Source organism: Quercus lobata, chromosome 2 (assembly GCF_001633185.2).
Source record: "Quercus lobata isolate SW786 chromosome 2, ValleyOak3.0 Primary Assembly, whole genome shotgun sequence".
Taxonomy (NCBI): domain Eukaryota; kingdom Viridiplantae; phylum Streptophyta; class Magnoliopsida; order Fagales; family Fagaceae; genus Quercus; species Quercus lobata.
The window spans coordinates 50,995,143-51,067,231 of NC_044905.1; the positions used below are offsets into that span (position 1 = coordinate 50,995,143).

The 72,089-nt window shown below is 33.2% G+C and overlaps 7 protein-coding genes across 8 annotated transcripts; 3 read left to right on the forward strand and 4 right to left on the reverse strand.

Moving 5' to 3' along the window:
• The first annotated feature begins 25,435 nt into the window (after positions 1-25,435).
• On the forward strand, positions 25,436-26,555 carry LOC115978002 (zinc finger protein 6-like). Its single transcript, XM_031100034.1, has one exon. It carries the CDS (start codon positions 25,680-25,682, stop codon positions 26,376-26,378), a length of 699 nt encoding a protein of 232 aa, XP_030955894.1. The 5' UTR covers positions 25,436-25,679; the 3' UTR covers positions 26,379-26,555.
• A 3,394-nt stretch (positions 26,556-29,949) lies between these two features.
• LOC115975780 (chloroplastic group IIB intron splicing facilitator CRS2-B, chloroplastic-like) lies at positions 29,950-34,257 on the forward strand. 2 transcript variants are annotated; one of them, XM_031096753.1, is made up of 9 exons: positions 29,950-30,139; positions 30,682-30,898; positions 30,989-31,073; positions 31,172-31,239; positions 31,827-31,877; positions 31,979-32,052; positions 33,321-33,379; positions 33,477-33,553; positions 34,125-34,257. In XM_031096753.1, exons 1-9 carry the CDS (start codon positions 29,964-29,966, stop codon positions 34,239-34,241), a joined length of 924 nt encoding a protein of 307 aa, XP_030952613.1. In that variant the 5' UTR covers positions 29,950-29,963; the 3' UTR covers positions 34,242-34,257. The 2 variants fall into 2 exon arrangements, with proteins under 2 accessions (XP_030952613.1, XP_030952614.1); XM_031096754.1 differs by having other exon boundaries at positions 30,060-30,147.
• A 1,633-nt stretch (positions 34,258-35,890) lies between these two features.
• LOC115974280 lies at positions 35,891-36,745 on the reverse strand. Its single transcript, XM_031094551.1, has one exon. The coding sequence runs from the start codon at positions 36,715-36,717 to the stop codon at positions 35,989-35,991; it is 729 nt and encodes a 242-aa protein (XP_030950411.1). The 5' UTR covers positions 36,718-36,745; the 3' UTR covers positions 35,891-35,988.
• A 1,940-nt stretch (positions 36,746-38,685) lies between these two features.
• Positions 38,686-39,814, forward strand: LOC115978003. Its single transcript, XM_031100035.1, has one exon. The coding sequence runs from the start codon at positions 38,876-38,878 to the stop codon at positions 39,533-39,535; it is 660 nt and encodes a 219-aa protein (XP_030955895.1). The 5' UTR covers positions 38,686-38,875; the 3' UTR covers positions 39,536-39,814.
• A 397-nt stretch (positions 39,815-40,211) lies between these two features.
• Positions 40,212-45,936, reverse strand: LOC115975781. Its single transcript, XM_031096755.1, has 5 exons — positions 45,155-45,936; positions 44,758-44,825; positions 42,847-44,604; positions 41,399-41,510; positions 40,212-41,210 (listed from the first exon to the last, which is right to left on the reverse strand). The coding sequence occupies exons 1-5, from the start codon at positions 45,309-45,311 to the stop codon at positions 40,471-40,473; spliced, it is 2,835 nt and encodes a 944-aa protein (XP_030952615.1). The 5' UTR covers positions 45,312-45,936; the 3' UTR covers positions 40,212-40,470.
• A 17,621-nt stretch (positions 45,937-63,557) lies between these two features.
• LOC115966004 lies at positions 63,558-64,295 on the reverse strand. The gene has a single exon (XM_031085341.1). It carries the CDS (start codon positions 64,293-64,295, stop codon positions 63,558-63,560), a length of 738 nt encoding a protein of 245 aa, XP_030941201.1.
• A 3,607-nt stretch (positions 64,296-67,902) lies between these two features.
• Positions 67,903-68,670, reverse strand: LOC115966014. Its single transcript, XM_031085348.1, has one exon. It carries the CDS (start codon positions 68,668-68,670, stop codon positions 67,903-67,905), a length of 768 nt encoding a protein of 255 aa, XP_030941208.1.
• Positions 68,671-72,089: the final 3,419 nt, after the last annotated feature.

A 72,089-nucleotide genomic window follows, 5' to 3' on the forward strand; every position in this document is an offset into this window, starting at 1 on the left:
CGATTATGGCTGACTTCAATGATATTCATAGTCTTCTTTCTCAAAAAAAAAATACAAAAAATGCACAGTTTGATGAAGATTCAAATGCAAACTCAAAAAATTTAAAATAATTAAAACTAAATTATTAAATAAATAGTATTAATAAATTATAAAATAAGTAAATAATTTTAATAAAAAATTACTTTAAGTACTGATTTTTTAGAGTTTAGACTTTATAAGTGTTTATCTATTTTTATATTTTAAAATTCTCTTTGTGCTTTGTGTTAATTTCTTAATATGAGATATGGAATGAATTTGATCGTTTCTATTTGGGTTATGTTTAATTTATGTCTTAGTTAGCACAAACAATAATAAACAAAATAGTTCCTTAATACCAATTTTTTCCCTAGTGATAGTCTAATCGAAAAAATCAACACACTCACAAATTAAATACAATAATCAAAAACAAAAATCAAAATAGACATAAAAGAGTTCAAAATTTGAAAATATAAAAAAATAAATAAAAACTTGCATAAGAGAACCCAGATCTTAAATGGGTGTCCATTATTTTGCTTTTTTATAATAAACTTCCTTTAGTATAATATCTTGCACACAAATTCAGAAGTAGAGAACAATAAGTAAGATGAATTTATTATATTAAAATTTAAGAGTAAGTTGCATTTTGAAAAAAAGAATAAAACAAAGTGAGGTGTATTGTGCGAGATTTAATTATAGGAATGACTTATTAATTAGTTAACAAGGACTATATCGAAAAACCATGGCTAAATATATATAAATTCTGAAAATTTTGATAATAGACTTTTAGTTAGAGTATAACTTAAATTTCTAAAAATTAGACAATAAAGTCTTATCTAAATTAAATTATTGTTAAATCTTATCCCTTAATCAAGAGCTTTGTAACTTAATATCCTAATAAAATATTAATTTAATAAGATACAACTTGCAAAAAAAAAATAAAAAACAAAAGCGTGGGTTGTGTGTGATTTAAGTTTAGAAATTTTTTATATACTTTTAGTTTGAATAGAATTTAAATTTGTTTTAAATTATTGTTAAGTCATGCAACTTAAGGGAAAAATACAAAAACAAAAATGTGATAATTGTTAAATCTTATCCCTTAGTCAAAAGTGATTTTTTTTTTTTTAGAAAGAAAATGTGGGTTTTGTGTGGGATTTTAGTTTATAAATTTTTAATAGTAGACTTTTAATTTGAATAGAATTTAAAAAAATTTGTTAAATATTATTCCTTAATTAAGGAAATACATCCTAACAAAAATATATAATTAATTTACTAATTAGTGAGAGTAGCCACTTGGTGCAACCATGAAAAGTCATGACTGAATATATATTGAAAATTTTGATAATAGACTTTTAGTTGAGTAGGATTTAAATTTCTAAAACTTAGATGATAAAGTTTTATCTAAATTAAATTATTTTTAATCTTATCCTTAGTTAAGAGCTTTGTAGCTTAATATCTTAATAAAATAATAATTTAATAAGATGCAACTTGAGGAAGAAAAAAAAAAGCGTGGGTTGTGTGGGATTTAAGTTTAGAAATTTTTGATAATAGACTTTTAGTTTGAATAGAATTTAAATTTGTTTTAAATTATTATTAAATCATCATGCAACTTGAAGGGGGGGGGGATCGTGGGTTGTGTGAGATTTAATTTTAGAAATTTTTTTATAATAGACTTTTAGTTTGAATAGAATTTAAATTTGTTTTAAATTATTGTTAAATCTTATCTTAAATTATTGTTAAATCTTATCCCTTAGTCAAAATGTTGTTGTTGTTTTTTTTTTTTAATATAAAATTAAATTACTAATTAGTGAGAGTAGTTATTTGGCCCAACCATGACTTCTAAACTCAATTTTTATTATACTTTAGGAAAAAAACAAAAACAAAAACGTGAGTTGTGTTGGGTTTAAATTTAGAAATTTTTTATAATAAACTTTTAGTTTGAATATAATTTAAATTTGTCTTAAATTTTTATTAAATCTTATCCCTTAGTCAAAATGTGGGTTGTTGTTTTTTTTTTTTTTTCTATAAAATTAACTTATGAATTAGTAGGAGTAATCACTTGGTACAACTGTGACTTCTAAACCCAATTTTTATTTTATAGCATATGATATGATATGATGTGTTATTTTCAATTTATTGCCCACATAAATGATTAATGATCTAACACAAAAACACACTATAACTCTATTCAAAAGCCACAATAACTTTTATGTTAGAATCTCTTTTTCTTTTCCTTTTATGTGTGTGTGTTTGTTTGTTTCTATATAAATATAAATATATATATATATATATATATATGAGTTGTGTTAACGGGCACTATAAGAGCCCGTTAGTAGCACATTTTTTACTCTTTTTTTATACAGTTTTTTGTCTTTTTATTCAGCTTTATGTCATTCTTTTCATTGTGGGCCAATTTTATAAAGAGAAAAAATATATTAAAATAACCTATAAGTCCAGTTTCGTGTGCTTTTCTTTTATTTATTTCATTTTTTTATTAAATAGGACTTACCTTAGCACAGGTGAACTACTTGTTAACATTTGCCTATATATATATATATATATATATATATATATATATATATATATATATAAAAGATTAATGACCGAGAGGAACCAAGCAGACTGTATTCAGCTCATGCGCATGCCACATTGTTTCTATCGTACAAGGCACAGATTTGGACTTAACCCCCCTTGTCTGTATGGCTCTCACCGTACAATGATTAAACTCCTCACATTTGAGCTGCAAACACAATCAAATGCGCCCACACCAAAAAAAAGAAAGGTCTTGCAGCTCTAGCTCCACATCCTGAACTGAAATCCCGTTGTATGTATATAGCGAAGAAGGGAAGGTAGGACTTGAACAAAAAATATGGAAAATCACAAAAAGATGTCATTACTATCAAGTTAAATATAGTGTTACTCTTTGAATGTTTAAATAGATTTTAGTAATAAATTTTGTATTTTTTTTTTAATAAAAGTGACATTGTTTAATCCCTTGCAAAAAAGTTTTTAAGACTGTGTTTATTTTGGCTTCAAATTATTTCCGGAAATGATTTTCCGTAAAATTTGAGTGTTTGGTTGAACTAGTAATTTCAGTCAACTGAAATGTTTTTCCCCTTTGACCGTAAAATAACCCAAAACACCTGTAAAATCATTTCCGTTCATATTTTCACTTCAAACCATTTCCACTCCTCACACAACACGGTCTGAGCTCTCTCACAGCAGCGCACTCCTCACAGCAACACAAGCTCTCACACGCACTCCTCACAGCAACGCACTCCACACGCACTCCTCACAGCTCCACCCACAGTTCGACGAGCGCCAAACGCAGACGCACGGTGAGTTTCCTTTCCATTTCTCAGTCCCGATCCGACCCACGGTGAGTGAGTTTCCATTTCTCAATCCCGATCCGACCCACGGTGAGTGAGTTTCTCAGTCCGATCCACACACTTCCAATCCACACACCTCTGATCCACACACCTCCGACCAAAACCTGACCTCCAATCCACATTCCCTCAAACCCATCTAGCCAAAATCCACGGTGAATGAGTTTCTCAGTTCGATCCACACACCTCCGACCAAAACCTGACCTCCGATCCACATTCCCTCAAACCCATAAACAACCCAACCTCCTACCCACCCTCTCGGATCCGATCTATATATATAAATATATATATATATATATTTATTTATTTATTTACTTCATATAATTATTTATTTATTTATATAATTATTTATTTACTTTTTTTAATTATCCATTTTGTAATTATTGATTTAAGAATTTAACTGTTGTTGGTGTTACAATTATACAGAAATAGAATGCAATGTGATTTGTTGGTATAAATATTGATTGTGATGGTATTATGTGCAATTATCAATGTGGTTTATGTTGGTACTGTGATGGTGTAAATATTGATTGTAAATAGAATGCAATGTGATGGTATTATGATGGTATCAATGTGCAGTTATCAATGTGTTGGTACTGTGATGGTGTAAATATTGATTGTAAATAGAATGCAATGTGATGGTGTAAATATTGATTGTAAATAGAATGCAATGTGATGGTATCAATGTGCAGTTATCAATGTGATGGTACTGTGATGGTGTAAATATTGATTGTAAATAGAATGCAATGTGATTTGGTACTCGTTATCAATGTGGTTTGGATGTTTTCTGTTTGTGGCTGTTTTTATTTACTGTGTAATCAATAGCATGCTTGTTTACATATCTCTTAGACCACAGTATTTGTGATTTTTTAGATGAAGAAAAAAATCAAAGCCGCAATTCTTGCCTCAGTTGCATCTGTCCTCCTTGTGGGGGTTGCATTGTTAAGGAAATTGCGACGTAGACGTAGACGATTGCCTAGGGCGCCTTATGTTAATCATGCAGCCGAGAGAGAGGAATACATAAATAGTATTCTATATGGAAGTGAGAGACATTGTGTGAATCAAATTAGGATGAAGTCTATAATTTTCCACCACTTATGTCACATCCTCACTGAAGGGGAGCACGTACGCCCGACTATTCACATGTCTGTTATGGAGCAAGTGCTCATTTTCTTACACATTATTGGTCATAATGTGAGGTCCCGTGTAATGGGTAGTCGGATCTATAGATCAACTGAGACTGTTCATAGATACTTCAAGGTCGTCCTTAGGGGGGTTCTGAAATTATATAGAGCTCTAATAAAACTGCGTAGCGAAGATACACCCCCAGAGAGAAGGAATAGCAGAAGGTTTTACCCATATTTTAAGGTAACTATTGCAACTTGTGTATTTTTGTAAATTGTGAAGATTTGTGTAATTTTAAACCATTATGTCTGTCGCAAATTAGGATTGTGTTGGAGCAATAGTGGTACACATGTTCATGCATCTGTGCCACCTGAAATACAATGAAGATTTCGTGGTCGCAAAGATGGAACCACGCAAAATGTGTTAACTGCCATTAGTTTTGACTTAAAGTTCACTTAGGTATTGGCTGGATGGGAAGGCAGTGCACATGATTCACGTGTGTTAAATGATGCATTTGCTAGGTCAGGGGGATTTTCAATTCCCGAAGGTATTATACGATTACTTCACCTTTTTGGTTTATTAGTTTAATAAATATTGTGCGTTTTCCTAAGCATAGTAGTGATTTGGTTTTATTTTTGAATATATGTAAGTAAATATTATCTTGGTAATGCTGGGTATGGTAATAAAAATGGAATATTGTCACCTTATCAGAGTGTGCGATATCACTTAAAAGAGTTTAGTGATCGTCCTCCTGAGAATGAGCAAGAATTGTTCAACCTCCGACACTCTTTATTGAGAACTACCATTGAGCGAGGGTTTGCAGTGTTGAAGAAACGTTTTCGAGTGTTGGATGCAAAACCATTTTGGTTTTTGAAACCCAAGTGAAAGTAGTGTTAGCATGTTGTGTGGTTCATAATCACATTATGGGGATTGAATCAAATGACCATATTATGGAAGATGTAATGAACCAAGTAGAGTCTAGTGACCCCCAACAAGAAACACAATCATGTCGGGAGTCCATTGAAGATAGTGGATTGTGGAATACTAAGAGAGATGAGATATGCCAAACTATGTGGTCTGATTATACCAAGAGTGGAGAGTAGTACTTTATTTAGATTTCTATGATTGTAATATGTGTTTTTTCTTTCTTATTTTTGTAAAGAAAATGTATTTACTATAGACTTCTGGTGGTATAATGAAAAAGTATTTTCAGCATTACATTGTTATTTGATGGTATTACATTGTTATTTCCAGTGTTAGCATGTTTCTGTTGGAAATATGCATATACGTAGCGGAAAGTTAAACGAATCTACTTCATTCACAATCTATAACATGCACTATGTAAATTTAAGAATTCAAGTATAAGAGAGCATACCTTGAAGCGGTGAATTTCAAAAACTAAGATCGAAGCACTTGGGAATACTTTTAATCTTCACTCCAATTCCACTAACGCCCAAGAAGTGTGGACTCTCAATTGGTTACAAAGGATGAATTTTAGAGTGACATACACTCATCTACACCATTTTACAATGATGTTTCTCATACATAAAATTCTGTACGTTTTTCCCTTTGTATCTAACCAATTATCTAATTGGGCTGACATTTTGGGCCTTTCCAATTGGGCTTAAGTGTGTGGCTTGGAGTGGGACCAAAAGGGACCAATAAGACACTAGCTCCAATGGGCCTTGAGCTTTTCTGTCAACTCTTGACAAGTCCAAAGTTACCATTAACTATATTTAATACCACTATATAAATATAATTGTACTCTAGGTCTTATCTATAAATTATATCCCAAGACTTTATTGTACATGCAACCCCTTCATAAAATATTCGTAGTAATACAAAGTCATTAATGTAGACTGTCACTTTGTAAATTACTACATCTTAATCCTTGAGTACCCGGTTTAATCCTTTTAAGTTATTCACCATATATTTATGAAATCCAATTTCATAAATATATACTTTAGTAATTTCTTACTAAAGTGGTTAGGCCTAACTCTCTGAATAACTAAACCCATTAAACTTATCTCAAGGGAATATTTTATATCTCCGTTAAGAGACTACGAATTCCATCTTGAGAATATATATTCCATCAACACTAAATGTGGCTGCCCAATATAATGAGGTTTTGACCGTTACTTTAGATCTCACTCCTGATATATCAAAGCAACCTACACTTCATGATCAAGTCCATTATTCTCTCAGGATTAAGAGTTCATGCAAATATAAGTCATGAGATTTATTATTCAATTGACAGTCTTTACAAGAATAATAAATCTCATAGCGGTCCAGTTCAATATGTTTTAACTCTTAAAACATATCAACATATCAACTAAAAGTCACCACTTCCATGATCAAGACAAATCATCTTAGTTGATACGTTATAGTCTTCGCAGATGAAACGCCCAATTTCATCACCGACTACGAACTAAATTCTAAGTTTACAAAGAACTTGTAATTTATATCTTCTGTGACTTTTCACATAAATCACATACTATGCATCTCATGGATTATATGATAATGTCTAAATATTCATATTACCATTATTTTAGATAATAATAAAACAAATTTATTAATTACAATATTAAGTCATACATCATGTCATATATAATGTCACACATAATATCATACATAGCATCATACAATAGAATTTAAGGGCACTAATCCTAACATTTCATTCTATTGTGCACATCTATAAGCGTGGTTGTATGTGTGTTTGATTTGTTGTTCATATTTCGAGCGTAATTACTAAATGCTACTCTCATTTTTAAATGCTACTCTCACAATACAATTTTCATATGTAGTAATGTCAAAGGGCAAAGAGAAGGTGAGCAGCAGCAAGCAGTTCAGGTGGCTGCCGCCCATGCACTTAACGATGCTTAGGCTACTTGCGCAGGAGGCTGCAAAGGGCAACAAGCCATCTAGCACTTTCAAGGCAGGCTCCTTTGCTCTTGTAGCGAAGGAGATAACTGCCCAATTTGGGGTTGAGTGCCACCCCTCTTATGTTGAAAATTGAATGCGGACTCTAAGGATCATGTGGTCCACTATTCAGACTATTAGAAAGAATAGTGGCTTTGGCTGGGATGATAACCTAAAAATGATAACATGCGACGCGAAAACATACCAAGAAGAAGTCATGGTAAGACTTCCAACTATATTTTCTTAATATAAATGATAATATATGTTTTTGCCTTTTATAATCTATGAATTGAGAACAAGACAAGGCTACTCAAGTACCCTCTTTATATGAAATTTATAGTGTCATTCTTTTTAGGATTCCATTGCTTTTATAAGGTTTTTCAAATATAACTTTCATGTGCGGATCTATTGTAAAATCTGGTCTTAGCATTTGTACACTGTATTTTCTGTTGTACTTATCTTCAAAATCATGGGTTATGTCTCCTGTTCCCTAACATATTTTTTTGTTTATCATTAACCTAAATCATTTAATGGCATCTATATTGAATTGAATATAGAATTTATGAGTGAAGTGATTATTGCATTGTTATTATACGTTCCTTTCTCCCTTACAAGCGCATCGAAAGCATGCGGAGTATCTAAACAAAAAAATTGAGATGTATGATGAATTAGCTATTGTTGTGGGGAAGGACACAGCCACGGGTGGCTTTTCTAAGTCCTATGTGAATATTGAGAATGAGCCAGACAATGGGGACAGTACTGAGTTTGTTGCAGACAATGTGGAGGAAGGTGTGTTCGAGAAAGGGAAGAATGTAGTCGAGTTATCCACCACTGGGTCGGAAATTTCCAAGTCCCGCAAAAGAGGGCGTGCACCTTCTAATGTTGATGATAGTGTGCTGACTGATCTGTCTGATCAGCTGAAGGAAATAGTTGTGGCTCTGAAAGAAATCAACCGGGGCCCGGTGGATTACACAGCTCTTTACAATGAAGTCATGGCTATGATGGCGGATGGGTATAGCGAAGACATGCTCGCAACTGCGTTTGATCATCTTTGTGAAAATGAGAAGGCAGCACGGGGATTTCTAGCCAAGATGCTAAGCTGAGAAAGCTATGGTTGGATGGTTTTTTATTCTCACAACTTTGACTTGTCTGTTTCATGTTGACTGTGATGGTAGCTTTAGGAATTAACTTTTGTTGTAGTACTAGTATTGACCTACCATTGTATTATATATGTAGTTTTTTGTATTATTGGGACGATACAATTGCCCAAATTATGTATTTGTACTGTTCAAATACCACGAGTAGGTATCATTTTTGTACACCATGGAGGTGTAATGCCAATGATGAACAATTGATGTGGCTGTTTTTATATAAATATTATGGGTATATTCAAATGATTATTTTTGATGTTGAAGTGGATAATTGTTTTTGTACTGTTACAGATATGTCTAAGCAATGCAGGTGCTTGAATTTGGATGATTATTTTTGATGTTGAAGTGGATGATTAGTTTTGTATTGTTACAGGTTTGTCTAGGTAATGCAGGTGCTTGAATTTGTAAGGCATTTCATATTTTCCGTAAAATGATCCACAAACCAAACATGGGAATTGATTTTCCGTAAAAAACGAATTCCATTTTTCGTAAAATGTTTGACCGAACCAAACATGGGAATTGATTTTCCGTAAAACAGAAAGTATTTTCCATAAAATGTTTGAATGAACCAAACACTGGAATTGATTTTCCGTAAAACGAATTCCGAGGCAGCCAAACAGCCTGAATACATTTTCCTTTCCCGAAAATAGCGTTTCTGGAAAATATTTATTTTCCGGAAAATATTTTACATGAACCAAACACAGCCTAAGTGATAGCTTAATGTCTTTACTATTTTTCCTAATATGTTGTCAATAATTACTTGTGAAAGCATAAAGGCTTTCACAAACAACTTTAGTGATGCCATTATTTTTCACTAAAAATTAGTCATCAATTGAGATTTGCAAATAACTAATTGTGAGTGTATAAAGGCCATCACAAATAATATTTAACGACGCCATTATCTGTTTCTAAAAAGTAAGTCTTCTATTTGAAATTTGCAAATAATTAATTGCAAGGGCATAAAAGCCCTCACAAATAATTGTTAACAACAACTGCATCCCCTCACTAAAAATAAGTCATCAACTTTTCTTGTCATTTAGTAATATATTTGTGAGGGTACATTTGTTCAATAACAATGGTGAATTGCCTCATAAATTAACTATTTGCGAAGGTAGGGTTGCAAAATCTCTTTTAGCATTAAGAGCAAATACGACGACTTTTGAGGGTCATATGCCCTCAGTAACAAACTTTTGCGATGATACTTTACATTTTGCAAGGGTATTTTACGCTTATAGATAAACTTTTTTCTTGAAGTATATTGTACCTGATATCTTATAGTTTTACATGATTTTTTTTTTTTTTTTAATTTTGATATATTTTAGTAAAAAATTTTAAATTTAAGTTACTTTTTAATTTATATAAATTCATTGAATTGAAGTATGAATTAAAATAATTTTTAAAAAGTTTTTTGTTTTAATTAAAAACTTTGGGGGTGTAAATTAAAAACATACTAGCCAACTGGCAACTATAAGGAAATTATATAATTAATTTAAGCTAAGTAATTAACACTCCGTTTGTTACGAAGTAAAACATTTTTAAATGTAAAAAATTTTATTCGTAAAATATTTTACTGAAAATATTTTCATTTTACAGTGACAAGGAAAATCATTTTCAAGTTTTGTTTTATGTAAAATGTGAACATTTTTCTAACTCACAGCCCATTGGATTAGTGCATATCCAACCAAATCAGAGCAAAATTCAGTCTATTTGGAGCTACTAGAGGATCACCGACCCATGGAAAAAATAATCAAGATCTACCACAATCATCCTGAAAAATAAATGTAACCCATGAGAAACAATTGAAATCTACCACCAAAATGAAAAATTAAGATCCATGAAAAACAACCCACTCACGCCGTCCAACAAGCAACTAGCATCTTGCCACCATCAACAAACCCAAATCATACCCAAAACCCTTCAAACAATTGAGACCCATAATCCATCAACCCAAAAACTATCCAATCTCAATCACTAGATCCACCTTTGACCCACTAAAAGCAAGCTCCACCGCAACTCAATCTCCAGAAACCCAACTAAACAAGATTGACAGTGACGCTGAAAAAATGAAAAAAGAAAAAAGAAAAAAGAAAAAAGAAAAAAAGAAAAAGATGGAGAACAACAACAACAAAAAAAAAGTCAGGAAAAAGAGATATTGAACTTGAGAATTGAAGGTGGTGTCAATCAGGGGCGGAGCTAGGAATTGTTGTTTGGGGGGCTAAGTTATGACGCTAAGCTACTATATTTATCAAGACAACCTCCACACACACAAACACACACACACACACATATATACACACACACATATGCTTTTTTATTATATATACACACATATATATACACACTTTTTTATTTGATAAGTTATATATATATATACACACACCCAACCAAAAAAAAAAAGAGCTTAGTATTTTCAATCAAAATTATCTTTAATGGCGATCTTTCATAAAATAAAATTCATTTTTACTATTTTCATAGTGAAATTCTTAAAAAGTTTCATTTTAAATACAAATGATCAAATTTATACTAAAGTAAGTAAAAAATCTTTCAATTGAACTAATGAAATTTTAAAAAACGTGAATGATCCAAAACTTGGAGGAATAAGTTAGGCTTTAAACATATTTAAAGCTACCTTGCTCTAACCCATTATATGACAACTAAAGACACATTTCATGTATAGTTTTAGTGATTTTTTTTTTAATGAGTCAATGACTTGTTAATCGCCACATAACAGGTTGAAAAAGATAGATTTAAGCAATACCAAACTTTATCAAATATTTAACAATAAAAGAACACATATTATAATAAAAAATTGAATTGGGAAAAATAAAGATATGTCTCTATAACTATTAGACCAATTATTTTTTTTAAGAGTATTATTGGACTAATTCAAATATTTGGGGTGGTCAACTCTTATTTTTGTAGACAAAATATTGAAAACATTAAAATGATTGTATATATATTTTAAAATTTTTCAAAATTTTGGCCCCCCACCCTTATACATACCTCTGCCCCTGGCGTCAATGACATGGAGCCAATGATGGGTGGCGTCGGTGAAGGGACAGTAGATGATGGATGGTGCCAAAGAGGGTGGAGCCAGTGATGTGTGGGAGAGAAGGGCTAATGGTCGGCTAGGTTGTGGAGAGAACTAAGAAAGCGTGAGATGAGAAAGAGAGTTGGTGTATCAGGAGTGTGAGACAACAACAAATGTAAAATATTTTACTAATATTTCAAGTGTAAAGTATTTTACACAAATTTGCCTTGGTTAGTTTAGTTGACTAGAAATATTTTACTCCAAAATAAACACCATATAATGTGAAAATATTTTCCTAAAAATATTTTACATCGAAACAAACAAAGCACAAATAGCTTTAAAAATTTATACATAAACTGACGGCCAAAACATAAAGGAAAAAACGTGAATGGAGTTTATATCCAAAGCCCACCTCAAATAGTTTAGACACTTATAAGTTCACATTCTTACTTTTTTAACAATGTGGGACTTAGCCCAAGGAGCCCAAATATCTTTTTGGTCTCTATATTTTAGGCCTAATTTTCAATTTGATCTTTTTTTTTTTTTTTTTTTTTTTTTTTTGGGAGAAACAATTCAATTTGGTCTTTAAGTCTTCACAACTTTTATTTATGTCTTTATATTTTTGTACTGGTTATATAGGTCCATGTCGTCATCTCACCTATAGAAAATGTCTACATGATTAATGAACTACACTAATAATTTAAAAAATAATTTTTTATGAGAGTGAGATAACAGTAAAAACCAAAATAACATGAAGTTTAAAAATATAGGAACTAAAATGAAAACTACGAAATTTTGAGGACTAAATTGAAAATAGAGCCCATATATGAGAACCTAAAATGTGTTTTTCCTTTTTATCTTTATTTATAGGCAAATGAAGGAAAAAAAATGAGTAGATGGGATCATGGAGCTTATAAATAACTTTGTAAGTGTTTAAGTTTCTTTCCAAGTTAAAGTATTATTTTTTGATTCTCAAAAAAAAAAAAAAAAAAATAAAGTATTATTTTTTACATGGTTTTGAGATAAGATAAGTAATCATAAAGTAAATAGATGAAATATGCTTTAAAGATCCTTTCTAATCCATTCCTTCGCCCATCTTCTCTTTCAAATGAAGTTTTAACGTGTCTAGATTGTTATTGTCCTTTTCCAAGGGGCAATAGTCTTGTGGTCATGTCATTGACATCCTTCTCAGAGAATTCACATCAGTCGGGTTAAAATTTTCCTTTTATTTCAGAATAAAATCTTACTTTTTCTATTTTATACAGCAACTTTGCAAAACACCCGTATTTCAGACTTCTATTATGCACTTTATTTTCTTGAAATATTAATTTTTTGTTCTTTTAACCTACAGTATCAAAACTCTCTCGCCTCTCAGTTCGCTCTTAGCTCTCCGCCTCTTCTCTTTCTTCTACTTCTTCTTCCTTCTTCATTGGGTTGCGGTACTGGGTTACGGTGGTGGGTGGGCGGTGATGGGTTTTTGGATCTCAATGGGTTCTTCTTCGAATCTCCGTTGGTTCTTCTTCTTCTTCTTCTTCAGATCTTTCGTTGGGTTCTTCTTCAAATCTCCGTTGAGTTCTTCTTCGTTGGGTTGCAGTGTGTTGGTTTACGGTGCTGGGTGGGCGATGATGGGTTTGATTTTGGTTTTCTAGTTGATCAGTTGATTGGGTTTTGTAATAGGATGAACAAATTTTTAATGGGTTGTGACTGGTGGTGGTGTTGGATGGTTGTTGGTGGCTGGGTTTTACAGTGAAACGAAGGAGAGAGAAGAGGAAGAGAGATAGAGAAATTAATAAAATATTAAGATGAAAAGCTACAGTAACCGTTAATGTTTACACAATTACTAGCAAAAATGAAAATCTATAGTGGTATACAGAGGTTTTGTGCAAAATAGATTCAGAGGGTGATTCAAAATAGTAAGTTAGGAACGGTTTGAAACAATTTAGAAAAGTAGCATCTCGAGTTTTTAAAACTCGAGATCCATCTTAGAACTCGAGTGCTAAAAACTCGCGTTCTGAGTGGGAAAATGACACATGGATCTCGAGTCTTTAAGACTCGAGTTTTATGCAAAAAATTTCACTTATAGTGGCGTTTTTAAGTCTTTACAGTGACGTTTTAAAGCCCTATAGCGGCGTTTTCCTGCAAAAAAATTTTCCTAAGTAGCAGGTTTAGGGTACCCTATAGTGGCGTTTTTAATCCCTATAGTGACGTTTTAAAGCCATATAGCGGCGTTTTTTGCAATTTATGGAAATCGAGTCTTTAAAACTCGATTTTCAGCGGAATTTTTTTTCTCCAAAATCGAGACTTAAAAACTCGAGTTCCATCTGGAACTCGAGTTTTAGATACTCGAGATGTTATTTTTCAAAATTGTTTTGAAATATGACAATTAACTAAATTTTTTAATATTTATTGTTATTTTAAAAAAAAATTCGTGGTATACACGGACTGATGTCGGCAGTTTTGAGGCCAAAATGTGTAAATTTCACATATTTTCCTTTCTTTTTTTTTTTTTTTGAGAAACCTCCCTTCTCAGGAAGGGAGAAAATATTTTCCTATTTTACACACACTGGTGCAGATGCTTTTATAGACTTATAGTTTGACTGCCTTGTGGTGTGCAAATAATATTAGACTTATAGTCGGTCCTACACCATCGAGGCTTGTTTTTGCTAGTACCTCAGATTCTTTTTTGCATCATTCTCTTTATTATTGGGGCATGTTTAGAATGTGAGTTTTTTTTTTTTTTTTTTTGGGTTGAGAGTGGGAGCTGATGATGAAATCATTATAGATCGTTTTGTTATCAACCTTGATAGATATTTTATAGACTAAAGTATATTTTTAGGTCATAAAGTTCATTTACATCTTGGCCATTTATATTTCTAAATTCCTCATTTGGCTCTTCATATTTGATTAAATTTTCATATTGACTCTTCTATTCATTTCTGTCAGTAGTCTCACTGTTAAGTACCTTTTCAAAATTATGGGCAAAAAAAGATACTATAGATCGTTAGATTACTAATTGAAATGAACGGTAAGGCAAATATAAAAATGAAATCAAACATAAAGGGTCAAAATGAAAATTTTAAAGCTTAAAAGGCAAAATGAAAACAAACACAAACTTTAAGGGCCAAAAATATACTTTAATCTTATTTATAAATAACCAACTATTGTGCCGAAGAATGTTTCATTTAAAAAAATTTGGCTTCGCTCCTCATTTGATAGCTCCATACCTTAAAGTCTAATAAGTGTAGAAGCTCATGAAATTGCATAATTGCATTTAACCAAAAACTAGTGAAAAAAATTGAAGAGATTATGGCTAATGTAGATATCCCATTTTGTGTCGGTTAATAATTTTAAACCCTTGATTCCAATGAGGGTGTACCACCCTGCAAATTTTAACATATTATTCTATCAATTATGTATTTTGCACAACATAAATTTGAGATTAAAATTTTTATAAAAGGGAATCATGTTTTAGGAAACCTAGCATGTGCGGAAATAAAATAGAAGAGATTGTTTCTTTTTCAAGGAACTTAATGTTAACCTCAAGAGGTTGGCTTAATTGTTTCTAAGGCCTCATGATATTCATGAAATTCTGAGTTCAAAACATCTTGGGGTCACTCTTATGGGATTCCTTCCTATAATAACATGGTGTGCGTGGGACAGGAGGACTGCATATACTCTATGAAATAGTCAGATATTCAGAGAGGCTTGAACACCTTTGTTTATCGAAAAAAGAAAAGGGGAACCTAATGTCTTTTTGTTTAAAGACTTGGGCTCAAAATGTTCGTAGAGAGATGAGCAACCTTGGACTAAGAACTAAAAGGCAAGGAATTAAGTGAGTGGGCTTTGTAGGCCTAATATCATAGCCCATAATTTCACACATAAAAAAAGATGGAAGCAAAACCGAAGACCCTACAAGCATTGTCAAGCCCAACGCATCTACTAAATGCATCTAAGGCAATCTCTACAAATTTAAAAAATAATTCATCAAGAGGGATTTTTTTTTTTTGGGAGACTGGTAGATAATACAATACCTCCACCTATCACTTTCCTTATATTTTCTCATATTATTTTATTTTATTTTTAGCTACGAAAACTTTTTCTTAATTATTAAGTACTAATTTTTAATGAAACTTACTATTATTTGAGAGTAGGAAGTATATCATGTTACTGTATTACTGGAATACTGAATAATTACTCTTACAATGTAATATGAAATCACCACAATAGATTTTATAATTAAACTTGACTAACCTTTAGATAAACAAAATTAAATACCCTTTTTAGGTAAAGTAATTTTTTTTTAGAAAGTTTCAACCTATAACGTCCGCTCCTGATGATAACTCTTTATCATCAGATTAAGACACTAATCAATTTTTGGTATAGGCAGAGATTAAATCTCAGATCTCTTATACAACCATCAGAAATTTTATCAATTTTTAAATAAACTAATTAAACATACCTTGAAAAGTACAAAATGGATAGCCCTCATTTTCTCAAAGCCTAGTTCACATGAATTAGGAATATAGATCTTGATTAAATCATTAACCTTTTTATTATCATGTAACCGCTTGCAAACACACCTTTGCATTACTTGTCGTGTTGCACATGCGTAGCCGTCCGTCCAAATGTCCTATCTACTTTGTTTGCAACCTATTTAAATTCTCTCTTTCCCTAATTTGCTGACTTAATCCAACTTGTCTTGACTCTAGACCTACTTCACGGATATTAATTTTTGTGGTTGTATTAATTCTTCTAAAGCTGACATATGAACATGATCAAGCATGAAATCTAATGCATTGTGCTATTATTAATTATAGTATTGGTTTTGATGCAATTTTATTTGTGTCAATGAGCCTTCTGTGTTTAGGTAGCTCTTTCTCCGGAGTGTTTGAAACTTATGCTTTTTTTTTTCCAAGTTATAATATTCAATTAGAGAGATTTTGGGGGGGGGGGGGGGGGGAATAAAAAGTATAACCTTTGTCACAAATCACAACTGAATTGGACCTCAAATTTAACATTTTAATAAATCTTAGGGGGAAAAAAGTGAAAACAAGATCAAAGAAAACACAAACCTGAGTTAGTATTTGAATCTTGTTAGGCTTGAACTTAAAAAATAAAAAATAAAAAAGAAGAAGAAGAAGATTCAAGTCAATATTTTTCTTGAAATTCAGAAAGCAAAAACATTTTTTTATTCATGAAGCTGTTCTTTTTGATAAACTAAAGAAGGTGAAAGTCCTCTTTTCTCTCATCCTAATTCCTATTCTACATCTCTACCAACCATGCATGCCTTTGGATCATTCCATAAATACCAAAACGGCAATCAAGTATATGTATATATATCTCAAGGTGGATAAGATCAAAACATGTGTATATCCACTAATTGTAACAATAATAATATGGACTTCTTTTTTTTAGGAAAATAATTTTATGGACTTAAACAAATACAATGAGGGTAAGAAAAATAATAATATACAATAGAATTAATATAATCACCATATATGAAATATTTCCTTGGCCTTAATTCGCAGAAAAAGGAAAAGAAAAGAATAATTGGGTTTCTTTATCCCTATTTTACAAACACCATGGTCAGATACCACAAACCAAATGAACTAAAATACTCAAAATACCTAAATCAGAACCAATCCTACGAAAATACCAAGCATAAATCATATATAATTGCCTTAAAAAAAAAAAAAAAAAAAAAAAAAAAAAAAAAAGCAGTTCCAGCAATCATGGCGATTTTGGGTGGCTGCACTAAAATTTATCTATCTTTGCCTAGCATGTTCCCCAAATTATACCCATCATTGTCTTATTCTTGTAATAAAAAGCTTGTTAGTTGTTATTGAACTGAATCAGGTGATAATTTTCCTAGCATCATGGTATAATCTGCAAAAACTATAATAGAATCAAGATGAATTATGCCACCAGATAAAATAATTAACATAAATATTTGAGCCCAACAAAAATGTTCCGTAATCAACGCGTCTAAAATGGACAATTAACTCGTTCGATGAATGGTGCCCAAAACTGAACCATTATATCAATTAAAGTTGCAGCAATTAAAATTTTTCAAAACTGCATTAGTAAGTCAAATAACATGTGGTATTTAATTTTGCCTTATTTTTGTGCTTGAGTTATGTATACTCAAACCACTTTAAACATACTTTGTAGTACACAACAAAGTGATATTTGCTTATCGATCTGACAGAATAATTTGATTTCCTTCGAGTGGATCCATCATGCATGCTGATATCTTGTAGACTTCGTCCTTGAAAAATATATTCATAATCATGGTATCAAAATGAATAAATCATTTAGATTTATCACAATATATACGAGGGTAGGAAAAATCGAATCCAAAGATAACATATTAATTCTTAAAGGGATTTCATCAAACATATGGAATGCAACAATAGCAAATATATAGAATACCAAAATAAAATATAAGAACAGTGCAAAGTTTAATCTGAATTCAAAGTAACCCAAACATGCAAATCAGGCCCCATTTACAAACCTCCCTTCCTGAGAAGGGAGGTTTCTCAAAAAAAAAAAAAAAAAAAAAAGGTCCCATTTACAAACACTATAGAGTATAGACACAAAAGCAACCAACGAAACATAATTTTGGCTTGAATGATTACACATAAGGTAGTGCCACATGGATTTATAATTAACCCACTTAATGATGATCTTCTTTTATTCAAGTAGGTAACATTTCTTAGCCGATTTTTGTTTAGCTTCAAATTGGAGCTCTCCAATTAATTATACGAGTGAAACATTATAGTTTATCGCTTTTAAACGGTGTTGTAGCGTTATCAAACAATGTAATGTATCGTTTTTTAACTTAAACGTGTCTGAATTTTAGATAGGTAGTTATCCTATTTGTCAACACCTTCTTAATTGTAAGAATCAACTTTCTTTCAGCTTCTGCTATAATATATAGTATATGATATGCTCGGTCTTGGACTAGTTCTCCAATTATGTGATCTGGCGTTGGTTATTTCTTCTCGTGTGAGAGTACGTAGTGCCGCGACCGGAGAAAGTGAAATTTTGTTAGATAAATATTATGAAGTAAATAAGAAATTGACTCTTAATGGATCTACTTGAACATGATTTGGAGTGGTAAGAATTCTTGAGTCCCACATAGGAAATGATAGACAATATGAGTTTTGGGTTAGATATTGAGTTGGGCTTAATATTTTATTATTTTATTTTTTGAATCAGTAAGTATGTATAGAGTAGTTATTTTCTAAAACAGTGTGTGTCTGTTCAATAACGTATATTTCATAGTCCCTCATTCATAAAAACAATTTTTTTAGAAAGACTCTTCAAGAGAGGAAATATTTAGTGCATTCATTTGAGTCAAAGAGAAAGAAAGAGGCATAGAGTAGTTCGCAGAACACAGACCATGCTGTAAATCATTTTATCCTGGGAGACAAACGTTTGTGAGTTTCAAAGCAGCACAGATTATGTGAGAGGCGAAATTTGCTTTAAGGATATTGTGTCAAACACAAGACTTAATCTGAATCATTCATCTTTCACGCATTTGGTCTGTAAGTTTTTAATTATTTGCAGATTTCTTCTTATATATACCGTATCTATTTATTGCTTTTGCTTATTATATCTATTTGTGTTATTGCTTATATTTAGATTTATATGTTGTTCATTTTTGTTAATCACAAAGTAATTTGTTGAAATATATCCAACAAATTTCTCTCTAATTTTTCTTATTTGTGAGAGAGTAAATTCTTTGAGTGTAGTGTATATTTAGGGTAGGAGAGAGTGCCTCTTTATTACTTTAATAATCTTCATATTCATTAATGAAATTCTGTAATGATTGTCACCCATGGAGGTAAAGCTAAGGTAGAACCACATAAATTATTGCTGTTCTTTTTGTTTTTTGTTTTTTTGTTTGCGTGTGTTATTATATATTTTTTATTATTCATACCTATTATTTGTGTGTGAAACCTTTCTCATGTCCATAATAGTTTTCAAAATTATGAGTGCTTCCAAAGACACTTTAGCATAACGTACAACTACAACACGAAGACCTAGATAGAAGAAAGACATTGAGTTCAATTCTTGCCGTCAATTTGGGGGAAGAGAAAAAAAAACAAATCAGTAGCTATGTCCCAATCAAATTTCGTGGGGATACAATATCAAAGATGTAGCCCCTCACACAATATAAAATCACTTTTTTTTTTTTTTTTCTAAAACAGTGTGTGTAAACGTATATTTCATAGCCCCTCATTCATAAAAACAATTATTTTAGAAAAACTCTTCAAGAAAGGAAATTTTAGTGCATTCATTTGAGTCAAAGAGAGAGAAAGAGACATAAAGTAGTTTGCAAAACACGGACCTTGTGTACTTCTTCTCCGTGATATAAATTATTTTATCCTGGGAGGCAGACGTCTGTGAGTCTCAAAGCACCACAGATTGTGTGAGGGGCGAAATCTGCTTTAAGGAGATTGTGTTAAACACAAGACTTGATCTAAATCATTCATCCTTTACGCATTTGGTCTGTAAGTTTTTAATTATTTGTAGATTTCTTCTTATATATACTGTATCTCTATTTATTGCTTTTGCTTATTACATCTATTTGTGTTATTGCTTATATTTAGATCTGTATATTGTTCATTTTTGTTAATCACAAAAGTAAATTGTTGAAATATATCTAACAAATTTCTCTCTAATTTTTCTTATTTGTGAGAGAGTAAATTCTTTGAGTGTAGTGTATATTTAGGGTAGGAGAGAGTGCCTCTTTATTACTTTTATAATCTTCATATTCGTTAATGAAATTCTGTAATGATTGTCACCCATGGATGTAAAGCTAAGGTAGAACCACATAAATTGTTGCTGTTCTTTTTGTTTTTTGTTTTTTGTTTTGTGTGTTATTATATATTTTTTCTTATTCATTCCTATTATTTGTGTGTGAAACCTTTCTCATGTCCAAGATAGTTTTCAAAATTATGAGTGCTTCCAAAGACACTTTAGCATAACGTACAACTACAACACGAAGACCTAGATAGAAGAAAGACATTGAGTTCAGTTCTTGCCGTCAATTTGGGGGAAGAAAAAAAAACCAAATCAGTAGCTATGTCCCAATCAAATTTCGTGGGGATACAATATCAAAGATGTTGCCGCTATGATATTGCGAAGGTAGGCCACAGACTATATAATGCTTAGGTAAACCACAGAGAGAGATGTTTATATTTTAGATTCCAGCCAACCTCACCCATTCAAGGAAAGTAGGTTAGAACCATTTGGACTAGTAGGGAGTTCTCTATTGTAACTCTAATTGTGTCTCATAGAATTGATCAACCATATATAGAAGTGAAGAAAAGACAATGCAAGTGGTCGGTTTACTGTTCTGTTGTTGTATTATAATCGTAATTGGATAATATTAATTCTATAGCACTGCTTGACAATATGTATATACTATATAATAATTTACTAGGTGTATTTTGATATAGGTCCTTGTCTTAGATTTTCCTCAGAAAGCACAAACTAGTGTGGGGTCATGTTCAAAGATTCGGGAAATCTTTAAATGTTAACATCTGCATTACCTCAATCATCTCCATAAAAAAGCATGAAGAAGGACTCTTATCAGGGGAGTTTTTTATTTTTATATTAGGTGGGAAACATAATTACAAAAGGATCGAGCTCATTCTCAACAAACAGCAGTACTTGTTGATGAAGAAAGAGAGAGATTGTGGTTGTGGTTGTGGGGGCTCATTCCGCACTCACATGTGTTTCCATGCATGAAGGGGTTAACACATCTCCAATCCATGTGCCTCGTTTTTCTTTCAAAATCTATTTCCCTTTTACCTAATCTTCTACTTTCTATCGTCCCTTCACTGTGACTATGTGTGTCCAACATCACTGATTGGAGCTGGGTCCTACACCACCATTAATTTACATTATTATAGTTTCAAGTCCTTTGAAGTTAGGACTTTTAATTTGAGTATCAAATTTGCAAGCGCGTGAGCTGTTTAAACCAAAGTGCTTGTCGATCTGATCCCAACAAAAGACCCAAACATTTCACTTCAATTCGCCATCCTTATCAATCGCTTTAAGCATTCCTATATTTGGGGGCGACTTGTTTGGTTTGCAAGAAACATTGAGAAATTTTATCACATTTATAATTACAGAGTTGCGGCAAATTAAGAAAATTAAATTGCATACAATAAGACAAGTTTAATTAGAGTTATATATAGATACAGTGATGACTTTGGATTCTGTTAGTTATGTTGTTTAAATAATAATAAAATAATTCTATTCTTCATAATAATAATAAAATATGTTTACAACAAATAATATTAATTTTTTCCACATCATCTGAATGTGTATATATATATATATATATATTCAAATGAATAATAACATATAATGGAATGGACGGTTAATAATATCAATGTATATATACATCAAATGAATTTTATGATCCAAACCCAACCCGATCTGCTCTAAAAAAAAAATTATAACCCAATCCACTAAGCTCTAAAAACTGACCCAATTCGGTGGGTTGAATCGGATTGGGTCGGTTTTGGCGGGTTGACGGATTGGCCGCACAACTCTAGTCAGCGTTAAGATACAATAAGACAACCACATATGTTGTATAGGCTTCATGGGTAGTTATATCAAAGCATAAGGAACACCATTCTTTGCTCACAAATAATGTACATAAAACCCACCTCGCCTTTGTCTTTTTCCTTCTATTTCTTTCATATTCTATCTACCATATCAAGCATTCCAAGGATTCCTTTATATAGAATTAAGATAATTGTAAGTTACAAATAAGGAATTAAAATCATAACATTATTACAAAGAAATAAATTACAAGTAAAATTTGGTGACTAAGGCTTTTGTTATTTTATAATAAAAACTAAATTACAATATAATGCATTAAATAGGTCTAAATCTTTGTAACAATTGTTTTAATAAGGTGTTTGTTTGTTGTAGCTTAAAATGCCAACTTGGTTTTACCATAAGCTAATGTACAACTTTTTGAAATCTTATCATTTTTTTTCCCTAGATACGACAGTGTCTTGGGGTGGGTCTTTGATTTTGGTGGATTTAAAGTTTGGCAAACAACGGATGGTGCTAGTCAAAGGATTAGGGTTCAATTTATTTTTGTGTTGGGTTAGAGCATTCTCATTAGTCTAGTCAAACTAGAATTTCGCTAAAAATATAACTAAACACTTGTAAAAATTTCATGCAAAATTTCATGCACCAGGCTCAACATTTTAACATTCATAAATAACATATGAACAGTAATTCAATACATCTATTGGTATTGTTTATTCAATATGCCAAATTTTAAAGTTGTGATGCCAGAAAAATTTGGCCGAAAAAAGGGAAAAGAAGGAATAAATTAGAGAGAGAGAAATGTGTTAAGTAGAATAAAGAAAAAATAAATTTTAGTTACAAAGTTGTTTATAGCTTATGGTTACAACCCTTAATCTCTTTTTATTGGGTGAATTTTGACAAATCCATCATTGGATTACATTTTCTTCTTATATCCTCCATGCTTGTAAAATTTCTAGAAAATTAAAAATTAATAGCTATGTTATCAATAAATTGTTTAAATTGTAAGTTTTTGTAATTTAAAATTATGCATAAAATATAAATATATAGATCTTATAATAAATAGTATTTGATTAACACAAAATTTGACATATATATTAAAAGCATAAAAAATATGCAATTTAATGGTTAGATTTTTAAAATATGTAGTAATATTTATTTTATTAAGTAATGTTGTAGCGTTAAACTACAACTAATTTTGTAACTAAACTTTATTCATAAAGAAATAAATATTAAGTTTGATATAACAGTTCGTATCTACAAAGAGTTAATTAAAATAATGTTTTAGACCAAATGATAGTGGGTTGTGAGCCACCAAGTGAGCCATGGGTTGCATGTGGGGAGATTGGGTCAGCCTTTTACTTTTTCCTCCACTCGGATCCTTCTTTCCTAGTAGTATAGTACACTTTGGGTAGATATCATTTCTTAGATTAGATGAGTTTCGGTATTCTTCACTTAAGATTTAATCACTTGCAACTTTGATTGAACAAGCATGTTAAAATTTTAAAATAAATTAAACATATTGAAAACATTACACATTTAAAATACAAAGTAGCCTACAAAAATCCATCAATAAGAATTAGTAATTAAATTTTTAAAAGAATACCAAATCTAGTTTAATGAAAATTTATATATATATATATATATATATAAGCTCATTGCCAACTTTTATTTTAAAAAATCAAAGGAATCGGAATCAATTGAAACATGTTAAAAACAAACACTTAAAATACAAAGTAGCCTACAGATAAGAATTAGTAATCAAATTTGCTTAAAGAATATCATATTTATTTTAATCAAACTTAATTCGTTTGGTTTTGGGTTTCTTTGAACCAACAGAATTTGTGATAGTGACATTTAATTAGTTGGTTTCAACTAGAAGTAACACTTTAGTATTCATTAGAATCATTACTACACTTTGACAATAAAAGCTAGATCTTTCAAAATCTTTTAATCCTATAAAATGTCTAATGCTTTTATTTCACTGTTATGCGAGTTACTATAACTCGGGCAACCCATAAGAAAAAATTGTAATATATATATAATCTAATGCTTAAAAAATTGTAATATTCATTTAATTAAAAAATTGTAACATGCATAAAAACAGAAGAACAAATGAAAAGCAAAATAAAGCAATTCATACGAAAAATATTAAATCTAACTAGAACTTGTAATAAATGAATTTTAGTTAATTTCAGACTTTCAGTTATCAGACAATAATTTAGTATTCTTTACAAATTTAAGATTTAAAATACTGATGTAGAGAATTAATAATTTTAAAAGATTAATTAATATGATGGCAAAAAAAAAAAAGTTTCAATTTTTTTAAGTGCTGTGTCCTAAAAAAATACGCATGTAGTGTCGCCCACGCGCGCTAGAAACATGTTAAGCATAGCTTGTGAATAAGCATGTGAATAAACATATATTTTGATGAACCAATCACAGTTGATCCATATATAAGCATAGCTTGTGAATAAGCATGTGAAGCTTGATTTTTTGTTAAAAAAGAAAAAGAAAAGAAAGAGTGAAAGACTTTGAACCCAAATCATGGTAGTTAGTAAGATTCGAACAGATTTTCCCATAATAAACAAAGCAAAACCTCAACGTCAATCACGCAAACATGGTTAAGATAATCTATCTTTAGCTTTATACGTCATGGCCGGGTCAGGGTGGACCCATGTAGCACCTCAATCCTCAAAGCAATCACACACTCTTCCTCCCACGCAGTTTGACAACAGAGCTCTTATTAGGAAAAAGAAAGCTCTCCATGTCCATGGAATTGAATTACCAATGTACGTTAGGTTCAATTTTTCTGAACTAACCCAAGTCTTGCGGTGGTGATGTGATGTAATATGTTGGATATAGGCAAAACACACATGATGGTTATGACATGTGGGTCATTGAGTAACGATGTGAGAGACACATGTGTTAGATTTGAACGTTTCAATCATGCCCATCATATATAGTTTCGTACGTACCTTTATCAAAATTATATTAAAAAAGAGAGATATATGAAATTGGGAACATAAATACCTAATCATTTTCCAGGTATTGCATGCGAGCTAGTCTATACGAAGTTGCAAAGAACCCAAGGAAAATGACTTATGAGATATACAAATTTGCATTAGAAAAAGACTTATTTGGACTTTGAAATAACTTATATAGGTTTGTTTATGTAACTTATCACATTGAGTCCCTCTTAAGTTTGCTTCTTCTGGGTTCTTCTTGTTCTTCGTATTACTTGCTTTCCTCTCCTTGGGATTTTCGCAACTAACACTCTCTTTTCTTGTTCCTCTTCTTCTTCTATGTATCCCACAAATGATTAGACTCTCATACAGTGGCCTAACTTTTTATCCTATATAACTAGTCCCACATGCATCCACCACTGTCACACACTTTCATTTCTCTGATCTGACTCTCTCATCTCTGATATTTACTAATTTACAACTTTCTCTCTCTCTCTCTCTCATGGCGGAGATTGATCACTACCCTACAAAGCCAAGTACCAACAGTACTACCACAGCTCTAAAGCTTTTTGGCTTCAACATTCAGAACGTTTCAGAAGAAAACGACACAGATTCAAGCAAATCTCCATCTGGGTCACAAGAATCCGAGGCTTTCCTATCCAATAATATTGAAGGCAGAAAGTACGAGTGCCAATACTGTTGCCGTGAGTTCGCCAACTCACAAGCATTGGGTGGGCATCAAAACGCTCACAAGAAAGAGAGACAGCTAATAAAGCGTGCACAATTACAAGCTAGTCGAAACCTACAGGCTATGGCTGCAACTTCACACCTCCAAAACCCAATGATATCAGCCTTTTCACCACCACCACACCTCTTTGCTCAGGCACCACTGCCTCACTCTCACTCACCTTCATGGTTTCTCATGTCTCATGCAGCTGCAGGAACAGCCAATTCTACTACTACTGCTACTCCTTTTGCCCTTCCAAATGGTGGTGTATATGCCACCACAGTGCCTGGAAGGCGTGTCTATGCTGCAGGAGGAGTTGAGGAATCTATGATGGCAGTTTTGTCTCATGGGGTTGGAAACCGTGGTGGAGTTGTGCAGGGATTTGGCGGAGATGGTATTGGTGGAGGAGGGTCTCACTTTGATAAGGGTTTGAGTTTGGATTTACATCTCAGTCTTGGGCCTGCTGGTCCATGATTTGGGCTTGAGTAGTCAAGCTCAATCAGATTTGTTCTTGAGAGAAACTTGTGAGAGGTTAGGAACTTGGGGCATGTAATTTTCCAATTTTCCGACTTTCATGAGTGAAGCAATTTCCATGTACATTGTACCCAAAAAAGAAAAAAGAAAAAAATCAATTTGATCTACATGCATTTCCCTGTCCCTGTCTTTTTTCATTTTCTCTTTGAAACTAACGTTTCTCTACTTTCATTATTATTAGCCTTTTATCTCATAGAAAGGTTCAACTTGTTTCTTTTTTTCTTAGAAAGCTACTCATAACATAAATTGATAGGGGAAAAACTTTTTGCACACAACATTATGTTTCACGTTCTCCGTTTCTGAAAACACACAATGAGTTACACGCGCCTTGTGAAATAAACAAATGCCCCCATTGATAGTGACTGGGAAGGTTGGTCTGTTCAACAAGCCCAGTGCCAAACTAAAGGTTGTACGTACGAACCAGTTCAAAGTTTTGACAATTTCTATTGGTGTTCTACTCTACCTGCTAATTTATGCTGTCAGGATTGAACTTTGGGCAAATTGTACCATCTGCATCCGTCGGCTCAAGTTTAGGTGAGACTTTAACTAGCCTTCTCTTCTACTCATTTGAATCAATTAACTTGAGCAAAGAAAATAATGCCCAGGTCTGCCAATCAAATAGATTTCGTTTCCAAATTGATTTGGCTCATTCTTTATCATAAATGTAAAATATTTACATAGGGCGTATTGTAGTTTAATCAAAATGGTAAAAATATGTTCTGCAATAGCGGAAACTATTATTGTGATTTGAGGTTAGCAAAAACAATAAAAAATCTATATAATACAACAATATTTAATGTGGTTCAATCAACTTCATACCTGCGTTTATAGGTAATTGAAACAAAAATCCACTATCAACAATATAAAATATAACCACACTTAACCAAACTCATATCACAAACAACATTCAAACCTAACAAAGATAAACAAAACCTCTCACAAACCTCATATACATAAACTCACAATCCCAAAACCCCAATGCACCCAATAAGTCTCTCAAACTCACAAAACAAACAAACTCTAACACATGATCGCAAATTCTTTTATCCCCAAATATCTACCAAATTAACTATTCTTCCAAGAAATCCTATCTATGTTCTTCTAGTAGTCTTCCCCTCTCCCCATGTGAGAGGACCTTGGATAAAAATCACCAAACATTTTGCAATAATACTATTTATAGAGCTTTAATTCTATTCTTTAACGGACAAGGAAAACTCAATTACTTCTTCAATAATAAAAGGTTTTTTCCTTCCATATCAAGAAGAATCATTGTCTTTCGCATCAAAGAAAATCTCTTTGCCTTATACAAGGAAAAACCCTCCTTCCATGCCAAGGAAATCCAGACAAAATTTAATTAGGAACACTACAAGAAAACACCTTTTTAGTGCCAAGTTGTAGGCACCTTTTTTTTGACAATCAATAAGTTGCGCAAAGATGGAGCTTATGCCGGCCAAATAAAAAGAGAGCAATTGGATTTTTTTTTTTTTTTTTTTTTTTTGTAAAATTACACTTTACGACCTTAAACTATACTCTTATTTATACTTAGCATCATGAACTTAATTTTAGAATATACGATTATTACCCTAAACTATAACTAGTGTTTCACTTTACATCCTACCATCAATTGAGTTGTAAAATTAGATGGAAAAACATGTCATATGCGACTCATGTGACCTCTATATACATGTCACCACATGAAGATACTGAATTGCCTCTCTTCAAACCCTTAAAGTAGAATTATTTAACAAATTTAACCCTTGTGATGCCACATAACCTTTGTTGTAAGAGATTGAAGATTGGAAATTCGATCTTTTTATGTGGTGTCACTTATGCATAAGTCACATGAGTTGCATGTCACATGTTTTTCCGTGCAAGCTAGAAGTCTAATAGACAATAAGGTACAAAGTGAAACACATATTATAATTTAGGGTGGTAATTGTGCATTTTGAAAGTTTAGTGTGGTAAGTGTAATTAAACGGGGTATAGTTTATAGTGGTATATTGTAATTGCTCATTTTCTTAACGGACCAAAGGTTAGCCCACTCAACACTTGTTTAATTTTCTTAATTTGTATCTCTCTCTCTCTCTCTCTCTCTCTCTCAACTGACAATATTAAACCTGGACTTGTTAACTCGTGTAAATCTAAAAGAAACAATAGGGTATTTTTGTCTTAAAAAGGAAATAGGGTAGGGGTATAGGAATGGAAAACCAATTTAGCCCGATAAAAATTTTACCCATACCCAATTTTTATCCGACTCCTTTGAGTCAAATCCATACATAACCCATTCTGCAAGCCTTTATTATAAACTTTGTAAACTTAATTTTTGAATTGAATTATTTTCATTATATTTTTATATATTAAAATTATATTAAAATACTAATGACTTACCCGTCAACTTGAGAACATTTCTCAAATATAATTTTTTTCAATGTCATTTCTACTAATATGGAGTAGTTTTTGCATCAGTTCATTATAGATTTTTTTTCCTCAGTATTAACATTTTTTTCTACCTTATATATTTACTTATATACAGCTTTCTAAAAGCCTGATTTTTTTTTAAGTACAACTATAATTTCTCTTACTTATTGCAAATAAGCTTTCACAAAAAGATAATCCAAAAACACTTAAATTTATGTCTATTTGGGTGTCTCATAGTTTTAGGTAACTTATTTACATGGTGATATACAAAATATATAACTTTTGGTATATTACTAAAAAACTAAAAGCTAGCTTCTTTTTTTTTTCTTTTTTTAAGTCTTGTTAAAATTAATAATAATAAAACCCCTAGCTAACTGAAACAATTACTACTACAACAACAACAACAACAACAAAAAAACTATAAGTTTTTGTCAAATAATATAGGTAATTTAACACTATTTCATGTTTCATGTATAACACGTATATCTTTTCTTTTCTTCTTTTGTGTGATAATTTGATTAGCAAACTATTAAAGTTACTTTTCGTACTAAAAATTATGAATCTATAAGAATTTATGTATTATTCAACTTTTCATCTATGCATGTTTTTTTTTCCTTGTTCTTTCAAACCCATTTTCTTTTCTTATTTTGTGTAATCATTAGACTAGGAAACTATTAGAGTTAATTTTCATACTAAAAAATTACCAATCTATAAGAATCTATGTATTATTCAACTTTTTATCTGTGCATGTTTTTTTTTTTTTCTTGTTCTTTCAAATCCATTTTCTTTTCCTCTTTTGTGTAATTATTAGATTAGTAAACTATTAGAGTTAATTTTCTTACTAAAGCCTTCAGGATTTGTATATTATTCAACTTTTATCTTTGAGTGTTTTTTTTTTTTTTTTTGTTCTTTCATTTGAATCGAATGAAAAAAAAAAAAAATACATGTCAATTTGTATATGTAAACTGCAATCGAAATGATTTAAAGGATGGTTTATAAACTGTTGAGATTTAAAAAAAAAAAAATGGCACAGACCCAAGTCACCAATCTCACAAAAGACAAGCCCAAATACCATTTGAAAGCCCACTGGGAAACCCCAGAATCCAGATGGAAAAAAATCTGGATCGTGTGCTTTTTCCGACCATCTGTCGAAGCATATGCATGTCATGTGTGTCCAAAACCAAAGCCTCAAAATTGAACGATACCTCTCTTCCTCCTCTGCTTCGCTATCTTCAACTTCCCACACTCTTCTTATATAATTCAAGCATCCAAATTTCAAACAGGTTCGCTTGTAAGCGCTTTCTTTTATCTTTTCCACTTTATTTATATTCCACTACTTGAAGTGTTTTTAGAAGAAAATGCATTTTTTTTTTCAGTCTCCAGAGCTTGTTTTGGTTGTGGTTTTCACTCAGTAACTTGAATTGACTGGAATTGCCATCTGGGTTTTTCTGCAAAATTGCAATTATATGTTTGTTTTGCTTTTGACTGCATTTGGTTTGGTTGCTGAGAAAATGGTGGAAAATAAATGCTACAAAAAAACTTGTTGAAGATTTTGAATACTGAGGTTTTCATTAATACCTACCATTAAGACATTTAAGTTCTTCTACTAAAAAATACAAATATGTTGAATGCTTAGAGCTTAAAAAATACTAAAAACCCAGAACTTTCTTTCTATAAGTCCAAGAACCCAGAAGCCACAGAAAGAGAAAAAAAGGATAAATAAAGAATTTCTGTAGCTTCCAAGTTCCAATTGAATGCTTAGAGCTTAATTATTCAGGCTATGGATACCAACTACGTTGATAATGCTTTACTATTTGGTATATAGGTCAATGTTGTGTGCAGTTTCGGCCCCAAACTCTTGCATATCTTATCCAAGAAGCCCTAATTGCCCACATTTTCTTAGAAAGAATTCGGTTCCAACAAGGCTTTGCATACGTGCTTCATTGCTGGATAATAACAATGGTGCTAAAGTGGAGTATACTCCTTGGTTGATTGTTGGATTGGGCAACCCTGGAAATAAGTACCATGGCACGAGGCACAATGTAATACGGTGCTTATGTGAGGTTGCTTGCTTCAATTTTATGCTCTGTTGCTGTTTTTCATCTTAGTGATTGTGTGATTCTCTCTATCAGGTTGGTTTTGAAATGATTGATAGCATTTCTCAAGCACAGGGCATTTTAATGAATACAATACAATCAAAGGCCTTAATTGGAATAGGTGGGTCTTCAGCCATATTCTTATTCATTTTGGTAATTTTTTTTTCTATTCAAGGTGGGTGTGGTATTTATTCTGAGTTCTTTGTGTGATCAGTACAGGTTCCATTGGAGAGGTACCAATTTTATTGGCAAAGCCTCAATCATACATAAATTACAGTGGGGAAGCGGTTTGTTCTTATCTTATATTTCAGTTTTTATTATAGTTCCTTAGCTGTATAAATTTCTAATATGTATAGTTATGCGTTCATGACCTATGAGATTCTGCATCATTTTATAAACTTCTATTACAATTAATATATCTTCAAGTTCATGGGAGCCTTTTGAGTTATTAAATGCCTACAGGTTCTTACCAGAATTCAACCCTTTTTCTTTCCCTCCCCCTAAAATATGAGCAGTGCACTAAGAGAAATTAGGGCTGTAATTTATTATTCTGGCAGCAAAATTGGTACTTATTTCTTTCACAGGGAACCAAAGCCTCACTAAAAGAACAAAGTGCTCACAGAAAAAATTCAAAGATATATGAGGTTCATAGAATCATTGGGGAATAGAAAATGCGGCGATTATATTGATTGAACATATTAATACTATTTTCTTATTCTCCTTCTGTTTGTTTAAGTCCATATTATCTCTTTGCTCTAATCAAATTTATCTCCCTTTCTTTGGTAAAACTAGCAGATGTGCACGTATTTTGATCCCAAGCACCTTAAGATGTTTATATATTACTCCTGACCTTCTTTCTTTTATTATTGTTAAGGTTGGACCACTTGCTGCACATTATCAAGTACCACTGCGTCATATTTTATTGGTATGGATTTCTATAACTTCATACAGTGAAACCAAGTTAATATAGGACTTTACATGACAATTAATCTCAGCCAATTATATTATTCTGACTTGCCCATGTAGGTTTATGATGAAATGAGCTTACCAAATGGTGTTATTAGGCTTCAGCCAAAAGGAGGACATGGGCATCACAATGGGTATGTTTGTTGAATATCCCTTCAACATTTTTAGGATGATGAAAATTTGTTTTCTGATAAGGAAAATTGTAGCTAAGAACCTATCAGATGAAGTGGTTAATCAGTGAACTACGTTTTCATGTTAAGTAACATATTGATGTGTGTTGCTAGGTATGCTAAATAGAACAGTCATTTATGTGCCTAAATAACTGAAGTTTCTCTCCACTTTGTGCAATATGAACTTTTTTCCCCCTAAAATGTGAAATCTTTTGTGCAAAGGTGAAAAACTTTGTATAATCCGCTAAGCATCATTGAGCTTGCTCAGGATCTTTGTTCTTAACATCCTGCACTAAGTGACTAACAGTTGAAGTCGTCTCAGTTCAGTTAGAAAGCCTGGCAATTGATCAGGGGATCAGAATAGTATAGAGTGAAAATGAGTTTATTTTGTTATATCTTCACTTCAGTGGAGACAAAACATTACATGGGAAAAGATATCGAGTTGCGTGTTCTGTTAGAAGAACTGAGCAGTTGCTGTATGAGTGAGGTACAAGTAAAACATACCACTTTTTGGGGATTTTTATGTCGTGTAGTTTCTATGGTGAGTGTAAGATAACATACAGAAAGGGGCTGCTTCAACTCTGCAACTACTTGGTCAAATCGAATAGCTATAGAATTTTGCAAGGGTGAGTGTTAAGATAGCATGTAGAAAAGGCTGCTCCATCTCTGTATATTTGGGTTATCTGATTCCTCACTTATTGCACCAAGCTCAGGTTTAGTGGGTCTGACTTATGTGAAAATCAAACATTCTATTAAAGTCATATGTCTACATTTCTGGAGTACTTGTTTAATCTACGGTATATTCTTCAGTCATTGTAAAATCAAAACTGTGCCGTTTTTGCCTTGATGGCAAGAAGTTAATGACCATCCATGGAAGAGGCTGTTTTAATTCAACTGAAAGAGCTAAGCTAGCCCTTATCTCAATCATTAAAAAGTTGATACGTGCATCTTGTTTTTCCATTCCTCTCTGATTTGGGATATTTCTTATATAATATATGTTTTCAGCTACTTTTATATGAATGACCTCATAGCATCTTCATTTTAAAAGTTGATAAATATATCTGACCATTTTTTTAAAGTAAATGTTCTCATAAAATCTGCAACATTCTCTCAATTTTTTATTATTTGTCACTCTCTCTCTCTCTCTTTGGGACCAGGGGGTGTGGCGGTGGGGGTTATTATTATGGTCACATATCTAGAATTATCCTTAATTAACGGATCTCGTGTTACAGAGTGAAGAGTGTAATGGGCCATTTGGATGGCTGCCGTGAATTTCCTCGGTTGTGTATAGGTGTGTTCCTTAACATTATCACTTGCATATATAAATAATGGTTCCTTAATTTGAAGAACTATACATGCCATCACTTTAAAATTTTCCGTATTTGCAGGCATTGGAAATCCCCCTGGTACCATGGACATGAAAGCTTTTCTTCTACAGAAGTTCAGTTCAGTAGAGCGAAAACAGGTATATAGACTCTCTGAATTGTACTGCCAAGTGTTATTACATGTCTTAATCAGAAAAGCTTCTATACAGTGATATGTCTTGTAGCATCTTGTGTCCTATTGGTGAATTTTCCCTAGTGCAACTTTGACAGGCCATGGTCTTTGGCAATATTCTCCATGACATTAAAATATTCTTTGTTGGGTCTTTATTTGTGATTAATTCGAGATTCCTGTGTATATTATGTGATTCTAAGCCATTTATAATTTTCAATTTTTAGCAATGAGCTCTAACTCAAATGGCATTTCTTCCCTCATAAAGTGAATGGAGCAAAGGGTGTGGTCATGTATTTACAGCCTAATTAGTATTTGTGTTCCTACCCATGAGGGGGGAAAATTGGTACTTGAGTCATATTACTATGTTGCATCTGGCTGTTGAGATGGTTGGTTTTAATCACTGCCTCAATCTCAATATAATTGCTTGCTTAAGTGTGAGCACACACATCTTAAGTGCATGCCTTGTTTGTCTGAAATATTTTTTTTTATTTTCCTTAAGTACTGTCAAAAAATTTAACTGGTAGTAGCTATCTGGACAGATTGATGAAGCACTGGAACAAGGGGTTGAGGCTGTCAGGACCCTGGTCCTCCAAGGATTTAACCACAATATCGAAAGATTTAATTTGGGGCAGAAGTACAAGTATCATAAAGTTTGATAAAAGATGAAGGGGATTCACAAAAGATACAAAGCAATCAATCATATTTTGTCATGGTATGCTTGTTCTGTTGGGTTCCTCCATATTTGAACCAGCAGATGAAATTGCTTGTAATCTTCCTCACACTAACGACCAAAGAGATGGTGATAATTTTTTACCATTTTATGGCACACCTCAATTTTTAAACACCAACCCCCCCCCCCCCCCCCCAACAACTATAATACCAGTTTTGTGTAAATGTACTTGGTTATATATTGGATGGCTTCTTTCCATGATAAGATTTATTTTTGTTACTTGTAATATCATGATAAGATTTATATATTGGATGGCTTCTTTCCATGTAACTCTTAAATTCTCTCCCTTATAATGTGTTGAAATCTGAAACATTTTCTTCCCAAAATCAAAAATATTAAAACATTTGAGTCTTAATAAAATTAAAAGATTATTTTTATCAGCTCAGGAAGCGCAATTAGTAGTACAATGGGTGGAGGGGTAAATGCAGAAGATATCAATCTGCAGAACAGAATGGACTGTAACTTTATTTGAAATTTGCATACTACTGTGAAAGATTTTTAGAGTTTTGCCTCCATTTAGCAAGGGCACATCTATGTCCACCTATCGATGTAGTTATCCTGTAGTCTCTGATAGCTTATTTGCATAATATGATATATATATATATATATATATATAGGGTCACAATTTGGGGCTCAAGCCCAAATAGGTATGGGGTCTTGGTTCAAGAAGCCCAGAAGCAATGAATTTGTAGAGAGTGGGTTATAAAACTAGGTCTTAGCGAAGCAGACAGTGGTTAATATTGGGTTATACTACAATTGAATACAAGTTAAGCATGTTAGTATCCATAGGTTCTTAGTCCGAGGAGGTGAAATGAACATATACTAGTCCCTGTTCGAAGATTACGGTTGTTTGTACTGTTCCTCTATTCTCTTTTCTTTTTTCTGTCCCCTTTCCTCATGGGGACTCCCTTTCTTATATAGTCTTCTTGAAGTCATCGTGGCCTTACACTTGTTAATCATCTGGACCCTTACTTGAGTGTTTGTCCCATCAAACACCCCCTTTCAGCCTTCTGTGAGTTGTGATAGCCAAGGCAGCACTGTTCACAGGTCCTCTCCACATTAATGCGGCCAGAAAAGTAGCTGCAACTCATTTAATGCGGCAGCAGTAGCCTCTCTTTGGACACCTTACGTTTCCTTCTTTCCTACAGGTTTGTGGTACTCATCCCTGCTACTAATGTCCGTTGGGGTAGGTCCTTCTAATAGACAAAGTGCATGTTTGAGCCATACTCATCACGTCCGAGGAGGCATTTCTCCTCGAACCACCCTTTAAATGTCTCCCTATCCACGAGAGCTGGGCTGGGAGCCCTTTTGGCACCCACTTCATTTCCTCGGACATGGCTGATCTTCCCGTATGGGACCCAAGACCCATTATATGATTTTGGGCTTTTGCCCCTACAATATATATTTATATATAACTTTGAAAGAGTTACAACTTTTATAAGCCATTGATTTGTAATAAATCTAACGGTAGAAACATTCTAATGGTATTTTTTTTTTTTTTTGAAAACGGATCATTTATTCATTCATAAATTAAGAGAATCCTAATACAAAGCTTCCATAGTTGGTGGAGGTGAGTCCTCCATCCAATACATATCATCAGAAATATTTCTAATATGTTGTGCAAGCGCATGTGCAACCGTATTTCCCCCTCTCCTCATGCAGCAAATATTCACCTAGTGCGGACCATGGATCAAATGATGAATATCTTCTATCACATTCCCTATCAATGACAGATTAGCTATTGAAGATGAAATAGCTTGTATAACATCAGCATTATCCCCTTCAATGACTAGTTCTGAAAACCCAGCATCCGCTGCAAATTCAATTGCTTTTCTGCAGGCTAGCATCTCAGCTTCATCAATGCTGCTCACTGCTGGACCTTTGGCAGACATGGCTGCCATCACTTCCCCCTTATCGTTTCGAATAATCACGCCAAACCCAGACCTGTCCGACTCCATGAAAATGGCTGCATCTAAATTCAACTTGAAAACTGATTGGGGAAGAGGTTTCCAAACATCCCTGCTTGACTGCACAACCGGACTTGCAGCCAGTTGAACCTGTGTACACCGATACTCCTCTAGGAAATTTGCAACTCTCTTATTCAGGCAGTTTGGATCATGAAATTTTCCCCTATGCAGCAATCTATTTTGCTGGTTCCAGATGATCCAAGCTTGGACCAAGAACAGTTCCACATCCTCCAGTGCAAGCTGATCCAGTAAATACTCCATAAGCTTAATCATATCAGCCTGTCCATGCGAGCATTTCTGCAATTTTTTTATGATCCCAGCCCATACATCCTGAGCAGCATCATAGTTCCACAAGGCGTGTAAGACCGATTCTGGAAATCTGGTGCAATTTGGGCAAACATTCTTAATAATAATTCGTCGCTTAGCTAGGTTCATCCGTGATGATCTAATTGCATTAATTATCTCCAACTATGTCAATAAATGTTTGTACCCTTATAGAAAACTTAATACTGTTGAACATTGAAGTTTATCATCTTTAGTCTAATTTTTCACACCACAATATCCTCATTTTCCTATAATTCATTCTGCACAAAAGAATTGTATATCACCCATCTCACCCGATCTCCATAGCAATTGACAAACACCAAAAATTAGTCTAAAATATATATATGCTGGCATAGCACTCTCCCAAATTCTAACCTCTTTCCTGGGTTTGTATCTTTGAATTGCTTGGTGAGCTCCCATGTAAAATCTAAACTCTTAAAAAACTAAGGATAGTAGCGGGATTTTTTTTTTAACAATTAAATTGTTTGGTGAATCCCAAATCCTAAGCTCTCTCCAGGGTTTGTATTTTTTTATTTTTTTTTTTCCTGTAAAACTCAGAGGCGGGATTTTACAGTGGGGAGATATATGTTTATGTTGGCAAAAAGGGACAAAATCGATTATACAAAAATGTGGTGAGAAAATTATGGTAAAGAAAAGACAGTTTATGAATTTTCTATTAGGGGACAAAACATTTAATAAATTGACGGGAGGGAGTTAATGACATGACCACTACTTTTTATACTATTAGATTTAATAGAAATTAATAGTTTAAAAATAGTGTAATTCTTGCAAAGTTATAATTTTTATTTTTTTGTTTCTCATAGTGTTTTTTCAAAACTTTCAACCAAAGACTAATCACTATTTCTGACAAATAAGCTCATTGTGCTCATAGCGGGGTAAATCGTTGACTTAGGGAGTTTTTTTCAAAGTGCTGGTGCTCGGACTTGAGCAAAGTTATAACTAGTGTAACTTAAACCCATCTTTATATGATTTTTGTTAATTTTAGTATTAAATGTGTGACAAAAACTAGCTTAATTTCCATTAAAAATAATAATAAATAAGTAAAAAGTTAATAGTTGCCAAACTGTAATGGAATCTCTTACATAAATTATTTGAATGAATTGAAAATGTTATACACGCATCACTGCAATCAAATGGATGAATGATAAATCTGTTCATTCTTGGTATGTTCTATAAAATCAATAAGACACGATAGGGTTCGGTCTATAAAAAAGGTACTAAATACGGACTTTTAAGATGAAAGAAGCATGTCAAAGGCCTTCTAATTGAATTGGCATCTCTCCATGCACAAAGTACTTGAAGTCTAGGGAAGAACGGGTTTGGTCTTCGGTCCAGAGGGGAAAGGGTTTGAACTATTAGATTAGCAACTTATTGTAATTATCTCTTAAAAAAAAAGCTTGATTCCTTGTAAAATTTAAGTAATAATCTAGTGATAATGGATAATAACATCTTTTGTAGCGTCCGTTTACTGTTCAAATTCTATCTCACCTTCTCCCACTATATATATACACTGTACATACTGAGTGGGATGTCAATGGAAGGTTCAATCATTAAAAGATGCATTTGTTTTGTGAATTATTCTCATTAGAGTGTAGTTTCTTTTTTTTTTTTTTGAAATAGTTGGAGTGTAGTTTGAATGGAACTCATTGTATTATATACTGTTTAATTGCATGGAGCCTAATTTCAAGCCATATGTAAAGAATGGCCGACCTTGTTATCAAACATTCCTCAAAATTTGTCCTTTGACCACAAAATCAAAAGAAAAAAGAAAAAAAAAAAAAGAGGAAGAGGTGGGTCAAACAAGTGCACCAAGCTCAACGCACGTGCAAACGAAGGGACTTTAACCAAGAACAAGAAGGATCCCTACGTGGCAGTGTTCTATTTTAGAACCAATAAAGTTAACACGGATCTTTGGAAAAAACATCATGACGATCCACCTAAAATCAGACGGTTGGTATAGAATCCAATGCGATTCCAACTTTTTGTGATTTTTTATAAGGGACCCACCTCAAATTGGAACGTTGGAAATTATTAAAAAGGATAAAAACTAGTAACAAAATCAAAAAGAAAGAAAGAGACTCTCTCTCTTAATAGCCGTTGCAAAATCAAATTTTTAATTCTGCAAAGTACACAAAACCCCAAGAGGAAACTACAAAAACTATTAATCAATCAAAGACCTCTCTCTGCTCTCTGCCTCCAAACCAAAACACAGCAAGAAACACATCCAAAACATTAAAATTTTTCAACAATGGCAGAGATTAACGGCTCTCTGCGACAAACCCATCCAGAAAATCCCACACTCCAAAGTTTCTTTCATGCCCTCGACCCCATAGCTCTCGTCCTCTCTCAGAATTCAAACTCCAACCAACCCATCCCTCTCAGACTCACCACAGAGAGCTTTATCATGGAGAGAGGACCCAGATACGGAGCATACGCTGAATTGAGAGAATCAAAGCTGAGAATGAGGCAAATAAAGGAACAAGAACCTGAAGTATATGAACCAAAGCTGACCCCACCAAAGAAACAGGTAAAATTTCAAGCTAATTTGGTGTCTAGGCCTAAAGGGTCCTCTGTTCTTGCACAGTCGGTACCGGATTTCTCTGCTACATTGCGGAAAGAGAACCGGAAGCCGGTGAGTATGCTTCCTCCAATGCTGGAGATGACTCCTCCGGCAAAGAATGGATCCAGAGTTAATGGGATTTTGTCGAATTCGAGAGGGAGCAAGTCTGCGAATGGAGGGGAGAAGAGGGGTGTTGGTGGTGGATTGATGGCAAGGAAGAGTTATGCAAGTGTTGAGGAATTGAAGGGGCTGTCTTCGGCCGCAGCCAATGCCATCAATGGTGAAAACAGGGGAGGGAGGAATGGCAGAATGGTGGGGAAGACTGTGTTGGGGTACAGACAGTTTTGAATGTGGTGGTGGTTTTACATACGATTCGTCTTTAATTTTCTTTTTCTTTTTCTCTTTTTACTTGTTCTTACTTGATTGAATTTGAATTTGTTTCACGAGTTTTTAGAGTAATTTTTCATTGCTTTTCCTAAGAGATTGAAATATGAAGATGAATTTGTTTTCTATTTTTGTCTCTATTGGTTCAGAAGAGTGCAAAGCTCTGGATGTTACCATGAGATGTTATTGTAATATACTGAAGGGGGGTCTGTTCCTCCGTAAATGAGTTTGGAGATTTGACAACATGGTTGTTCCTTTTTTACTTTTTCTCAATCAAGCCTGCAAGGATTTTGGGAGACACTATAATTTCTTGTTTCCTTTATGTGGTGTAATTGTAGGGCCTGAATTACCAAAGAGATGCTAGAATGCATCTTTCTTTTTGGTGTTACTTTTCTCATCCAAGTTTGGAAGGATTTTGGAGGCACTGTTTCTTTTTTTCCTCTATGGTGTAATTCTGGGGCCTGAATTATTACCAAAGAGATGCTAGATATCATCTTTTATTCATTTTAAACAAATGGAATGCCCCCGTGGCTCTGAAATCTAGTCATTCTTTGAATACCATAAGCCAAATGGAAGACAAAACTTTCAGTAGTTATTTCATAAATGATGTGGCAAACAATGTATCAAATGGACTGGCTCCTTCTTGAACTGCTTTCATAACCTAACTTACCATTGATTAAAAAAAACCATTACAAATTGTTGGCCTATTTAAAGACAAGTTACATTCAGGAAGCCATGTACTACAATGCTAATCTACAAATGCAGTAGCCACTTTCAATAAACACATCATTCAATTTTTACAAAATACGTGTCTTGCTTCAGTTAACAGGCAGAGAAGTTCTAGAGGGTCGCATTAACCAATCAAAAAGAACAAAAAAATTGCAGCACATATACTAAGTTCAGAAGGAACGTGACCTGCAATCCAAAAGATCCATCACAATTTCCTCAACCAAATTTTGAAGTATGTCCCCATCAATTTCATTGCCAGTCTCAAATGCTTCGATATCAAAATCTGTCCATTTCCCCAAGGAATAACTCATCTCCCATTCTATTATCTCATCAGGAACCATCCCAGCCAAACCTGTCCACCTTCTAACCTCCTTCACAACATCTTGAATCAATGTCTTTGTATTCATACATAATGGAAGTCTTGACCACGCCTTGAATCCAGAATTACAGTATCGACCATATTTTGAGTCTAAACATTCTATGATACAGTCAAAAAGAAATCCCCTGAGGTGGTTTCCTGCTTTGGTGTCCTCCAAACCTATAAAGCCATTGGAATCTGTCCATGCAACACGAGCAAAAGATTCCAATTCGTCAAGGAGATGGGGGCTAATGACAAAACCTTCCATTCCATCTAAATTATGTGCAGTTCGAGTTCGGAACAACAGTTCAGCATTCAAGATTTTCTCGTTTGCATGGGCAAGTTCACTTCCAGTTAACCTTTCCTCAGAAATATTCCAATGGCTCTGCAAGATTTTAGAGACATTCCTGACAAAATTGATCAACAACTTACTATCAGTTCTCCCTTTATCCAATGAGGTTGCAGAATCTAAGAGATCCACATCAGATTCCGATGGTTGTAACTGATCATAGGAGTAATCCATGGAGTCAGGGCACAACCTATGTCCCGGAACTGCAAGCAAGGGTTGGAAACAGAAGAACACTTAAACAGACAGAATTTTGAAATCAAATTTTATTGTAAAAAAAATATATAGTGTTTCAACAATGCATTTTAGAAATCAGTCAACAATGAAATGGATACAAAGGTACTACGTATTTCTTTGTTCTGCATTCTCTACAACATAATTCAAGTTCTTTTACCTGGGCTTTCATCCAGACTACTAGAAGAGAATGAAGCTTCAAGAACAGATCCAGGGCTAAGATGATGACCTTCTCGCGAACTTCCAAGAAACCTTTCCATCTTTGCTTCATTCTAAAGAGGGTAATACACTTGTCAGTAATAAATGAATGCTGAAACACAATTCACTCAACAATAGAAAAAACTTCTCTAAAGAACCAAAAAAAAAAAAAGCCCAAAAATTCAGGATCATATAATCACATTTGAAGACATAATTTATGGATTGGTATGACATGCTATTAATATGACATCCCACAACTCCCTATGAGAACTGTATCAACATACATGGTCCTCAATGAATGAGGAAAAGCAAATTCACAATACTAGGTGTCCAACATCACATTACAATCCTGGTGGAATATCAGTCCATAGAAGTTTTCATAAACCACAACTAGCTCTAACGAACACAAATAGGAATAGTCAACTAAATAATTATCCAATTTTCTTTACTCAAATTATTGCAATCCATATCACTTCCAATTTCATTTTCAGATATCCCAGGCCCCAAATCATTGTTTATAAATTTAAAGAGTTCATTCAAAACCCCAAATAAAAGAGCGGCACACTCCAGGTAAAAAATTTGGATATCTATAATCAAATTTCAACATCAATCCCATTCCCCCCACCCCCACCCCACACCCCCCAAACGGCCCCAGGTAAAAAATTTGGATATCTTTAATCATGCGCATGGGAATAATTACAGGAAATCTAACAAAATAGGTTATTAATAAAGAAAGTTTGCATCTTGGCCAATTTCAGTGGAATGTTATTTATGACATGGTAATCAAAATAAGCCACTGTAAGTATCCACGTAATACTGTCTAATGCAGAACATGAGCAAATTTTATTAACTAATGTATGATTTTTTATTCATACAAGATATACAAGACAATGAGAAAAAATTTACATAAGAAAAATAAATATTCAGTGCATAATAAGTCCATAGTGGATTCTGCCATTATTAACCACAAAATGCTGACATTTTTTTTCCAGCAATAATTATCAAGTACACAGAGTTCAGTGGTATTACCACTTCTGACCCAGATACATGATGCTTACAAGAGTAGTTCAGTCTGGAGTTTACAACAAAGAGGAATTTTGCTGTAGGCATTAAAGTTTAGAATGAGATATAAGTGTTCTCATGAAATCTCAACATACATTGACCTAAAAAGTCAAATGTCATTTCTTCTTCTTTTTTTTTTTTTTTTTTTTTGTTGGCCAGTTGATAAAACGCCAAAAATTAAAGCAACAATTCCAGCTAAAATAATGTCATCTTTGTTTTTCTAGGTGTGTGGATAGAATAGCTAAAGAGGTAATGAATGCCTGGGGGTTAAGCAATACAAGTTAACAAAGCAAAAGCAAAGCCAGAAAAGATGGTAACATGAACAGCAAAAAATATACGGCAACGTACCTCAAAAACTAAATCCTTATTGAACATGTTAGTATGACCATCCTGAGACAAAGATTGGTCTGCAGTCAAGGCAGCTATTAACTCTTGGAGAATCATAGCAACTGTTGGAGCACCAGTTGATAACTCATCATTTTCTTGAGAAGTCAATTCCTTCAATTTTTGTTCCAGGAGGGCCCCTAAAGCATCTCCTCTTAATGTCAATGGATTTTGAAAAGACATATTTCCATCTTCATTCCTTCTTTTCTCCTCCATTTCAACGGGAATGGCAGCCTTCTGCCTCATTGGGGAATTAAAGGTAAAAGAAATAACATCAGTTTCCTTATTTCCCTCAGCTCCTTTTCCATCTCCCTGATGGGCTAATCTACTTTTGACACGATTATGGTTTGAGTGAGTATTAAGTCCCATGCCTTTTCCAGTCAAAGTACCACACTGAACATTTCTTTGCTTTGCAATAGTTGAACTGACAAAACCTGTACTTTCAGATTGCCCACTGACATTTATTGTCCTCCTTTTTCGTACTGGAGTCCTTAACTGTGACAATGATTCACCCCTTCCATTACAAGCCTTCCTCTCTGTGTCAAACCTAGAACTGTCCACTTTGGTAGGCACCCTTGGCCTGGCTCGACCACTTAAACTTCGGTTCAAAGCAACAAAATCTTTGGTCCCACCAGCGGCATTTCCAGCTGATGAGACTCTTCGACTCTGCAGACTACTTAGTTTAGATGTAGTCGGGATTCTATCCCTGCCCAACAACGTAGGATCCTGTGTTTGCATCCTGTGCTTAAATACAATGGAAGATGATTCATCCTTTGGAGGCTTGCATGTTTGGCTCGACAAATGCCATTGTCCTTGACCTTCATGCAATGGAGGCACTCTTTCTGTAATTGGTTCATTACAGAATCTCATATTGTCCTTTTCTTGAGAAACAAGAGAAACAGCCTGGTCTTTACTTTTCTGAAAAACCACATCTGTTTCATGCTCATAGGAGGATACTGGTGGCCTTGGTATACTCCATCTTGAATCCTGAGAAGAGGCATTGACAAAGTTTGAACCAAAACAAGCAGAGGGATGCTCCTCAGTAGTTGCTCCAAAATCCACCAAATTGCCACAATTTCTACAAGAAGTCTGCCCCATCAAAGGCTTTGCTGAACTTGTATTACAACTAGATTGTTTCCATGTCTCTGGTGATATAATCTCATCACTTGGAGAATAATGCATAGAACTCGAATAAGTAATAGCACATTTTGCTCTGCTTGTAGCTTGCAACCCTGGTTCCAAAATCCTGGCGGCAGCACCAATTAACCGAGAGCTTCGAGACACATTCCTCCCAGAGGAAATCCTTGGACTCTTCACGGGAGAAGCAAGCTTCGGGTGATGATGATGGTGCTTTCTTGACCGAGACAAAACACTCTTAATCTGCAATGCCTCAGCTCCAAACCTAGTAACCACCCTTCTCTCAAATGGCCCCGTCTTTTGAAGCTTCTGAGGCCTCGATTCCTGCTTCCCACCTCCTTTCTCCAAATTCAACTCCTTATCAAACCCACCATGATTACCTACAAAATTCTCATCCCCATTAACATTACCATCAGAAAATGAAGGTTTCTTAGGTTTATCTCGATGCACAGCTGGCATAGACTCAAGACCCATTAGCCTAGCAACCAAACTTGGAGCCTTCATTTCATGCTTTCTCTCTAAATCTACACTACGATTCCCATTCTTCTTCACATTTGGGAAACCCCCACTATTTTCATCAGCAATCTATTACATAAAACACAACCAAAATATATCAAAAGAGTAAAAATTAATCAGCCAAAAGGAAAAACAAACTTTCAAACCCACTAGACAACTAAATCAACACTTCAGAAAGAAAAAAAATGAAACTCAGACTACTACAAAAAGCAAAATGCATACCAATTGTAGCTTGGAAATGGGCATCTTCTCATCCCCTTTAAACTTCTTTGAAGCTTGTTTTGCACGAGCTAACACATCCAAAAAATTCACCAAACATAAAAATCAAACAATTTTACCAAATTATATCAAAAGGACGTGTATGAGTTAGAGAGAGAAAACATCGAAGCAATATGTGGGTTTTCTTTAGTGAAATGGAGCGTGGAAATGGACATCTTTCTCATCCCCTTTAAACTTCTTATAAAATCAAACATTTTTACCACATTTTATCAAATGGGACATGTATGTACGAGTGTTTATGTGCTGCTTGTGTGTGAGAGAGTGTGTGTGTGAGTAACAAAGAAAAAAGCAATGTGGGTTTTGTTTTGATTGGTGGATAGAAGAGAGTGAGAGAGTGAACCTGGAGGAAGCAATTTCTTAGAGAAGAGCTTTTTCTTGGCGAACCTACGGTTCCAATCGAAAAGCTGAAAGAAAATCCCAACACAACCACCAGGCCTATGCGTTCTCTTCTCAGTAATCGCTAGAGACGACAAAGTTTGCCCTGTATTCTCATCCATTTCTCCAACAAACCCCAAAACCCTTACAAACACCTTTCACAAAAACCCAAAACTCAAAAAATGAAACTCCTTTCTATCACAAACCCAAAATCCCCATCAAACCCACCTCCAAAAACTCGAAAATCTCTCAAACCCAAATCTGCATTTCGCCAAAATATTACTACATTTCAAGCTCAAAAGTCTCTCTATCTATCTATCTTTTTCTCTGTTTTAAGCTAAAAGAACAGCGTGTATTGCCTAATAAGAAAGGGAATCCAGAGCGAGCAGAGAGAGCTCCTAAAACAGGAACCTCCGTACAGCAATACTGCTGGTAAACGAGAAAATCTTCATAAAGCTGAAGCCAGAAAGCAACATTTCCTCGCCGCAAAACGACGACTGCACAGTCCACGATGCTCAGTTCACCGACAGAGAAAGAAAGATAGAAACAAAATACGAGACCTCACTACTGTTTCTTTGTACAAGTCTGTACGCAAAGCAAAGGAGCTGAGCCAAAGCGAAGAAGAATAGAATCTAAATGCAATGTATAGGATTCGACAGACATAGTATATTTTCGCGGAGCCCAAGAGACACAGAGAGAGGGTTGTTTGAAGCTCGAGTGTGTTGCGTGTCTCAGCTAATGCCATGAAGCCATCATTGGCGTTGGAAAAACAAACACAAAATTACTGTACAGGGCCAGGCTAGTGAGTTCTATAGAGAGAGAGAGAGAGAGAGAGTGAGACAGAAGAGAGGGAAGTAGGTGCGTTGGATAAGGAGAGGAGAGCGGGGGGACAGAAAGCGCACCCCACGCGCACTAGAGCACCAGTCAACACTACAGACACCCATACCCATTAATTAATTATTGCTTATTTATTTTTAGACTTTGTTAACACGTGCTGACCACATGTTAATGAACCAATTGTGGTTCATTTATGGTCTAATATTATGATTCCAAACCTTAAATTCAACCGTGAGCTTGATGAGGGACATTGTGAGGTTAACCTATGTCTAGGTTAAAATCTTTCTTTCCTTTGTTATAACTATCTAATATTTGTTTACCAAAAAATAATACTACCTAATATTAAAAAAAAAATTATTCATGTGGTGATATTCATTAATATAATACGAAATGTGCTATGATTCGATGAAATGGTTTATTGGCTATACTCAACTTACCCTTCGTGAAGGTGTATTATTGATTTCCCTTGCAAAGATTGTTTGACAATTATAAACAGTATTTTTCTACCCATTATGATCAGTTTGACGATTATTTTGCCAAGATCGGTTGTGTTTAGTTCGCTAAAAAATTTTTTTTAGCGTTTGGTTGTATTCTTAAAAATATTTTCAGGTGTTTAGTTGCCTTCTTGAAAATGCTATTAAAAACATATTTTCTATTACTTTTTCACATTTTCTCATCTCCCAGCAACAGCAACCATAGGCCACCAAAGATCAGGTACATTAGTAGAAGGTAGTAGTTGGGTGGCAGATAATGGGAGTGGGGGGTGAATGTTTGATCGATAAGTTTTTGGTAAGGTGGAAAATGGTTTATGAAAAATGAAAGCATAAACTAACTCTTTATTTTACTATCAATTGGAAAACAATTTCCGGTTGTCCAACATTTTCCATTACCCCCAAACACCTTTAAATGCAAAAATTATTTTTCCAAAAATCAATATTCATAAAACCAAACACAGTCTTGAGAAGAATATGCCAAGCATCCATAGGGCACACGTCACACCAACATTCATTGAAAAACATATTTGAAACAATGAAATTATTGTCTTTCTTGAACTAAGAAAGATTGTAAGGATGGAGTGATCTTTGATTTGAAGTTCAATTTGTCTATCACCTTTCAGGAAACTACATTCTCACAATTCTATCAATAATAAGATTGCATCGTATGGTTTATTGGCCAATGCTAACACATGGTCCAATTTAATTAGAGAAACTAAGAGATAACATCTAAGAAATTGTATTTAGGTATTCTTATATATAACTAGGAATAGGAACTTGAAAAAAATATATATTAAGAAATAGATCTTTCTTATAGAATGTGTGAGATCATTTTCAAAAATGACAGTCACTAAGGCTTATAAGAAATGTAGCATACACAATAAAATTCTTATTTTGTACTAGAGTTACCGTGTTTTCTTGGATGATCATGCCCTTTGTTTTGTTGTGTTTTGTTTTTTCCTATTTTTTTATTTATTTTTTTGGAATAATTAAATGTTACAAAAATAGAAAATAGGAGATTTAAAATATGGTTATCCTTATAAAGAAGAGCGGGCAATACTATTAAGTTACGAGGATATAGGCCCTTCATTGATTGATAATATTTAAAAATGTCTTTCATTATTAATATATATTTTTTTAATCCTTGAGTTATTTGATTTATCCAAAAATTATGAACGATATTATGGATGACAATGGAAAAGGGTAAGGCAAATTATAGTTGCCCAGTTCATGTCTTGTCCTCTCTTTGAAGTAGTAAAAAATGAAATTAAGGCAAGACACAAGTATTATGTGATGATGAGACATGAAAGTGAAAAAAATGAGAGAGAATAAAGGATGACAATGAGAACATTGAGGGAGGCAAAATTTGTTGTAATCCTACCTCCTCTTTAGGATGGGATAATGCATGTTGTACATACGTCTAGTGTTTCAATGCATGCAAAATGAAACTCATAACATATGAGTCTCATAAATAAATTGAGTAAATATATAATGAGTGTGATAGTGCACAATTCCAAAACATTTGATACTTTTTTTTGTCAAAGAGAGGCTTGACAAATTAGGTCGAGGAATTTTACCATCTCTAAACAATTCACTTAACTAAAGGTAGGTCAAGGATAGAGAGAGATCTCGTCCTGTACGCACAAAAGTAAATGGCATTTCCTTCTACCAAAGGTAATAACTAATAAATATAATCTCGTAAAAAAAGAAAGAAAGTTATAAGTAGTATAACTTTCTTATAAAAAAAGAAAAAGAAAAAAAGTAGTATAATTTTCCTTGAAAATTCTTAATTTGGAAGTTCTATAAGATCTTTTAATAAAGATTTCCATTTTAAGTCGAAAATATCATTTTAGGCCCTACAATTTGGGGCTATTGCCATTTTGCCAATTTGACCCCCTATATTTTGATAACATTTAATTTAATTCAACTTATTTTTAACATTCTAAGTCCAAATCTATATGTATATATATATATATATATTTTTTTTTTTTTTCTTTTTCAGTTGCTGAGTTGATATTTGTGTCAATCGAAGTTACAAGTTGGTAAATTTGATTTGTGCTTAGATTTCAATAAAGTGCAAAAAAATGTAAGAAAAGCTGTGATTGACCATAAAAACTAAATTAACTATAAATTAAAAATAATAAAAATTAAATTAACTGTTATTAAATTTTAAGGACAAAATTAATAATAATCTAAAAATATATTTTTTGTACATTTTAATTAGCAATGGACATTTTTACATGAGAAATGATATATCCATAATATTTTTACAACAAATTCTAAATGACAGGTTGTTACTTGTTGTTATAGTTGGGTTAAAAAAGTAATCTTAGTGTTAAATTCAAATTTGAACTAATAACAACTAACCACCTATGATTTGTTGTAAAAATATTGTAAAAATGTTGTGGAGGTAGTACTTTTTTTTTATATTATTATTATTATTTTTTTTTTGGGACAACTTATCCTTATTATTATTACTTTTTAACTAGAAAGCGAAGGAATGTATGGGACAAAACTGAAAAGGTGGGGAGTATAAAAGAGAAAAGAAAACGGAGTTTTTGTGTGCGATGCCGTTGAGACTACGTCTGTCGGCAGTCATGCTTACGCTGTAGGAGTGGGAGCGTCTAATTTCCAACTTTTTATTAAATTTTTATTTTTATTGACTTTCATTTTCGAACTTTTCAAATAGATCTTCACGGTAACAAAGTTGGCTGCCACTCGCTGCGACTGACATAAAAATGTGCACTCGTTCGTTTCTGTACAATTTACATGCTGTTCATTCGTTCGGATTGTAAACAACTTTAGAATGAAACAAAATAGATTCAGCACTGATACAAAAAAGGGAGTCCCACATGCTGTTCTTTACAATTTATAATTTTTATATATTTAAAGGTATACCAAATGCCAAGTTAATCCAAAAATTTATTCTTAATTATGTAATAATGGATGAAATAGATTGGATTTGAAATGGACTGCTCTCTCTCTCCTTCCTATAACTATTGCCTGATTTATTATAATAATAAAAATTTATTAAATCTACTACTATTAAAAAAAACCAATAAATTAATCTTAATACTAATAATAAATTCTAGTTAACCTAACTAGTAATGTCTCTTATTATTAATAAAGTGGCATGGGTTCATATTTTGCCTATACTAAAAAATCTTTATGTAATGATAAATCACAATTATCATTACGTGGATGGTATAAGTTTGAAGAGGTACAAATTTGATTATGGGGCTATCCACAAAATGATCCAAATTGTTATACGGATTTTGCTAAGCTCAGGTTCGTCTAGGGCTTCGACCCACCACTCTAATCAAGGCTTCCCTTGATAGCTAGTGAGACGATTAAAGATCCAGCACTTGAAAAAGCCCAAGATCAAGAACTCACAACCACATTGAATGATTTAGTATTTAATGTTGAAGCATATAAATAAAGTAAATAATGAGTTAAGACTCATAATTTGCTCAGCCAATGAAGCTTCTGCTTGCTTAAAATACCTCATAGTCATTGATAAAGCTTCTCTTCTCTTACTGGTACATGCTTATTGTGCTTCCATTGATTGGAGAGAGAAAGAGAGAGAGAGAGAGGATGGTGGTGTTAGAGGGGGAGTACAACCAAGAGGTGAGGGTGGTGACGGACTTTAAAAGGATTAAATTCAAAGTTTAATGTTAATAAAGCTCTAAAAACCCATTCAAGAGTCAGTCATGTTTGGTTGTGTGGTTCTAACACACATTTTCACATTTTAAACAACTTTACACACATTTTAACACATTTTTTTCACCCACACATATATTAAAAATATCCAAACAACATTACTCAAACTCCTCTACCAAACGGGGCAAAAAGCTGTCAAAATCAAAATAGAAAAATGCATGGACTAGGTCCAAGTGCTGAATTGGCATTCAAAGTCAAAATTCAAGTGTCGATTAGCACTTGAATCCAAACTTCTATGAAATTCATTTTTGAGTGAGTTTTTCTATTTCAACTTGCATTGCACAAGTTTATTCCTACGTGTGCAAAAGAATTAAGGTATAGAGAGTTTCAAACTCATCCTAACTCATCCCCTAAGCCCTTTACTCTCTACAAATAGAGCAAACCCCATGTAATGCCACACAATAAAGGTGAGGGCTTAATGGTCTTTTCCATTATGTGTCTATAAACTTTATTTTCAATTTGAGAACAATAAAATCTAGTACAAAATTGTTCACATCTATTAAACCCATACGAAAGTTATTTTGATCCAATCATATCAACACCTTAACAAGTTATGAAAATGTTAATTTCTTTTAAAAAATCTCAAACCTTGCTCATTGGAGAAAAACTATAAGAGCATTTACAAACTCAATATGGATATAATCAAATCTTGTCTAAAATCCCAACTTTTCTTATTTTAGCAAATTTATATTCTACTAGAATTGCATCAGACTCTTCACCTATTTCTCTATTATATATAAATATTATTTTTTCTCTCCAAGTGCTTACTTTCCTATTTATGGCAAAAATTTCTTTCTTTGCCTCTAATTATCTGTCATAGATACCATTCATGGATCAATTCACAAATAACAATCACAAAATCTAAGCAATCACTGTCATGAGAACCTTCCTTAATCTTCACTCCTCAATTTAAAAAACAAACGACCAATAGCAACCAGAAAGTTATTAGAAATCCCCAATTCAACCACCCATACTCACATAGACACATGTTCACTCATTAAATAACCCAAAAACCCATGATGACTTAATGCTGAACCAGTGGTGGTAACCATGACGACCCATGGTGACCTAACGATGCAATCGTCTTATTTGTGATTAAGAGAGAGATTCCAACGGTGGCCCACTAAGACCCACAATGTTCCAACAAAGAAAAAATTTAGTGACCAACGTGTGATCATTTGGTCTATGATTTGGAGAGAGATTTTAATGATCGCGAGTAGGGATGGCCATACCCATTGGGTAATGGATATCCAATCCTACCCGATTCAAATGTTTTGGGTAATACCCGGTTCTTTATGGGTAGAACCTAAACAGGTAGCGTATGGATATTATCCATACCTGACCCATATATATATATATATATATATATATATGTATATATATAAATATATAAAAACCAACCTAAGTCTCTCACTTTCACTCACACAGTCACACACTCTCTTTCTCACCTAAGCCTCCATCCTCACCATCACTCTCTCTATTTCTCTCACCCGAGCCTCCATAGCCCAGTACCTTGAACTCATCACTCCGATCACCAGCACCACCAGTATGGTGGTCTTCTCCAACTTTGAACCAACTCTCTCAACCTCAAAATCTCTCTCTAATCCTTGCTGAGAGGATTTGAACTTTCTCTCTATCTTGCCGGTGCCACCGTGGCTCGCACGCACATGATCTCCAACTCCTAAAGCCCCATGTGGAACAAGCGTTGTGTTCTACGTCAAGATTCCCCTTGCACACCTAGCCTCCGAAGTCGAATTCTACGTCAAAGACAACGACGTGTTCGGCGCCGATTTAATCGGCATCGCTACCGTCTCCGCTCGCCGAATCCTCTTTGGTGAAACCATCAGTGAATGGCTGCCGATACTCAACTCACTCGGCAAGCCTCTGAAACTAGACGCATCGCTCCTACTCGAAATGAGGTTCATGAAATGTGAGGACAATCCGATATACTAGTGCGGCATCATGACCGATTCGGACCATTTCGGAGTCCAAAACTCCTACTTCCCAGTTCAAAAAGGCGGGTCGGTCACGCTCTACCAAGACATGCACGTGCCGAAGTTGCTGTTGCTGGAGTCACTTGTGGTTAGTTTTTAAGGGTTTTTTTTTTTTTTTGGGGGGTCTGAAAAAGGTAGAGTTTTTAAGTTAAAATTTTTTTGGATTTTAAAAAGAAAAAATTAAATGGGTTTCGGGTAGGGTATGGATATCCATGGATAATAAATCCGGGTAAGAATTGGGTATGGATAATAATGGGTATTGGTATCTGGGTATCCATGGGCAAACATTTCAAGTAGGGTGTGGGTATACCTGATCCATATCCTATTCATGGCCATCCCTATTCGCGAGCTTGTCTCCCACCTCAAACTTCTTCACTCTATCACGTATCTTGACTATTTTATTTGAGAGAGAGAGAGAGAGAGAGAGAGAGAGAGAGAGAGGAATAGTTTATGATTTTTAAGAGCATGTATTAACATTGTCTCAAATACTTGTCTTCAAATATTGTTTATAAATTAATTTGGTTTATAAGTTATTAAACCTGGAAAGTACTCCTGGAGCACGAAAAATTGATACTTTCTCCTCTCACATTCATGGTAGACCTTTACCATAAATTTAATAAGTAGACCTTATCATAAATGTAAGAGAAAGAAATATCATTCTTCGTATTCTAAGAGTACCTAAGAATTACTAGTTGAACCTGATGTAAATAAGTTTTAGGCAAATTTTGATAGATAATTTAGCTAAAAATGTTATTTGTTGAGCATGATAGGAATGTTTTAACAATTCTTACTTAGTGATTCCTCTCCCAAAATGTGTTGTTAAAGGAAAGTGGTATGGACGCGATTCATTTAGATGTCAAGCTCCTAGCAAGCCTAAACAAAAGGGTAAAAGAGTTAAAGGAAGAAAAAGAAAATGTCACCAAAGCAAGGGTTATTTAAAGGCACACGTGAATGTCTATATGCAGGCAAAGTTTTAACAAACCGAGGAAAATGTTGTCCTTATTAGTTGAAATGCGAACCTTTTTCACATGAATATTAGAGATGACTTGGACCAACAGTGGCTTTTAAATTTTGTCCGACAAAAGAGGGTAAAGACCAAAGAATTTTGACCAACTATATGGTCTATAGATTTGATTTTGTAAAACAATAAACAAGATTTCATTTAAGAACACATTTTTCTTATCAAAAAAAAAAAAAAAAGATTTCATTTTGTTGCTTATTTTGTTTCTACGGGCTCCAACTTTGTTTTAGTTTATAGTTGTATACTTATTCTGCACTAACTTGGTGTTTTATACTGTGTTGGCTCAATGGTATAAGCAATTAATATGGTTGCCTAAGGTTCTAAGTAAAAAAAAAAAAAAAAAAAAAGCTCCTACATTTTAACCAATAGTATTAATTAAGACGAAATATTAATCAATAAATAAAATAATCTTTTTTATCAAATGAAAAACAAACAAAAAAAAAAAAAGAAAAAGAAAGAAATACTATGTCAATAACATTTTTCACAACACTTTTACAATAAATCTTAAATAGCAGGTTATTACAGGATGTTATTGATAGTAAAAAAAAAATTTAGTAGTAGGTTGAAATAGAAAACAATAAGCAACTTAATGCTTAAGATTTGTTGTGAAAAATATTGTGAATGTAACACTTCGAAAAAAAATTAAAAAAGAAAAGGAAAGCAATACACAAAAAAAATCACAACATTTTTCACAATAGTCAAGTTAGCAAACTTTTAATAGTTTTCATCTAGATTCACCACTAATATCACTTTTTTACTTACCACCATCAATTTGCCATATCAACAAATGTAAAATGTTTTGTCAAATTTTTTGTGTTTATAAAATTTCTATAAAAAAAAAGAAAATTTTAGGTGGCTCATGTTAATTAGTAGTAATTTTGCATATAAAACAAGATAATCAATTCTCGCCTTAGGTCCCCAAATGCATCAAGCGGCACCTATTTATACTAAATAGGCTCTCAGATTACTTGTTTGTTTATATAATCCAAAGCATTTTTAGCCCTATAAAGACAAGATTTTTGGGTTTTAAAATAACAAGTATAAAACAAAGAAATAGAAAAACTAAAAACTGAAACTGAACACAATACAATAGTGAAACACATTTACCTGTTGGTCAAACCCTCAATTTGTTTTGCTCATAGACAGATAATCCTTGAGGCCCCAATCCATCATAAAGATCTTGGAAGATAGGTGGCATATATTTTTTTTTTCAGAGTTTTATTTGAATACTTTATAAATGAAGACATAGGTGGCCATTTCATTTATACCAAAATATTGCTAAACATGTTGATTCCAATTCCATTATAACATGCTGAAGAACATTAACTTAGAACACACCCAATTAAAATACGTTAAAGTGGTCAAAGTGGTCGAATGTGACAATGTGAGTAATAGAAAAAGTGATAGGTGTCAAGTACACACATTTTTTGTACTTGGGGTAGGGGTGGAGATAAATAAGAAATATTACTCTTTTTGTTTTTGGTTGCAAGATATAAGATAAAAATCAACACTTCCAATACTAATAGAATGGTATTTGTGAATCATAAGAAGAGTATCTAAATGTAAATTAATAGTTAAGTAGTCGGCACCTCCTTTTTAATTCTCCTCAACATTTTCTCATAATATATAATCCACTTGACCTAACTACGCAATTTTGTTAAGTATGTTTCAGATTAGGGTTAATAAGGGTGGCATTTTGGCCCCATTGCATTGATCTTATTGATCCAACCAACCAATAATCTGGAGGAAGAAAAAAAAAAAAACTCCTATCTTTCTCTCACTCTTTGGTAATTTTCTTAAACAGGATAAGAAGCCAACCTCTACTTTACGCATGTATGAAGAGAAGGGCTATAGTTTGTTATAAGCCATTCGACAATCCTTGCATCAATTGCTGGACATGTCATGAATGCTAAAGCAGTAATCAAGGAACTAAATAATCTATTACCAAATAGACCACTATATGTGTAAGGACGCGATTTGTAACGACCCGTAATAGAGTTGGGTTCGCACGTAAAAAGGCCCATACAATATGATTTATAGAGCGTGGGTTTGAAAGGCTAGGCTTTAGTCACCAGACGTCGGGTTTTTCGTGGTGTTCATACATAATTTAAATCGTGTTCGCCCTGGGAGTCTTTCTCCTGGAGGCGGGCTGGGAATTTGGCCATTTTTCCTAGCCCCCCTCCAGGAGAAAGACTCCCAGGGCGAACACGATTTAAATTATGTATGAACACCACGAAAAACCCGCCGTCTGGTGACTAAGGTCTAGCCTTTCAAACCCACGCTCTATAAATCATATTGTTTGGGCATTTTTACGTGCGAACCCAACTCTATTACGGGTCGTTACAAATCGCGTCCTTACAGTATGTATGTTGTATATCAACCAATAATATCTATTAGAAGTATTAACTAAATAATTCTGCGTCAAGTTTTGTGTACTCTCTTTCAAGTTTTTTGTTTTTGTTTTTTAAACAAGATCATCTCTAAAAGCTCCATTTATATCTTGACAATTTTCATTTTGAGATTGACTTGTGATAAAGATTGTTATGTGTGTGTGTCTATATATAATATTAAGGCTTTTTTTTTTTTTTTGAGAGAGAGTTTCAACTTATGGCGTACAAGACATCAATCAATTTTTTGTGTAGGCGGAAATTGAACTTCAAATCTTTTATACAACTGTGGGGCCCAACAATTCGTGGACCAGGCCCATTTATCCTTAGAGCGTCCGAAGGCCCAATCCGAGGAGAGCTGTGGCCCAAGCTCTACAACGCAGAGCACAAAACAATTTTTGGGAAGCAGTCGAGGACAGTTTAGTCCTCGGCAGATCCATAATCCCACTAGAATAAAGGGGCAAAACTGGTATAGGGACGAATTAGTAAGGAAATCCAGAATATCTTGGGGAAGTTATCCATACTACCCTTCTAGATAAGGCCCAACGCCTGACAGAGCCGTACTCTGCAGCTTTATCAAACCATCCCCAACAATTCCGGGATTGGACTGATGGGACAAATGTCAGTGTTCGTAAAGATTGACCCTACACGTGGACGAAGGGCAATGAATGCAAGCTAGTATAAAATAAGGAAGTAAGTAGATCTGAGAGAGGCCCCTTTTTCCACCTCCAAAAAAAGAGAGACGACATGGGAAAACATCTCAGGAACACCGAACTTCATGGAAGAAAGTCCGTCGTTGGGCAACCGAGAGAAGACCTCAACAGGTCCTCGGATCAACTCCGAGGAGCTCCATCCCACGGGGTACGACGCCTCAGGGCTTAAATGTTCATACCCAATCCCCTTTTTCTACGTAGATTCCTCTAAAGCCATGACCGAACAACGCCACTTGACCAACGGCTAGCTTTTCAAGCCCACTCTCTACAAATCATATTGTGAGGGATCTTTCGTACGCGAGCCCAACATCCTTATTGGGCCGCCAGAGAATTGTGTCCTTACAACAACCATTAGAGACTTTACCAGTTGAGCTAACTGGAACCCATAAATATATATATATATATATATATATATATATTAAGATGATATGATTATATGTACATTTTTGTTACTGAAACAACATCACTTTCATACAGTCCATCATTTATCAATTTTATGAAAGCTAATATGAAAATTGATGTGTCCTTAGACTTAGAGTTTTATTGTTATACATATAAAATTATAAATTCCATCATATTTATCATCCTTATTAGAGTTGAAAACAAATAACAAAAAAGACAATATGTCTAAACATAAAACTATAAGAAGTTAAAGATTATTATTCCTTTTGAGATTAACTTGTAATTTGGAATAAGATGCCCTCACATTTAAATGCTCTAATTCCCTTAGATTTTTAGTTAGATATGAGTTACATAACATTAATTTAATTTTATATGGTTTATATGAAATTTTTTAAGACCACTGAGTTTTTAAATGCCACGTCTTAAAGCTGCATTAAAACTAGAAGAAATTAACTAATTAAGTGATTTAATAATTTTTTTTTTTTGGCAGAAGAAAGGGGGTAGAAAGTAACTTTAATGGGAAGATATCATTTCCTAAATTCAATCATCGCCTACTTCTTAACCAATAAAAGAAGAAGAAAAAAAGAAAAAGAAAGGAAAACCATATCTCTAAACTTAAAGCCTTCAACTTGCTTGTTAGCTAGAAACTTTGATGATTTGATCCCCATCAATAATGATGCTCCTCTGATTCTATGGTCTGACCAGAGATGCTCATAAAATAATGGAACTGAAACAACAATATTGCTAGAGTTGGGAAGCATTTTTCCATGCCATTTCCAGTTTCCCATAAGAATATGACGAAACAAATTGTGTAGTAGCTCAATATATATATATATACCTTGTTCCATATAAAATAAAAAGAAAAAGAAAGAAAAAGTAGCTGATCAAAACCTAGTTGAATTGTACCTGCAAGCGAGGTCCATTTGAATAACTTTCAACCTGACTAGAATGACGAGTCACGAGACAGACTGACTCAGCCGTAGGAGTCATGTGTTGAATGTCCAAAAATCAAAGCCTCTTTTGCCTGTCTATTCAACTCATCTGTCAGGGACTGATCTGATCACTGATCAGGATGAAAATGGAAGTTATCCACACATAAACGTGGCTCTGCCAATCAAAACCTGCCCTGTCTAGGAGAGGAATCTCTTGCCATCGCCTGTAAGAATCGAATGGCGGTGGAGAAGCATTAGAAGTAAGAAATTGAACTAACTTATTGTAGCAGGTTTAAACCAAAAGCCATGTTCCCCAAACCCATGTCAAACTATATGAGACTATAGCAATTAGTTGCCCACTATATTTTTCTAAGTTTAGATGCATGAATTTGAATGTAACTATAATTGACAAAAAACTAAATTAGAGTGTGATTAGAATGACACTTAATATAAAATTGAAGTATATTTATAGTCTAAAGACATTTTAGTATCAAATTATAGTACAATTAAAAGGATATTAAACATAAAAATGAAATACAACAAAAATCTTAGGTCACGTTTGGTAGATTGTAATAGACATTGTAATGTAATAGATATTCCTATGGTATAATTATTCGATTATTTGGTTATATTTTTATTACAATGAATAGATATTCCTTATGAATAGCTATTCTTTAAAATGAGGAATAACTATTCCTGATCAAAAGTTCTGAATATCTATTCCTTCATCTTATGTAATAATTTTTTAAAAAATTTTCCTAAAAAGTCAGTAGTTGCCACATCTTAAAAAGGAAAGAAAATAAATTTTCCTTGTTGTTAATTATTAGCTCTATTTTAAACATCCTAAAATAAGTGTATTTTAGGAAATTTGACTTAAAAATTATTTAATTACACCTTCTTTTTATACTCTACTAAATTGTAGATGCATATTTAGGATTCTATTCCTAAATGGTCACCAAACTAATGAATAGTAATACTTATTACATTCCAACTTAATATATTCCTTATAATACTTATTCTTATTTCTATGTAATAATCATTACAGTATACTAAACGTGCCCTTATTTGTATTCTCCATTGGGCTTCCACTCTAATATATTATATACTAGCCTTTGAGCACGTACACGTGAGACTCTTCTATTTCTTTTGCAAATTGAAATAATATTCATAACAATTTTCTAACCCCAAAAAAGAAAAAAAAAAAAAAAAACCCAGGTTCTTATTTAAAAAAAAAAAAAAACCACGTTAATTTTTTTTAAAAAAACATATATCTCATTTTTTGTTTCTCTCTCACCTTCTTCTTTTTTAGTATGTGTTCAACTCTATCAAAAATAAACCTTTAATATGATTAAAAAAAAAAAAAAAGGTGTAAGGAGAGGAGGTGTCTAATTTTCTGGGATATGGAGAAACATGGTGGGGAAAAAAAACTGTTATTTATTTATTTATTTAAATTTACCTAAAATTTAGGAGTTTTATTAAGAGTTTACGACTTAAACGGTTTGAAACCCTTTAAATAATAGTATAGACGATAAAGAGTTCAGGTTAGGGTTATGTAATTCAAAGTTTTATAATTTCTAAATCATGTAGCAAGCTTTTGTTGTTTATTTATTTTTCTTTTGAATATAAATTTTCAACTCATTTAGGACAAACAATTTTGTTTGTGAATGAACAACAGTTTTTGTCTAGAGAAAAGACTACCCAAAAAAGATTTTTTTTTTCCCTACTCTTATTTACCAATGAGTTTGATTATATTTTGTTCTTGGGCTTGCCACTGCATATAGTTAGGTTATAAACTAACCAAGTTGTTTATGAGCAATTCTAGAGCTCGGCTTAGGAAAACACTTATTTATGCTCATTTAATTAGAAAATAGGCTAAGCATAAGTCCAAGTTTAGGCTTGATTATTAAATGAGACAAGCTCAAATATAATAATGTGTACTTGAACAAGCTTGTAAACATGAGGCTTGGTTTAACCAATATAGTATTATATTGATATATGTATACTTGTCTAAATATATACTTATATAGATTTTTTTTTTTTTGATAAGTACTTATATAGATTTAAGGTTGAATTCTATAAGTTTATGAATAGATTCATATGATATCAAATTATTATTTATAGTCTATAGATAATACAAACATTCTATTCATAGTAAAAATTCATAGATTTGTGAAGGAATAAAATATTTTAGTCATGATTTTACCATATATGAGAAAAGAATAAGTTAATTAAGTAGCTTGTGAATAAGTTTAAACTTGTTCAACATAAAAATAAATTAAACTTAAACATATAATCCTGTTTGGTTTTGAGGTCAAGTTTACCCTTTGTATTCGAAATAAAATTCAATGAACAAGTCCAAATTTTAGATACCGGACTCGACTCGTGTATCACCCTCCATATGGTTGGAAGTGCAATAGGATAACGACGGACGAGACAACTTGACAAAGACTATTAAATGATGGTCTGCTGCGCTTGTCCCTCCAAACGAAAGGGCATGGATGTAATTATACTACTTTATTTTATTTATATCCCCACATAAAGTTGAGCTAAAGTCCTCTAGAGTCGATTCCTTGATTTTTATTTATTTTACCATCTGTTGACACATAAAAAAACAGATGGGTTGATTATCAATTAAGGAATATGATTATACTAGCAAGCATATATATAAGCTTGCATGGTCTATTATCGTGCCCACGGTAAAAGTTGTCAAATGTGGACATGTCTAAGCAAGGTTGTTGAATATTCCAAAAGGGTCGCATCACATTATAAAGGCATCCTAGATGGTGACTACGCCTTATCCATGACCTTTCAACTAATTTTAGGCTTATTACCATATTTTTCACTGATTGGCAAATACACTAGTAATGGATGTCAAATTGTCTTTGGCTAAATGATTGTCTATCACATTTATGATTTATCACTCAACCTAAGATGTTTGTCGATAAAGGTCAAGGGATTTTGCTCGATCTGTATAAATAAAATAGTTGGTATTGTATAATAAATTGACAACAAAATAATATAGAAGAGAAATGAATTCAAAGCACTCATGACATCTTCAAGCTTGGAATTGCAATTCTGGGATTCGGAGGAGTGTGGAGTGGAGAGTGTTAAAAACTTAATTGAGAAAGACGGATGTTTTATAATAGGCGAGGGTTTAGAGCTGGCAAGATCCATTCGGTTAGAGAACTTTCAGCCCAAGGCCCAATACCAAACAAACCGGAGTTCTGTCATCGTTCTAAATCTTTAAAGTGGGACACAAGCAAGTGTGAATTGAATAACACAATTCAAATGTGAATTTTAGCGTTTTGGTATTGCACTCGTTAAAGCTACAACACAATAAAATTACTGTAGGAGTTTTTTTCCTTTTATCTCTAAAATACCCTCATCTTTCCCATGAACTCGATCTCCATTTTACCAACTCTCTGACCACAAAATATTTTCAAAAAATCCTACCGAGATAAGCAAATTTCAATGATTTGGTAGTGGGTCATGTAAGGGTTTTGGAATTAGAATTGGTTTTGGGGTTATGGAGAGAGAGAGAGAGATTGAAATTGGTTTTGGGTTTGGGTTTGGGGAGAGAGAGAGAGATGTGACGAGACTTGTTTTGAACCCTTAGTTTATCAGGTAACAGATCAATCAAATTATGCAAATTTTCAATTTATGTGATCAAGGTTTTAACAATTTGAATACCACAAACTAGCAAGTCAACATATAACATAATGTAATAAATATTAAGTAACAAGTACAACAATATGGTGACGAAGTAGAAAACTGATAGAAAACCTTCAAATGAAAAACCACTACAAAGTACCCTTACTCCAACAAAGATACTCATTAATGGAATTAAAGTTTACAATCTAAGACAAACCCTTGGCTCTAGAGTTTAGACTCAACTCAAGAGGTAAACTTACTGACGTTACCCCTTAATCAGGTTTAGATCTAATTTGAACTCTTCTATTATGTACGCTTTCATGAATTGTGTTTCTGCTCAAGATCAACCCAACTAATAATGCCCATCTTAAAGATTTAACCTCCGCAACAATGTATTGGAAATGGGCTCTGTGGCATTAGCTTTCTTGATCGCCATACAAAAACATTGAATTAAGATTGATCTTCTAAACTCACGGATTGGTGAAATCTAAGTTTATATTTTCTTTCTTTGATGTGCATGGCAAAGTTTTCTAAACCTATCTTGAAGTTGTCCAATAATAAGCCCTTTTATTTTTTTGGCATGTAGAGCACAAAAATCAAGGCAACAACTGACTTATTAAAACACATAAGAATACTATTTTTACAATTCTCGAGCAGCGATTGAAAGACTGTTAAAGTGTTTAATCAATTGAACAAGTATCATGGAATGAGTCAATAAACTTGAAATGTATTACGAAGAAAATGTCATGAAATTAGCCACCACTAAAAAACCTAACAGAAGGTACTCGTAGTTCTAATGTGGTAAAAATGGGTGTCAAAGACAATGATATTAACCTCATAATTCCAAGACAGGTGACTTTTGGGCCATATAGGACTAAAATCTGTGCACAAACTTGCGGATTCCATTTAACTTTGAATAGGAGAGAAACATATTATATTAATTAGTTGGGTATTTCATAGTTGACCTGATATTAAATAGCAAATTAGTCAGAGTTGGAGGAGCAACTTTACAACATATACATCTTGTTACAACCAAAAAGTTTGTTTAATCACGTAACAGAAATCAAAAACGAAAAGCAACTCAATTTCTCTTAACCAAAATTTGAGAATACTTCACATCCTCGAAGTCGAAGACAAGTCGCAATCTGTCCTAGTATATATTGCTCGCATAATGTAGGAGAAAAAGGGAACCAAAATCAGAGTATATTCACCATGTGTGAGAAAAACACCAAAATGAAGACAACCATGAAAGCAATAGTTGCCTGTCAAGTTTTGTACTCCACAGCATCAGTCTTCAATTATATCATCCCTTGTTGAAAAATCTGTCTCCCAAGACTTGTATTATTGAACCTCAACGGAGTACGTTTTTTATACGATCGAGAACAAAACACGCAACATTAATTCACAACCTAAATGCTCAATGAAAAAGAGGGAAAGATGTTTTTTTTTTTTTATGTGTTGTTCTTTACAACACCACAAAGTTAATTAATTTTCACAACCTTTAGTAATAGGCTGAATTGGGCCCACTAGTGGGTATACTCTCCTTTGAGTTTGGTTTGACGCAACATTTCTAGCATCTCCCATATTTGTACATAGTGGGCACAAGACAACTAAACATCTTTCATATCAATTTCCAACATTATCCATACCACGCACTGGATTTACAATACTCTTTCCTACCCCTCATAAGCTTTTTCCATTTAAGGTTTAACACATGAACCATATCATGGCTATATCTGGTAGCCTAGAAAATGTACATGAGACTCAAAATTTCTGAAACTGAATTTTCACCAGCTAACTAGGCCTACTTATAAAAATAGCTTTTATAGTTCGCTTTCTAATTCTAGAAGAAAAAAAAAAGGTTCAAATTACAAATTATATTCTAACTTTAACCTGTTTTGAACTCTATATTTTAAGTCTTATCTTTCTTTTATTTCAGACCTTCAGTTTTAATATGTTTTCAATATATTCATTTTTGTCTAGTTCCATCCCATCTTGCCATCAATTATTTATTTATTTATTTTTAATACTTTCCAAAATAATGTTGTTTTGGTGGACTTAACTAAAAGAACTACATGGTAAAAAAATAAAAGTTAAAAGGCTGAAATGAAAAAAAGAAAAAACTCAGTATTCTGAGCAACTAAATGAGGTTTGTAAAATAACTAGCTTAGGAAACATGCAACTATGCTAGAAATTAAAATTTCACCCGAATCTTAATCACATGCTCTTGTTCTTATATTTGCCACTAAAAATTATTGAACCTAAACAAAAATGGTGCCCCAACTGAAAATTCAGAATTGGACTGACTCCAAGACCATTGCCATATGATCCATAACCCTTCTTCAGTGGAGGATTTTGGTAACCAATTGAGGAAGGAGATTGTGAAGGCTTTATTGTTGATACCAGTGAACTTTTCTGCCAATACTGCTTATGATGATGACCTTTTTGTAACACTGGCACTGGCTCAACATTTGCTGTAGTTCCAGTTGAGCTGCTTCGCAAAAAATGTGGCAATAAACATAAAGCATGCTTGCATACAGTTGTAAAATTCATACTGAAACACAGCTTTTTGAATCTCCATGAACCTTGCTTCTCATTTGCTTCTTTATGACTAGTACTAATCTTGGTTTCTTCTGAATTATCCTTGTTCAGGCTTTCAATACTAGTTGCATGATCATCATGAAGAACAGGCAGTGGTGGTACTGGGACAGAATGATACATTTGTTTATTCGAGAAATTCTTTTCTTTGATTTTAATAGGAAGAAGCTTTCCATCGACGAAAAGCTCATCAGCTGATGATGGTTCTTGATGGAAGTTTTCAGAAATGCAAAAATTGAAATCAATGCTAGAACTCAATCCTGATGAGTCTAATGGAAGAGAAAGTTGTTGCTGTATGGGCATGACATCTGATAGGAAAGGATCATGGGAAAATGAAATTCTAGGACTAGTACCCATACTGGGATTTTCAGGAGAAGAGCTCAATGGCCAGAGGTAAAAGTTGTCAGCGTGATTTTATGGTCATAAAGAGAAAGTATATCCAAACCTAACAAGCAAGGAGTTGACTTGAAGTCTTAGCATTCATAGGAATTGCATGGAAGTTTGAATTACGGGAAAAGCAAGCAACTGTTAAACGAAAGCGGAACGCAAGTTGATAAATTCAAAGGCTTGTGAACCTTTTTGTTTTTGACCGGTCCTTATTGTACATCACTTCACTTCCATTGTACAGAACAGTTCTGAATTGTATCACGATAGACCAAGTCTTCTATTGTTGCCAAAAAAGTTGCATGACACATTGCTTATGGTGTGGGGCATGAGGGATTGTAATGGTAGTCCCTTTCGTTTCTGCTGACAATTCCATTTATACGAAATTTTTTTTTTTCTTATTAATATTATTTTTATGACTTTTATCATGTTGTAAAATATTGGATGCCCAAAATATCAAATTTGATTGTGAAAATAATTTTTGCTTGAGAAAAATCCAAAACAAATAATTGGAATGAAAGAAACCAACCCAATAGAAAAATAGACACAAACTAATGTGGTTTGGCAATAGCCTATATTCACAGTAATCATGGATGAATTTACTATATTAAAAAGAGATTATAAAGTATTTACACACTCATATTATCTCAAGCTACCTCCAAATATGCTAGTATTTGGGTTGATTTGCACTTTCTCTTTGAATGAGCTCTAATTTGGTTTTGGCACTTAAACACACATTTATGGCCTGAGAGAAGTTTCACCAAGGTGGAGAGGAATTTGATTATGTTTTGTGTAGTCTACAAATTTTGCCAAGGTGGAGAATTGTTTTAGAGTTTGACTCAATCTGTGCTTGTTAAATTTTGTTTTAAGTTGAAATTTCAAATTTGATTTGGTTTGGGTTTTTTTTGGTGTGAAAGAAAAGTGTACGTATTACTTGAATCCTTGTCCACTAAGAAAATGTATTCTTTGTCCACTACTATAAAGAGCATTCATTGTCTACGAGGAAAGGTATTCATTGCCTACCAAAGAATAGGTATTGTAGTATTATAAATAGACTATACCACGAAGGATTTGGTGGTTTCGGCTCAAAAGTCCTCCCACTTGAGGAGAGTCTTTGGATTAGTAGTTTGAGAGAGCCCTAAGAGATTTTTCCCCCTTTGCTCTTTGTATTTGTGAAAAAGCACTATTTGTGTGTATTAGGGCTTTGGGTTATGTGAGAATTTCTTTACACCATCTTTGTTATTTGTGAGTGTTTCTTTGAGTGTGTAAAAACTTTGTAATCTATCTTTGATATAGTAAATTAATCACTTATTATCCATGGATGTAGGCTATTGCGCTAAATCATGTAAATCTTGACATGTTTGCGTCTTTTTTTTTTTTTTGGTTAGTTTCTTTCATTCCTATTATTTTTTTATATCTTTTTTAAGCCCAAAATTATTTTCACAATCTATCTTAGTATTTTGAGCTATCACTATTACACTGTGATCCATTATCATACTGCAGGATCCTATCTTTTTCTTCTTTCAAATAACACCATTTTTAAATTTTTACCCTTTTTCCCCCATTAATCATAGTCATCTCCCCAAGATTAATTGTATGCATATCACTTACAAACTGTGCTAGCCTACAATGGAGAATGCAAATATTGAGATGTTATGCTTTGTCAACTGCAAGATAATCTTTTAGCGAACTAGTTACCAACATCAGATGTGTTAATTATTGGTTTGAAGCATTAGTCCAACTAATTATTGATTCATCCCATTAACATTTTTTTTTTTTTTTGGGGATGAAATCATCCATAAATATGGTACTAGAAGGACTAGCATGTTTTAATCTTCCAATGCAGATAACAGAATGCGAGGGATAGAACTAGGAGGTTTTTGTGTCCATAACAAAGGAAGAGAGGATTAAGAAAAAGAAAGTCGTGCCCTCACCATGTACACGAGAATATGTGTGTGTACCTAAAACAACTATTATGCCCCCTGATTTTGCAAGAGTAATTGAAGCTTAACAAAAACTGGTCAGAAAATGAGCACATATATAGGATGAGCGCTGGAATTAAGTAAGCTGAAGTAAGGATTTTAATTTTAAAGATATAAATGCAACATAAGCTGGTGCAACCATGAAGCAAGGGGGACCTGTTGTCCTAGAGCAGGTCATGATTATTAAGTCTTTCCCAACGACCCATCCTTCCATGTGTATGTCTACACTCTATAATCTCTGTGTATATTTCCCAAAAAAAAAAAATGTTGGGAAAAGATTACATTGGAGACTCCACATGATCCAAAAGCTTAATAAAGTTGGGAAAAAATGTTGAGTAATTTATATAAGATATAAGAACCCCAAATAGGTTAAAAATTTAAGCAAATGAGTTTGGATCTAATCATATTTAATCACTAATTTTTTTCGGTTATTATTCAATATGAAACTTCACTTACATATATATACCCAATAAAAAGAAATCAATTTTGAAATCTTGGCTTAATGATAAAAAGTAATTATTATATAACAGAAATCATAAAGTCAAATTTTATCATATTTACAAAAAAAAGAAAAAAACTTGAAATTAGATTACTTCTATCTTTTTCATAACCTGAAAATTGAATCAATACCAAAGAATCTAGTAAATGAATTCCGTTATTTACAAAGAATTCATTACATCTACCCTATTGTTTAGTAAATGAATTTAGTTATTTCCAAAGAGGTTTTCCAACCTAAATGTAAAATTTAGTTTACCAGTAGAATTTTGGGATCTTCTTTGAAATATTTGTGGGTCTAGATGATGCAGAAACAAACATAAAAGTCCTTTCTTTTTTCTGAATAACAAACATAGAAGTCAGTGACTTTTTTATGGGCTAAAGTATCTGGATACTACAAAAGGTGAAATTATTTCGCAACATGTGGGATAGGGTGAAGCGGAAATAACAAATTCTAGTTTAGACAATAATAATACACTGCTTAAAACGGCAAATCAGTCCGATCAAAAAAAAAACAAAACAAAACAGCAAATCAGTCAGGAAAAAGTTCCTTATCTTTAATACATTGATCAGTTTTCAAACAAGTACAACAGAGATGAAAAAGCAATTCATAAGCTCTCCCAATCAATAATTCAAAGAAAATTTCAAACTTCACTCACATACATCAACAACCATCAACCAACTACCTAATCTATTTAGCAAAAAAAAAAGTAATAAACCAACCTACTCTTAGTCTCTTTACTCTTTCTGTAAAAGAGTAAGAGATAAGAGAACTAAAATCAAACTATGTGCACCATGTGTGAGCAAAGACCAAAAGCATATAAAGAAGAACAACATGGGACAGCCATGAAAGCAACGGTTACCTGTCATCTTGTGTCCAAAGCATGTGCCTTTGAATTATGCCATTCCTTGTCCCTTCCTTCAAGCACCTCTTTATCTCTTTGTCTTCTTGATACAAACAAACCCTTTACTCTTCCACTTTCCAAACATATTATAACTTCTTAATCACATGGAATATCAAGAAACATCTAGTAAAAAAAAGACTCAATCCACAATAATTGCAAATTAGACATGAATTATTATCTCATTACAGCAAAAGTCAATCACTTTTTCTTATTCTTATCTTTGCCACTCGAGAACATTGATCCTAATCCAAATAAATTCGCTGAATGAACATTTAAAACAGGACTAATCGGAACACCATTTCCATAAGATCCATGACTACCTTTCTTCAATGGAGGCTTTAAGTAACTAGATGAAGCTGAAGATTGTGATGCTTTCATTGATGAATGTTTGTGAGAACTCTGCTTAGAATTTGAACCATCATTGGATAATGGGGCTCGCTTAGCATTTGGTACAGACCCGGTTGAATTGCTCCTTGATAAAAGTGGTGGCAAAGGGCATAAGCTCCTTCCATATCCACTACCAGAGCTGCTACTTCGCTTGAACCGCCAAAAGGACTTAGAACTTTGCTTCCCATCGGCTTCATTACTCGATCCCTTGCTTTCTTTGGAGCTCTCTTTGGAGCTCTCTTGCTTTGTAGTACTAGTATCACTCGTACTACGTGGCGGTGGCAACGGTGGATGAGACACATACTGATCTATTTGCTTTGTGCGAGTGACCTTTTTCTTGATTTCGGCAGGAACAATTTTCCCATCAGAGAAAAGCTCATCTGCAGACGAAGATTCTTGCTCGAAACTCTCACGAACACAGAAGTCAAAATCTATACCAGAACTCAAACCAGTTGAGTTTGATCGGAGAGGGTGTTGTTCAACAGGTATTATATTATCTGATTGGCAAAAATCATGAGAAAATGAAATTCTAGGACTAGTACCCATGTTAGAACTTTCAGAGTAGAGGTCAACAGCCATTTCTGAAAACCTTGGAAGAAAGCAAAAACAATGACTGAGACCCAATAGTCTGAATTGCAAAAAACTGTCACATAAACACACGGTTGTACTTTGGAGTGAAATCACAAAAAGTTAATGAAAACTTTGACGTTTTATCTGCAACAAAAGAAGCATTAAAAAGATTCAAACCTAACAAAGCTCACAATTAAAAGTCTCAGCAGTCACAAAAGAACACCATAATGAACTTTGAATTCTAGAGAACGATTGACATCATGGAACATTAATTCCAATTTCTAAGGCTGGAAAAAACTTGAAAATCTCGGAAACCTATGGTCCTAGCCTAGGAAGAAAAAAATATGATTAAAGTGTGTAATCGAGTTGGTGATTGAGACTGATAAACTAACAAAGAGAATCTGATATAGGCAGGAGACACAAAGACTTAGCCTTGTGTGTTTGAGGGAGTGGGAGAGTTTAAAGCAACAAAAGCCGGCCTCATTTGAGGTTCGTAGTTAAAACTGCCAAGTTTTTCTGCTGCTTCTGTTGAAACTTGGAAGAGGTTGGCTTGCTGCTGACGTGGACGGAGACTATTTGACAATGACAAACGTGATCAAAATGATTTTTTTCTTCTTTCTTTTTTTACTCTCTTAAAAGTTAAGAGAGAGAGAGAGAGAGAGAGAGAGAGAGAGAGAGACTTTCCTTTCTCTTATGGCTAATTATTGAAACGAAAATATCATATAAACAAGTTGGGAAGTATGCCTGTTGTTTTGATAATTAAGAATTATAAACATTTCTTTAGATGTTGATTATCTTTACATTTGATAAGAAAAAAAAAAAAATATATATATATATATATATATGGTAATGCTTAAACTTATAGATGAAAAGTTATAGTAACAGTTTTATAATAGGAGTGTTTTTTTTTTTTTTTTTTTAATTCAAAATAAAGAAGAAGAGATTTGAAAAAAAAAAAAAAAAAAAACATGAGATTAGGAGTTAGGAAAAACCACAAATTCGAAGGAAAAAAAAAAACCCAGTTAAGATTAGGGGTGTGCAGAAAACCCACCGACCCGCCAAACCCGACCCGACCCACCGGGTTGGGTCGGTTTTTAAAGCTTGGTGGGTTGGGTTGGGTTGGGTTACCAAAAAAATTTTTATGGTGGGTCGGGTTGGGTTTGAGTCATAAAATTACAAACCCGCCAAACCCAACCCGACCCACCCATATTTAATATATATTTAAAATATATTTTATATTTAATAATTTTTTTTAAAATCAATTGTAGGGCACTTATATATAATAATAATAATAATAATAATTAAAAAAAAAACTAGCTGTAGAGCAGCATTTCCTTGGTTCCTCATACTAATACTAATTTAATATATATATAATATTATATAATTAATAAATTTTTTTAAATAACCAGTTTTTTCTATCCTATATAAAAGTCAATTAGTTCACACAAATCTTAATAAATTACTATTGTTGTTTAGTCATTAGTGTTGTTTGCCTTTAAGGAGTTATATTGACACTAATCTTTAGGTTTTTTTAATATATTAATATTTATATTTTTTTTCCTACTCAATTTAATAATAATAATAATAATAATAATAAATTTGTCAAACCCATGGGTTCAACCTGACCCATGTGGGTTGGGTTAGGTTGGGTTGGACTTACATGATGGGTTGTGTTGGGTTGAATTTTTTTTGACCCACCATGGTGGGTTGGGTCAAAAAATCTCCTCAACCTGACCTAACCCGACCCATGCACACCCCTAATCTAAATATATATATATATATATATAAAACCGAAACTTTTGAAGGTCCCACAATTTTCCACATCAGCACAATATTAAAATAATAATAATAATAATAATAATAATAATAATAATAATAATAAAACCTTTTTAAAACCGGAACCCAATTCTACCACTATTTTATTTTCCTTTTTTATTTTAGGTTTTATAAACTGGAACCCAGTTCTACCACTATTTTATTTTTCTTTTTTATTTTAGGTTTTATACCCTTTCTCTCTTTTGCCATTCTCTCTAGCCTCTGCCTCTCTCAATTCTCAAAACCCCTAAACCATATACCATGGGCACTCTCTCACTCCTTCAGTGGCAAAAAGTGCCAACCTCCCCCCACTGTCATATACTGCTAAAGCCGCTACCAGTGCAGGTATTTTAATTTTTGTTATCTTAGATTTAGGTATTTGGATTTGGTTTGATTTTCTTTAATTTAGGTATTTGGATAATTGGTTTTGATTAATGTTGAACTCGTGCAAAATCGAAGATATCTGCTTCTTCTTCAACTCTCTCTCAACCTCTCCATCTTTTCCCTGAAAAACACAAAACACGAACTGACCTCTGACCTCTGGCCTCTAGGTTATTGGTGTTATATACCATAATTTTATTGGTCTTTATTTGTACTATTTATTGCATATTTATTGGTAATATGTTTGTAGAAAGAATTTGAAATTGGAATATGATTGCATATTTAAGTTTCTTGGTTATCTCAAACTTGGTTTTATGTTTGGTTTAATTGTTTCATCTCAAGATTTCCATTGTTTTAATTACTTCTATGTACAATTTGTATTTTATCAAATAATCATGTTTTTATTTTTATTTTTATTTTTTTTAATTCTGAAGTTAGTATGTGAATGCTATATTTTTCTTCAATTAAGAAGAAAAATACAACTAAATGACTATAATCTCAAGTATGGATGGGAATTCTACTTCGTCAAGAAACTTTTTGACTCTTTTGAAGAAAATTGACAAAGCAATTTAGCTTGATAAAATGACAGAAGTACGTATTCTTTAATTTAGCAAAATTACAAATATGATATTTAAGATGTATATGTTGTAATACATTCCTCAACCTATTCTATTGCTAGGCTTACATCAGTGAAACTTGATGTTCAAAGCAATGTGCAACTCACACCAACATCAATACTCAAGGAAAACAAAAGAACATATTCAAGGACTGCTACAAAGCAACAAAGGAAGAAGATACAAAAAACACTTTAAAGTTGTCTTTCAATCTCTAAGATTTTCTACGCACAATTTGGTTTTAATGGATTTGTGATTTTGGTACTAAAGACATAGTGGAACAAAGGAAATTTTTTTGCTTTTATGCACAATTTGGTTTTAAATTGAAATAGAGAGGAATTAAACTCTTTTATTTAGTTATTTGAGGATACAGCTCTACTTCAACATTTTTTAAATATTATGAATACAATGAATATTTAGTGGAAGTCATGAAATAAATGAAATTGAAAAAAAAAAAAAAAAGCCATAGCAAAAATACATGGTATTGGGACTTATGTGCAAATTAAAAACTGTTGGGAGGAGCTTCAGCTTAAAACTGTGATCTATGTGTCATCTTTTGGGACAGTAATGATATTTTATGTCCTTCTATTATGGATATAATTTTTATTTATTTTTAAT

Coding starts and splice junctions, on each gene's coding strand:
- LOC115966014 (XM_031085348.1), bottom strand. CDS start 68,670: ATGGCTGTTGACCTCTACTCTGAAAGTTCTAACATGGGTACTAGTCCT.
- LOC115966004 (XM_031085341.1), bottom strand. CDS start 64,295: ATGGGTACTAGTCCTAGAATTTCATTTTCCCATGATCCTTTCCTATCA.
- LOC115974280 (XM_031094551.1), bottom strand. CDS start 36,717: ATGAACCTAGCTAAGCGACGAATTATTATTAAGAATGTTTGCCCAAAT.
- LOC115975780 (XM_031096753.1), top strand. CDS start 29,964: ATGGAAAAAAATCTGGATCGTGTGCTTTTTCCGACCATCTGTCGAAGC. Junction 30,899..30,988: donor ACCATGGCACGAGGCACAAT/GTAATACGGTGC, acceptor TCTCTCTATCAG/GTTGGTTTTGAAATGATTGA. Junction 31,240..31,826: donor TAAATTACAGTGGGGAAGCG/GTTTGTTCTTAT, acceptor ATTATTGTTAAG/GTTGGACCACTTGCTGCACA.
- LOC115975781 (XM_031096755.1), bottom strand. CDS start 45,311: ATGGATGAGAATACAGGGCAAACTTTGTCGTCTCTAGCGATTACTGAG. Junction 41,511..42,846: donor ATAAGGATTTAGTTTTTGAG/GTACGTTGCCGT, acceptor TACCCTCTTTAG/AATGAAGCAAAGATGGAAAG. Junction 41,211..41,398: donor TAGTCTGGATGAAAGCCCAG/GTAAAAGAACTT, acceptor CCTTGCTTGCAG/TTCCGGGACATAGGTTGTGC.
- LOC115978003 (XM_031100035.1), top strand. CDS start 38,876: ATGGCAGAGATTAACGGCTCTCTGCGACAAACCCATCCAGAAAATCCC.
- LOC115978002 (XM_031100034.1), top strand. CDS start 25,680: ATGGCGGAGATTGATCACTACCCTACAAAGCCAAGTACCAACAGTACT.